At 41.6% G+C, this 72,089-nt stretch overlaps 3 protein-coding genes across 3 annotated transcripts in view; 2 read left to right on the top strand and 1 right to left on the bottom strand.

The window, feature by feature from the left end:
- The window catches only part of LOC102796427 (single-strand DNA endonuclease ASTE1-like), a 2,373-nt gene extending 1,062 nt beyond the window's left edge, over positions 1-1,311 (bottom strand). The window contains exon 1 of the mRNA XM_087837282.1: positions 49-1,311. Coding sequence (XP_087693408.1) covers positions 49-1,256 — 1,208 coding nt within the window. The 5' untranslated portion in view covers positions 1,257-1,311. The remainder of the gene's footprint in view (positions 1-48) is intronic.
- Positions 1,312-25,740: 24,429 nt separating this feature from the next.
- On the top strand, positions 25,741-51,955 carry mettl22 (methyltransferase 22, Kin17 lysine). The gene is made up of 12 exons (XM_087837341.1): positions 25,741-25,806; positions 27,467-27,614; positions 28,735-28,903; positions 37,458-37,582; positions 41,137-41,177; positions 41,435-41,579; positions 41,865-41,936; positions 44,192-44,245; positions 46,275-46,352; positions 46,718-46,820; positions 49,359-49,527; positions 51,682-51,955. The coding sequence occupies exons 2-12, from the start codon at positions 27,509-27,511 to the stop codon at positions 51,748-51,750; spliced, it is 1,131 nt and encodes a 376-aa protein (XP_087693467.1). The 5' UTR covers positions 25,741-25,806; positions 27,467-27,508; the 3' UTR covers positions 51,751-51,955.
- Positions 51,956-53,504: 1,549 nt separating this feature from the next.
- On the top strand, positions 53,505-70,926 carry gspt1l (G1 to S phase transition 1, like). Its single transcript, XM_087837239.1, has 14 exons — positions 53,505-53,973; positions 54,783-54,827; positions 62,160-62,402; positions 62,643-62,676; positions 62,761-62,838; positions 62,978-63,158; positions 64,261-64,415; positions 64,766-64,906; positions 64,999-65,092; positions 66,707-66,787; positions 67,024-67,197; positions 67,415-67,504; positions 68,850-69,018; positions 70,273-70,926. The coding sequence occupies exons 1-14, from the start codon at positions 53,781-53,783 to the stop codon at positions 70,323-70,325; spliced, it is 1,731 nt and encodes a 576-aa protein (XP_087693365.1). The 5' UTR covers positions 53,505-53,780; the 3' UTR covers positions 70,326-70,926.
- Positions 70,927-72,089: the final 1,163 nt, after the last annotated feature.

The following is a 72,089-nucleotide window of genomic DNA, read 5'->3' as shown; positions in this document are numbered from 1 at the left end:
AAACATGTCTACCTGTCAGAGTAATTAAACACATATTTAATGATTAACCTCAGTACCTTACGCAGATTCTGTTGTTTCAGTTGTATCTGTGGTATTGGTTGGACACGGTAGTATTTGATATTTTCTCCATCCCTGCCATATTCAGTAATCTTATCTCCCGTTAACAGTCCATAGAAGTACTGTCTGATGCGGTAAGCAGCTTGATAACTACTGTGCTGTGAAAAGTCCTCCACAAGTGGGGTCAGCATCACTATCTTCTGATCCAAAACACTTGTGGCGAAACTGGTGAGTTTTCCGTGCTTAACTTTTTCACACACCCATGCTGGTAACTTAGAACTTGGTTGTTTTTTGTTTTTTTCTGGTTCAACATATCTTTCAATGGCGAATTTGAATTTTTGCTTCTCTTTTTTACCAACATGATTTAAAGCTTCACTCAGAGCACGTTCTCTCTTCTGTGAATCATTCAAGCCATCCAGGTTCACGTCACTTAAAAAGCGGAGCATACCATCCAGTCTTTTAATGCTGGGCTCACCAGGTGAAGATGATCTATTTGCAAAAATGTCATTGTCTTCTAAGTTTGAATAATCATTTCCTGCTATTGAAGCAAAGACTGGCATGAGAGCAGGGTCCAATTTAAAATGCTCACAAAACTTTGAATGTGTGTAGAGCTTAGCAGGAATTTTTCCATCCTCTTCTTTTTTCCACTCAAAGTTGTGGAGATTAAGGAAACCTTTGCGCACATCAAAGATGTAAAAATCCTTGTCAATGGACAGCACAGCACATTTTTCCTGATTTGCCTTAGAAGCAACCTCAGGGTCTGCCTCTCCTAAACACACTTCAAACTCTATTTTTTCTTCCTTTAAGATTTCTATGAAGACATCTTTGACCAGAGGTGGTAACACATTATATCCTTCTGGTAAAGTGTCATAAGGCTCAGTTTCTGCTATTGTCTTTGCTTTTTTCAGTTTATCTTTTAGATGAGACACATTTCTTTTATGCTTCTCGGGCCCTGAGCCTCCATCCAGGATGACGTACGGATTGACTTTACAGTCCTGCAGAGTCTTAAAGAACTTACAGACCTCATGTTTGAATCCAGGATAATCCCCTCCACATCGCTGGTCCAGCTTTGGATCAGATGTATAATACAAAAAATAGTAAAGAGCATTACCATCAATGATGAGATCTGTGTTTTCTACCATAACGTCTTCACAGAGACTCAAATCATCTATCATTTTCTTTAACGCTGAAACCTTCATGATTCCTTAAAGTGTGGATGAAGATGAGCGGTGGTTATTGTGCTAATGCCTCTGTGTCTGCAGATATTTATACTACTAGAGTGCACACCCACACCGACAGAACCAGTCACACCTATCTAACATTCCTATCTTACTCTTTTGGTTTCATTTCTTTAATCTTCATGTTGTGGTTTCTGTTTCATTTCACCCTGTGGAGCAAAATCAAACGTGTTTCATTAACTTTCCAGTTGTTAATAAAGCAAAGGTACTTTGTGTCCATCACAAAGCTCAACCCTGCCATGAACTAAAAACTGCTGCAACACGAGCGTCACCGTCCACAGTGAAGCCAGTGTTATATGACCATGGACTGTGAGCATGCCAACTAAGAAAGAAGCAACGGCTCCAAAACATCTTGAAGCTCGACTGTCGCAGCTCCTCGTTATGGACGAGCGAAATGTCTTTTGGAGAAAGGTTAAATGGGCAGATGACACAGCTGGCTGTTTCAACAGGACAAAACAAACACACATTAAACTTTTTTTGGAGCAGCACAAAGAACAAACAAACAATTACACCAAAAAATAAATCTCATTAGATATTAACCCATAATGCAAATAAGCATACAGCCTGATGTAAATGCACTTGCTCTTCAGCTGGTAACAGCATTTATCAGTAATAGAGGAGAGTGTACAACTCTTACAGGAGCTGCTTTTACTTGTAACACTGTGCTATGGTTAGCTCGAAGCAAGAAACAAGGAAGTGATGTAAGCCAATGGTAAAGTAGAGATTCACCATATAAGAATCAGTCTATTTTCCATTTCACACAACACTACCCAGTAACCATCACAAGTTTTGTTTGTTTGTTTGTTTTTTTACTTTTTCTGAAGATTTAGATTTTTTTTCTGACTTGAGTTTTGCTCTGAATAAGTGTTGGAAACATTTTATATTCAGATATTACAACCAAAGTAAAAGCAATAAATGATAACAAATATTTTTTTTAAGAAGTTAATGCTCTCTGATATTTAAGTGTTAATTTGTGAATTACCCTTGCCCTAAACATTTTTTGTTTTAATCTCTTTTTTTCAAAACCCCAGTGATAACTATGAGAACAAAGAAGTATTTTAATCAGTGAGAGACCAGTGACCTGTCCCAACCTCACCTCTCACCCAGTGACAGCCCCCAGTGACTCTGAAATGCATAATAGAGAGCAAATGTGATAATGTGAAACAACTAAATATGTCCTTTGTCAGCTTGTATTTTAAAAAGAAAAAGTTATTTTCCTTCAATATTATTTTCAATAGTCACGAATAAACGAAGTATAATAGTCTTGTGTTTATTTCCTGTGTTTTTCTTCTGGTTTCTTTTACAGCACATCTCTGACAGAAATGAAAAAAACAATTTTCACAGCAGACACCTGCACAATCATCTGTCACATTGTGTTGTTCAGTTACTGATACATGCTGCACATTTCCTCACATAGCAAGAGCATCCAACATAAGATGTTTCTCTGTCTGATGAACAAACGCAAAACATTTTATTTAGAACAGGATGATTCATGATCCTAAAAGTCTGGAAACTTTGAGAATAATTAATTAATCGGCCACACCTTGGCACACCTTTGTACCTAGCTGTCCCACAGTATCTTACCACAAAAAAAAAAGGAAAATAATTTAAAAAAGAATCAAACCATTGTACTACTTAATTACCATCCTTACCACCTCCATCACAACTACATATGATAATATTAGGTTAGGCAGTGCTTCAGGCCAGCAGGGACAGATGCTGTTTTGGCTCCAGAACAACAAGAACAGCTGGTAATGTATAAATCTATACATGTGAAACTTGGTTCATTTTTGTATCTCTGAAGATGATCATGATTACTAAAATTCCTGCTTCATTGTTGCCATATTTTGCATTGGCGTGTCTGCTATCTGTGGTAATCTTTACACATACTGACACAATAACACAACCTGCCACACCTATATATCCTACCATACCTACATCTTTCTTTTGGTTTTGTTTTCTTGTTTTTTACTGGTATGTTGAGTTGGTTTGTGACTCAGCAGGGGCGATTCTAGGATCAGAGCTTTGGGGGTGCTGAGCACCCAGAGAGCTGCCCATCCAGGCAAGGTAAACTTTACTCATCACAATGAGACGTCTTCCCCGTCTCTGTCAGTCCCTGCATCCCTAAATGTCTCCAGTTGTCCCGAGTTCTCTCTGACTGCCTCCTTGGTGCATTTAAACCCCTGTTCCTCCCTGTCCTCATCGTCTGTTGTCTTCGTCTCCGTTATCAGTCATCATAATTTTACCATCTCTGTGCAAGTCTGCAAATTTCTTTATTAAATAATAAGTTTCTTAAATTCATCAAGTCTCTCTGTGCCTGGGTCCTCGTCACAGAACATGACATCACTGTTTTGTACATTTTAACACAATTTAATCCCACATTTTTCAAAGAATAGCAAAACACTTTTTTGAAAAGTCTGTAACAAAACCATCAAATCTGATCAAGGTTATTTAAATGCTGCCAAAGAAGAATGGATTGGAATTTAAAAAAAATACATATCCTAACCTTAATTACTGGGGAAAAATGATAAATGATGCTCATAGTGAGTAAAAAGTAAACTGTGTGCATTTTTTGGACAGAGATTCACTTCTAAAGTGTATGTATAATACAATACAGATACATAAAAATACACTCCAAAAATAGAAGAGTCCTTGAAATATACAAAATATTATTAGAAAATGGAGACACTTGGCCTTTGGTACAATGTATACAATGTATGAAAAGATCTTTACTGCAGATACTACTATGGCTCTGCAGATTTTTTCTTCTCTTTTAACCTATGTCGCCTCACCTTGAGGTTGGTAAATCTGTCTATCACATTTTGGTGGTCAAGTCTCTCACGCATCTCTTTCTCAACTGACATCACAGCCAGGTGCTGGAGTCTGCTTTGACCCATGGTCCTTCTCAGCCAGGTATGGAGCTGACTCAAGACACTAAAAGACCTCTCACAGCTACAGCTGCTAACTGGGTTTGTTAGGGCAACCTGAATAACAGTTTTCAGTTTGGGGACGATCTGATTATCCAGAAGATTGTACAATGTTAACATATCTGGGATGGCACCAGCCTCACTCTTGAGCTTTATAAAGTCTTTGGCAACCGTGACTTCCTCTGACTGAAGCTCAATATGGTAATGCAGTGCCAGGGCTGACAACCCAGTTTGTTTTGCAGATTCTGTATAGCAGCTTTAATATAGGGAGAACACAACTTCCAGATTGTATGAGTTGTTTGTCTTTCTTTTTCTTTGCCAGTTAAACAGTTACTGTTTTGCCTGTTAGTACTCCCTGTCTGTTTTCTTACCTGGTACTTCCTGATCTTGTACTTTGTCCTCATGTTCCCCTCTTTCCTCTCTCCCTCTTTGGACTGACAATCTGTACACACACACACACACACACACACACACACACACACACACACACACACACACACACACACAAGCAACAGGAGTTATAAGGTTAATGGGCATCCAGTCAGTTAGCTAGTTAGTACCTTGGGTTCAATATTGGCACATATGGCAAAATAACCAGTTTCTCTCATTACATTTCAAACAGGACAGTGGTAACAACAGCAGGCTACGGACAATGTTAAGTTTTAGATTTTAAATAGGCTGTATACATTTCAATGAGATCAACAGGGCAGTCAAATATCGCTAATTTTACTACAGAGCAAACATCGTCGGAAAACACGTTTTCAACTAGGGCTGCCACAAACAATTATTTTGATAGTCGACTAGTCACCGATTATTTTTGCAATTAGTCGACTAATCAGATCATGCATCCATTGGATGTACAGCGTACAGCTTATTGCACCAGCATGCATCTGCTCTTATATAACTATCATTAGCTTACAGCTTTAAGTGTTTAAGGTGCTAACTAAAAGTAAAGACAAGATGATAGTTTATTAAAGCTTAATGAAATTTGCAGATTGTTTTGGTGAAGTTTAATAAACTCCTTGCTATCTAAAATATAACAGGACACCGGAGTAAATTCTCGAGCATCTCACACTTCTGATAATCAGTTTGTCTGCTTGACGTTTATTCAGCTGTGTAAAAACTATAACTTTAATCTCAGCCAAACCGATTTACTCAGGAACAAATAAAATACTAAAAAAGCCAAACAATAACATTTTTAAGTTATCTAAGTGACTTATATATCATGTTTAACCTGAGTAGCGAAAGACCGCAGTGGGTTTGAAAGCGATTTGCCAGAGTCCGGTGTTCTCACGGCTCTAGTTAGCCTAGCCCCCGGCTAGCTATCGAGCTAGTGGGTAACAGACGTCTCCGAAAACGTCGGAGCGCTTTTGAAAATATGTGGTGTCTTGATAAACTGAGCAGATATTTGAGGTTTACACAGCTACATTTTCACCTGAAAACATGCTAAACGTTTATTTTGTGACCCAGAAAGAATAATAAGAGTAATATTAAAACTAACTAGCTGCCGCCATTGTTGGAAACTGAGCTGGGCTGCGCTATGAATTCTGGGACAGAGCTCCTTCTTCTTCTTCGGGGAGTGTTTCAGCACCCCCAAAATGAATCAAAGCACCCCCAAAGATGTCTTACTTTTTTTGAAAATATTTGCCGTTTGTGGGACACACTACTAAAAGTATAAAAAGCATACAGTACTTAATTGAGATGGAACATTTTAACAACAAAAGTATAGATAACCCCTCCCCCCTCCCAAAATGGTTTGTTCCAGCTCGGCTCTCTCCTACTTGCTTTAGCACCGTTGCTGCCAGAGCGATGGTGGCTGAGAGGCAGCGGAGCACAGGTGGAAGTGCCTGGCTTAAAACAGGACATATTAGCTGCATTTAACTTTCAGTTACTCTTTATATAGTTAGGTAGGAGTCAGACCATGTTTCTTTTTAACTGAAAAACATTACACCAGGTAACCTGCTGTGTTGAAAATAGGGCTGCCACGATTAGTCGACTAGTCACGATTACGTCATCGACGACTGATTTAATAGTCGACGTGTCGTTTGAAGCTTTGTAAGATCACAAAAGACGCAGGAATAAGTAGCAGGATTTAAGAGTGTAATAACGGACTGAAATAGAAGATGGCAGCACTGCATGTACAAGGATGCCAGCTGCCGTTAAACCCCGAAGTAGAAGAAGGAGCTCTGTCCCATTATTCATAGCGCAGCCCAGCTCAGTTTCCAACAATGGCAGTAGCTAGTTAGTTTTAATATTACTCTTATTATTCTTTCTGGGTCACAAAATAAACGTTTAACATATTTTCAGGCGAGAATGTAGCTGTGTAAACCTCAAATATCTGCTCAGTTTATCAAGACACCACATATTTTCAAAAGCGCTCCGACGTTTTCGGAGACGTCTGTTACCCACTAGCTCGATAGCTAGCCGGGGGCTAGGCTAACTAGAGCCGTGAGAACACCGGACTCTGGCAAATCGCTTTCAAACCCACTGCGGTCTTTCGCTACTCAGGTTAAACATGATATATAAGTCACTTAGATAACTTAAAAATGTTATTGTTTGGCTTTTTTAGTATTTTATTTGTTCCTGAGTAAATCGGTTTGGCTGAGATTAAAGTTATAGTTTTTACACAGCTGAATAAACGTCAAGCAGACAACTGATTAGCAGAAGTGTGAGATGCTCGAGAATTTACTCCGGTGTCCTGTTATATTTTAGATAGCAAGGAGTTTATTAAACTTCACCGAAAACAATCTGCAAATTTCATTAACATTTAATAAACTATCATCTTGTCTTTATTTTTAGTTAGCACATACCTTAAACACTTAAAGCTGTAAGCTAATGATAGTTATATAAGAGCAGATGCATGCTGGTGCAATAAGCTGTACGCTGTACATCCAATGGATGCATGATCTGATTAGTCGACTAATTGCAAAAATAATCGGTGACTAGTCGACTATCAAAATAATTGTTTGTGGCAGCCCTAGTTGAAAACATGTTTTCCGACGATGTTTGCTCTGTAGTAAAATTAGCGATATTTGACTGCCCTGTTGATCTCATTGAAATGTATACAGCCTATTTAAAATCTAAAACTTAACATTGTCCGTAGCCTGCTGTTGTTACCACTGTCCTGTTTGAAATGTAATGAGAGAAACTGGTTATTTTGCCATATGTGCCAATATTGAACCCAAGGTACTAACTAGCTAACTGACTGGATGCCCATTAACCTTATAACTCCTGTTGTGTGTGTGTGTGTGTGTGTGTGTGTGTGTGTGTGTGTGTACAGATTGTCAGTCCAAAGAGGGAGAGAGGAAAGAGGGGAACATGAGGACAAAGTACAAGATCAGGAAGTACCAGGTAAGAAAACAGACAGGGAGTACTAACAGGCAAAACAGTAACTGTTTAACTGGCAAAGAAAAAGAAAGACAAACAACTCATACAATCTGGAAGTTGTGTTCTCCCTATATTAAAGCTGCTATACAGAATCTGCAAAACAAACTGGGTTGTCAGCCCTGGCACTGCATTACCATATTGAGCTTCAGTCAGAGGAAGTCACGGTTGCCAAAGACTTTATAAAGCTCAAGAGTGAGGCTGGTGCCATTCCAGATATGTTAACATTGTACAATCTTCTGGATAATCAGATCTTCCCCAAACTGAAAACTGTTATTCAGGTTGCCCTAACAAACCCAGTTAGCAGCTGTAGCTGTGAGAGGTCTTTTAGTGTCTTGAGTCAGCTCCATACCTGGCTGAGAAGGACCATGGGTCAAAGCAGACTCCAGCACCTGGCTGTGATGTCAGTTGAGAAAGAGATGCGTGAGAGACTTGACCACCAAAATGTGATAGACGGATTTACCAACCTCAAGGTGAGGCGACATAGGTTAAAAGAGAAGAAAAAATCTGCAGAGCCATAGTAGTATCTGCAGTAAAGATCTTTTCATACATTGTATACATTGTACCAAAGGCCAAGTGTCTCCATTTTCTAATAATATTTTGTATATTTCAAGGACTCTTCTATTTTTGGAGTGTATTTTTTATGTATCTGTATTGTATTATACATACACTTTAGAAGTGAATCTCTGTCCAAAAAATGCACACAGTTTACTTTTTACTCACTATGAGCATCATTTATCATTTTCCCCAGTAATTAAGGTTAGGATATGTATTTTTTTTAAATTCCATTCTTCTTTGGCAGCATTTAAATAACCTTGATCAGATTTGATGGTTTTGTTACAGACTTTTCAAAAAAGTGTTTTGCTATTCTTTGAAAAATGTGGGATTAAATTGTGTTAAAATGTACAAAACAGTGATGTCATGTTCTGTGACGAGGACCCAGGCACAGAGAGACTTGATGAATTTAAGAAACTTATGATTTAATAAAGAAATCTGCAGACTTGCACAGAGAGGGTAAAATTATGATGACTGATAACGGAGACGAAGACAACAGACGATGAGGACAGGGAGGAATAGGGGTTTAAATGCACCAAGGAGGCAGTCAGACAGAACTCGGGACAACTGGAGACATTTAGGGATGCAGGGACTGACAGAGACGGGGAAGACGTCTCATCGTGACGAGTAAAGTTTACCTTGCCTGGATGGGCAGCTCTCTGGGTGCTCAGCACCCCCAAAGCTCTGATCCTAGAATCGCCCCTGACTACAGGCTTGGAGGTTCTAAAAGTCAGGTATAAAAGGAACGGTTTGGGGGTTTAGAACACATTTTGTGTAATTATAACAAGATGTGATTTATGACCCTGTTACATGAAGACACAGCAACACACTCAGACAAAAACTGGTTCACCCAAAAGACAAAACTCCAAAACAGAAACTTAACAATGTGGTGTATGTTGTAGCTTGCCATCACCAGTGTGTGAATGCATGTGTGAATGGGTGGATGACTGAATGTGTAAAGCACTTTGGGGTCCTTAGGGAGTATGTAAAGCCCATGCAAATACAGGCCATTTATCATTCAGCCCCACCCTGTCTCTATCTGTGACCTTTCACCCACTTTTGACTAAGGTGGAGGTTGTTTCAGTGACTTCATCACATTTTCGTTGAGGTTTGAAGTTTATTCAGCACGTTCATGTTACAATCAAATTGTGTCCATATACTAGTGATGGTAAATTCAATTCTTTTTACTGAATAGAGTTTGAATGAGTCACTCACCAAAATGAATCTGTCTTTTTTTTTTTTTGAGTCATTTGAGTCACTGAGTCAGTTGACCAGAGAGTGCAAAAAATGTACATTTTCACTCAAACTTTCACTCAAACTTGTTTCTCTTTTCATGTAAATTCTACTGCTAAGATGAGTAATTGAAAAAGAAAAACAACTATTTTTATAAAGAAAAAAAACAGCAAAAATAAGGGAACATGCATTTTATTTTATTTTATTCATATTTTTCTTAAATGTGTCACATATATATTTCCTCATCTAAATGTCCACTGAGCTGTGAGCCAGGGGGCGGTAATGCGCCTTAACATTGGTTGCCAACCAAGAAGAAGAAGTAGAAGAAGCTGTGAGCCAGGAGGGAGGGGGCCTTTCTCAATATGCGTACTTGCGTTCTCGTGTACTCGTGATACGTCATCAGTCGGAGACCAAGTACTGTTCCAATTCGAAGTACGCATCAAGCCGAGAACGCGAAAAAGTCCCGATGTGTTCTCGCTCCGCCCGTTTTATCGAGCATGCATCAGTGGTGACTTGTGTGGACTTGGTACAGCTAAATATCCCAGAATTTCGTCCAAAACTCAAACGCGGCAATGGCGGACGAGCGGGGCTAAAAACTTTTAAATATTACTCTTTCTGGGTCACAAAATAAACTTTTAAGTTCTTTTCAAGCGAGAATGTAGCTGTGTAAACTTCAAATATCTGCTCGATTTATCAAGATATAATATATTTCCAAATGAGCTCCGACGTTTTCGGAGACGTCTGTGACCCACCAGCTCCATAGCAGACAGCGAGGTCAAGGAGAGCCAGCAAGAACAGCGGACTCCCTGCACATCGTTTTCAACCCGAAACATACACAATTTTTCTTACATATTTACATTAAGGACAATGGTTACTATAAACAGAGAGTACTGTACAGTTATTAAATTAAATAAAAGTAACTACAGATAAGAGGCAAACCAGGTTGTAGTGCGAATCGGTTAATTAACTTATTGCAGTTACAGCGCAGATGTAAACATCTGTGTTTGTTGGGAGCAGTTCTGATTGTACAGTCTGACAGCTGCAGGGAGGAAGGAGCTGCAGAAACGCTCCTTCATGCATCGAGGATGCAGCAGTCTGTCACTGAAGCAGCTCTGCAGCAACATCTACATGCATGGGGTGGGAGACTCTGTCCATCAGAGATGTTATTTTGGCCGGAGTCCTTCTGTCTCCCACCACCTGCACTGGGTCCAGGGTGCATCCCAGAACAGAGCTGGCCTTCCTGATGAGTTTATCCAACCTCTTCCTCTCAGCTGCCGATAAACTGCTGCTCCAACATACCACACTGTAAAAAATGACAGACGCCACCACAGAGTCATAGAAGGTCTTTAAAAGCGCTCCCTGGACTCCAAATGACCTCAGCCGCCTCAGCAGAGCATCAGTGTTGTGGCTCCAGTTCAGTTTATTACTCAGGTGAACACCCAGGTACCTATAAGAGTCCACTATCTCAATGTCCACTCCCTGGATGTTCACCGGTGTCAGTGTGGTGGGTCTGACTCTCCGGAAGTCCACCACCGACTCCTTGGTTTTCCCGGCGTTGATCAGCAGGTGGTTCTGCTGACACCAGTCAACAAAGTCCAGAGTCCACTGTCTGTACTCTGAGTCGTCCTCACCTGTGATGAGGCCGACTATGGCAGAGTCGTCAGAGAACTGCTGTAGGTGGCAGCGTGGGGAGTTGATGGAGAAGTCTGCAGTGTAGAGGGTGAAGAGGAACGGTGCCAGCACAGTTCCCTGTGGGGCCCCGTACTGCAGACCAGCGTGTCAGAGACACAGCCCTGTGTCCTCACATACTGTGGACGTCCTGTGAGATAGTCCAGTATCCACTGGGACATGTGGTGGTCCACTCCTGATAGCTCCAGCTTGTCTCTCAGAAGTCGTGGCTGGATGGTGTTGAAAGCACTGAGAAATCAAAGAACATGATCCTCACAGTGCTTCCAGGCTTCTCCAGGTGAGTCAGAGCTCGGTGCAGGAGGTAGATGATGGCGTCCTCCACCCCAATGCCAGGCTGGTAAGCAAACTGCAGCGGATCCAATGAAGACCTCACCAGGGGGCGCAGATGGTTTAGAACCAACCTCTCGAGGGTCTTCATCAGATGCGATGTCAGGGTTACCGGCCTGTAGCTGCTGAGGTCCTTGGGATGGGAGGTCTTTGGTACCGGTACCACACAGGAGGTCTTCCACAGCTGTGGTACTTTCCCCAGTGACAGGCTCAGGTTGAACAGATAACCTAGGATGCCACACAGTTCATCTGCACAGCATCTCAGGAGCCTGGAGCTGACGCCATCTGGACCTGCAGCCTTCCGCACCTTGATCTTATAGGCCGAGGGAGGCCGTCAGTGATCACTGACTGTTTTTAGGGGCTTTCTGAGATTAAATAGAAGGAGATACAAAACATGTTAAACATGTTAAAAACACAAATGCCATATTCAACGCAGACTACTTTGGGCCCGGAAGCATGATTCGTCACGTCATCACTTAAAGACCAGATTGTTTTGATGTGAGCTTTCTACTCAGGGTTTTTTTTCCAGTTCAGAGCAGAATTGTTTTTGTTAAGACACTGACTGTGTTTTTTTCCCCCCACAATTTTAATTATAATACAGCTAATGAAATTAGTTTGCTAACAGTAACAGCGATGAGTCAGTGAATGAGTCAGTTGGGCTTGTGAATCATGATTCACGAGTTAGTAAAGTGATTCTCGAGTACTGAACGATTCGTTCATGATTCACACATCACTACCATTTACAAAATAATTTTCGCTTAATGCGATCATGTACTGTAAAAGTCACACATTCAACACACACACAGACACACACATATACTAAAGAAGCCTTAATTAAAACACTACTGTATTTTTCGGATTATAAGGCACACTGTCGACAAACGGGTCTGTTTTCATACATGGGCCCACCGGATTAAAAGGCGCATTAAACGAAACAAAACAGTCAGATAAGTCAAGCTTTACCCAACTCATTCCTCTTGCTTCCTCCACTTCCATACATTGATTCATTAATGCTGAATTCTCACTGTTTTTTTGTTTTTTTTTCCTGTCCGTTTGGATCTTTAGCCATAAAAAACTTACATTTTTTTAATCGTTGGAAAAAATCTCTAAAGACTATTCTTATTTAATTGTGTTTAATTTTTGGACACATTTCTAGTTAATTTTTGGAGTTCACTAGTTCCAGGAGGTCAGAGTTCAGACATGTGACGTCATCAGTAAGCGCAGAAAGAAAAGAAAGAAAAAAAATAGTGTCTGAGACGGGAGGGCGATGTTTTGCTGATGATATGCTATGCTGCCTGTAAACTACAAACCTGTACTGAGGAGAATAAAGTTGCCAAAAGGAGAATGGAGTCATGTCTCTCTGAGGGTGCAACATAATCTTGGTGTTGTGGAGATACAGAAATTATTTTACTGCTACAATATAACCTGCATGATTAACATTGCATTAATAATATATCCTACAGTATTGGATTAAAGATGTTTATTAAAGCTATTGCCACCATGTTAACCTTTTTTTTGCAGCTATAATTATTTTATACACATTGCATGTTTGTGCTCATTCAGAGTTGATGCTCAGTCTATTAAAGAAGGTTTTAAGCTTTGTGAAGCGCTATGTCTTCACAATCTATTGTGTAGGTGACTTGGATTGCGTACACGCTTACAACACACATATAATCCAGAAACCTGCCAGGCCAAAGGCCGGAAATTCATTTAGCTTCTAACTGCATTTCATTTTGCTTGGTAACAGATGACAGAAGACCAGCCAAGAAAGGACAAGCCCTCAGGGACCATCTAGGCTTGAAATTTATTGCCATGTATGGAAGGTGTTATAGAAAGAGGAACTTCTGTGTCTTTTTTTAGCCATCTAAGATGTACCATTTACTGTAATCGATGTATTTGATCTGTAATCGACGCAAGAAGGGGCGTAAACCCTGATGTTATAAAAGCATTTTCAAGTGTATTGTTAGCAGGAGACGTGTGCTGATGTGATGCTGCAGACTTCTTCTCCTGCGTGTGTTTTAATAAACTCATTGTTGATTGCACTCTTCTGGGCCTCAGTTGGTTTGTTTCATTGCTCAACATTTATTGAGTTCGGGACAGCGTTTCCACCCGGTTTGGAGTTTATACCGCAAAGAAGGACGAGCTACAGGTGACAAGCCTCGCTCACTTTCTCCCACCTGAACTCGTTCGGCAGTGCCATCCCTCCAAGAAAGGCAGTGAAGGTAAAAGTTTTTCACCATGTCTAAAGTACAGCAGATGTCTCCTGATTGGGAGCAACTTCTTGAGGAGATTTGTGCTGCCCTCAGTTTAGCCGTGGATGAAAGTGAAAAAGACTTACCTCGTAAACTGAGGCGGCGTTTTCTCCAGTACTTAGAGGGAGAGGATGTTACAGCACAAGAAGATGAAGGAATGTCTCTGTTGTTGGAGTTAGGTGACAAAATTAATGAAGTGAAGCAAAAGAGATGCGAAAGTAATGCCCCATTGTCTCAACGACAACCCTGTGGCTGACAAGGTGATAGCACCCAGTAATTCAGACGAGCAGAGAGAAAGTGTTTCTCATCTGAATGCTACGCGAGTCACCCCTGTTGCCACTCAAAGTGTCCCTTTTGTGGACCCACTGTACCGACGGGATCTGAAAATAATGGGACAAATTGGAGAAGCAAACCAAAAGGACAAATTAACATACACTAGCTTGGAGAGACAAATCCAGAGGGCATTGAAGAGGGGATATGATGAAGGAGACATTGTTGAAGCCATCATTCAAGCTATAACCCCAGGAACAAAACTGAAAAGCTATCTTGAGAGTAGAGTAGATTTGACTTTGCAAGCTCTCAGGCAAATATTACGGACTCATTATATTGAGAAAGATGCCACAGAGTTGTATCACTCGCTCACACGTGCTGTACAGGAGCCAAAAGAAACTCCAATCCAGTTTTTGGTGCGAGCCATGGATTTGAGACAGCAACTTGTTCTTGCTTCAGAGAGAGTTAAGTCTGGTTTAAAGTACAGTTCGGAGCTCATCCAAAATCAGTTTCTCCAGACAGTACTCACCGGCCTCCATGATGGCACCATCTGAGCTGATGTGAAGCTACACCTGCAAAACCCTAAGATCACAGATGAAGTTCTTCTGGAAAAAATGACTGCGGCGTACAGTCTGGAAATGGAAAGAAAGAATAAGCTGTCAGCTGCATCAAGAGCAAAGACGATCAGAGTTGTAGCAGTAAGTGGTGAAGATCAAGAGGTAGAGAAAGAAAGCAGTATGCACACATCAGACAGTAAGAACAAGCAAGGTGGAGCGGTCAAACGAGACACATTAATGGATAAAGTTGATCAAGGCAACAAGGCTATATGTGAGGCTCTGCAGAACCTCACCACTCACATTTCCAGGCTCCAGCAGACCGTCAAGCCTCAGCACATGAGAATGGCCGAACCACCTGACCGGAAATACCAACCACAGCTTAGGAGCACAAACGTTAGACAGTGCCAGCAGTATCAATCATCCAATACAGGAAGCAAATGTGACCACTGTTACAAATGTGGCAGTATGGAACACTGGGCAGCAGGTTGTCGTAGGAAAAAGTGCTCAGCTAATTCAAGTAAGATCGAAATCATACTTAACCCTGAAGAGGAGAAGCACCAAACCGACCCATTCAGCCTCAAAGCACCCCTCACTGGTAAACAACAACAAATGGCGAAGCTGGTAGGCAAAAGATGGCAGGTCCGTGGCTTCTTAGGAGGTGTGGATACTACAATACTGTGGGACACCGGCTCACAAGTATCGATAGTGGGGATGAACTGGAGAAAGAAACACCTGCCTGATGCTGAAGTGAGGTCCGTGGAAGAGCTGCTCGAAGAGGGAGCTTTAGAGCTCTCAGCTGCTAATGGGACCAGTATCCCATATGAAGGGTGGATAGAGACTGAGTTCAGCCTGTCCAAAAATGCTGTGGCTGGGATGACCAACAGGCCCGTCCAAGTCCCAATCCTAGTCGCCAGTGGTGACATTGAATGTCACATCTTCGGCTTTAATGTGATAGAAGAATTAGCTTTGAGAAATGATACCAGCGAAGACTGTATACCCCCAGGGCATATGCTGGACAGACTGTGCTCAGCACTCGAGGTGGAGCGCAAAACTGCAAGAGCTGTCCTATCTGTCCTGACAGCCATCCCCACATAGCCAGAGTAGGAAGGTGACCTGTGACCATCCCAAAGCATAACATGATGACAGTACAATGTGGTTGGTTAAATAAGAGTGTGTTGAGTGGGTCACATGCAGTGTTGGAGCCGAACTGTGAGACACCATGGCCAGCAGGCCTAGTTGTTAGAGAACAGTAGACTTGTAGTCAAGACCGCCTAATCCGAGACCAAGACCAGACCAAGACCAGAGGGTATCGAGACCAAGACAAGACCAAGACCAAGACCAAGTCGAGATGAGACCAAGACCAAGACCAAGTTGAGGCGAGACCAAGACCGAGACCGGGACAAAAAAGACTAACTTTTGTGTGCTTTTGAGGGCTGACATGATGGTACTGACTGGCCCCAAAGTCATCTGACAAAACAGCGATCACCTCCAGCAACTGTCTAAAGAATGGGAAATATGTAACTGGTTTCAGTTATACTTTATACATAGATAAAATTGTAACATCAAACTGAAGATTATAAACTTGAAATTGCATCATGTCCTATTGTAGTAGTACTAGCCAAATTACACTGTATGATATCAACTTCCCTAAAATGGATAAGGCTTGTCAACACAAAGTGATATGCAGATGTTATTTAAAAGTCAATGGTCACATTTATTTAGTCAAACAACACCATTTTAAGTAAAATTATGTAATCAAACAATATAAAGACATGTGCACGCCTCACATGAATCAGATGCAAACTACAAATATTACATACCAATACAAATTGTGCATTAATAAGAATAAGAACAAGTGCTTAAAAGATTCTGACATCTTGATGTCTTCAGTGGCATGAGATTACAACACACTGCCAATGAAATCAAGCCTGTTGTTCAGTAGGGCAGGAACAATAGAACACAGACATTATGAACAAATATATAATGAACAAACAGCATATTTTCAGAGAGGAGGGAGAGAAAACAGTTCACATTTTAAAACAGTGATTGATTGCACTTCAAGAAAACTAAAGATTGCAACATCTTATAGCCTAGCCGTGCGCGGTGGGGTCTCATTAGAATGCCTCCTCTACTAAAACCTCTCTCAACTGGGGCAGAAGAGGCAGGGACAGAGAGGACCTTCAAGGCAACACTGTGTAGACTGGGGAAGCCCACTCTTTGTTTTTTGGCCAAAAGGTGAGTGCATCACAGTCAGAGTCATTTATGCTGTCTAGGTACTTGCTTATTTGTGCATCAGTGCTCGAGTCCTGGCTTGTGCTGCGTTGCAACCTAAATGCCTTGTAGCGTGAAAGAAGACGTTGTTTTGGGGGTGGCGCTGAGTCACTATCTGATAATTCTGTGTCTTCTTCTGTTGGTGCTGCAGGTCCGTCTCTGTCTACATCTGTGATCAAAAGGTCTGGAAAAGGGTGCACACACACACACACACACACAAAGACAGGATTAGACAGGATGCTTCTAATGATGCTATAAAACCAAAGACAGTGATAAGAAGTGGAACAACAAAAACAACAATAACAATAAATTATTATTATTATACAGTCACCTATTAATGACTTTTTAAGGTCATCTCTGAACCTCTTCAGTGCTGGTCCGGTTTCACCATTTTGGACATCCAAATCTACCCAGGTCAGTCCAAACTGGGGGTCAAGCATGGTGGCAAGGAAGTAGATCCGATGGCTAAACGGCTCTTCTGGATCCTTTTCGTCCATGCAAATCTGCCTGAAAATTCCAGAGAACCGTTTCTCTAAGGATCTTTTCAGTGCCCTGACTATAGTTACGACCTGGGGCATTTGTACTTCCATCTTTATAAGATGATTCTTCAAGTCCAGAACAGTGGGGAGCCACCATGCTAATAGTCACCTGATGATCACCTTCTGTAAGGTCTGTTGCCTCAGAAAAAGGCTCAAGCAAAGCACAAAGGTCTTTCAGCTGAGCCCACTCTCGGGTTGAAAACACTAAATTCTCTGTATCGCTGCACATTTCAGTGATGGCCCCGTGGTCAAGTGTGATCAGAGCCTTTAACTGTCTGTAGGTGCTATTCCAGCGGGTGTTGTTTGCTGCTGGGATGGACTTATTGGAGCCAAAGTGTGCCTCAAACAAGTCTTTGTGGTTACTACTGCTGTGCAGCAGGTTTGTAAACTTGCTAGCTTTGGCAATGGCTCTAGCTATTGCCTTTACCTCTTTCATCCCATCACTGATTACAAGTTGCAGCGAGTGGGCGAAGCAAGAAAGACGTTCACCCGTTGACCATGGATCAGAACCTTCTGCATCCTCCCACATTGTTTCATCATCGAGGTCATCACTGCTGTCACCTTCAGGGTGCTCTACTTCTGGCATCCTGACTTTAAAGGCCTGCTTCATATTGGATGCATTATCCATCAGAATGTAGCTTATTTTATGGCCAATGCCATACTCCTCAACTATTCTGTCAAACGCTGAGGCGATTCGTTCGCCGCAGTGCTTCCCTGTGAAATGCCTACAGTCAAGCAAAAATGATTGTAAACTGTAAGAGTCCTTGTTCTTGCAGGCAACATGAGCAGTAACTCCCAGGAAAGTACGAAGCCTCCGGTCAGACCAGAGGTCTGTTGTTATTGCTACATTTGGCTGGACTTCCAGGGCTTTGATAATGTCACCCTTCACTTTAGTGACAAGGTGAGGTATCAGCTTCTCTGTCAAGGTGGTTCTAGACACAGGAGTGTATTTGCTATCCAAGACATTCAGGAAGTGTCTAAAATGTGGATTCTCAACGATAGACAGGGGCAGAGAGCATCCAACTATAAGGTCCTGGAGGATGGACTGGGTGATGGCCTGTTGCCTGGGTGAATTTGGGGGAAATAAGTGGATGCTTGGAGCAAACAATGATAATTGAGGCTGTGTGGGATTGACCGCTATCACTGATGTTGCAGATCCTGCTTTGTACTCGAAGTTCCTACAAAACAGGGAAATAGGAATCTGTAAAACATCTGTTTCTATTCAACCACAAAAACTACTGTATCTTACAAGCACAGTAGTTTTAAACCTATCAATGAGGGCAGACCTTTGCATACAAAATAACCTAATCCAATCCAATGTGACACATATAGATCATTAGGCACAACTAGTAATAATGAAAATACTGGAGTGTTCAGGGTTGCAAGACCTTAAATAACAAGAACAGAAAAACAGCTGAATGGAATCTACAAAAGACAAAATGTCTGTGCATTAACTTTGCATGTTTCATTAAGCCTCCTCCTGCCAGTCAGCTATCAGACACAGCTGTATTGACAAGAAATGAACTACTCAATAAAGTCTGAAGTTACACCAATACAAAATAACTGTGTCTAATATTGCTAAAATTGCCCCTACACACTGGACTGGTTTAGTAGGGCAACATAGTAGAAAACACCTAAGAAAGTCATAGTCAAAGGTCCTTAAGTTCGATTTAAGGAACTTTAGGACCCAGTTTTGCGATCCGTGCTATCTGGACCAGAGCCATAGACCGCTCTGATCTGGGCTTCACTGTCGAGAACGCCGCTGTTAGCCGAGCAATGTTATAGGGACACTCTTGAAACGCCCGTCCTTACTTACGAGTCAGCAACCACACAAATATGCCCATTAAAGTCGACAACAAACCACACCATACCAGCCCTTAAAGTGCTCATTGAAATGGTTTCGATATATTTCTGCTCAATGAATTCACCAAAATACCTAAAGTTAGTGAAAACTGTTTAAGTAGCTGATAGCCACTGCTAGCGCTAGCTACCTGTACATAGCATGTAACGTAACGTTAGTTACAATCTTCACAAGTTAAGTCTGCAGGGACGGTTGCAAAAAAACTGTCCCTACATAATTTATAACGTTTGAAGAACACATTATAAATAACAATCCAATTCAATTTTATTTATAAAGCACTTTAAAATACCCAGCACAGGAACAAAGTGCTGTACAGAAAATAAGTTGAAACAATAGAATAACAGAAAACAGCAAAATAAATAAATAAAACACATAAAACATAAAATTAAAACAGCCCTATATTAAAACAAAAACAAGATAAAACAGCATCGAATCACCTAAAAACAACTAAAATAAAAAATAAAAATAAAAATAAAAACCAACATCTCATGTGGTGTCAAAGGTCAGGGTAAAAAGGTGGGTTTTCAAGAGTGACTTAAAAACAGATAAAGAACTGGCCTGTCTGATCTCTAAAGGAAGCTCGTTCCACAGTTTTGGAGCTGCTACAGAAAAAGCACGATCTCCTCTAAGTTTATGCCCAGTCCATGCAGGAGCAGCTGATCAGCTGACCTGAGAGAGCGGGTGGGTGTATGAGGCTGTAGCAGCTCAGAGAGATACGATGGGGCGAGGCCATGGAGAGCTTTAAAAGTAAATAAAAGAATTTTAAAATGAATCCTAAAAGAAATGTGCAGCCAGTGAAGTGAAGCTAAAACAGGGGAAATGTGCTCAAACTTTCGAGTGCCAGTTAAAAGACGAGCTGCGGCATTTTGCACCCTCTGTAGATGACTAATATATGATGCGCTGACCCCAATATAAACTGCATTACAGTAATGCAGCCGAGTGCTAACAAAGGCGAGGATCACTGTCTCAAAGTGCTGCCGTGAAAGAATTAGCTTCATTTTTGCAGCTGCCTGAGGTGAAAGAAGCTAGATTTTACCACTGCCTTAATCTGATTATCAAGCTTCAGATCACACTTTGACCCCCAGGTTTGTGACAGTTGGCTTAACATACTGTGCCAGGGAATCTACATACACATTGGGGGTCTCAGTGGGGCTACCAAAAACCATCACCTCGGTCTTTTTATCATTGAATCTTAAAAAGTTAACAGACATCCAATATTACATAAACATGACCTGGTCATCTGAGGTTGGAAAGGTAGTTAGAAGAGTTTGAAGATGGATAGATGGCTACTGGCTAGCTTATCTTTGAGGGTGTTTGCGCTCCAGGTGTCTGGTGAAGGTTGAGGTAGTCCCGGCTGTCTCGGTCAAGGAGACTTTGCAAAACCTGCACTTTGCCGAATGCTTCTTTTTTTGCATTTACCGAAAACTCTTTGTGTTCTATGAACGCAAACTTTATGACAGACGAAGTCGCTGACATTTCTGTAACTTACTGACCGGGCATACTGCTCAACCTAAAGGTTTGCATTTAGTTGTGTTTGAAGGGCGCGAAAGGCGAAATAATAAAATGCCACAATGTGGAGGGATTTGAGCATGGCTGAGCCACTGTGTGTCGCTGTGTGACAGCTGAGCAGCAAAAGGAAATTAAGTGAGGAGCCGGCTCTCGCTCAATGGGAGTCGACTATTCTGATTCACTACAAAGCACTCTCTAAGCACGGCTCTTAGAGCTGATGGTTTTGCGCATGACACATTATCGAACGTTACGCTGTGTGTCATGGATACTGTTGACTCCAAATCTCCCGACCACTATGTTGATCTGAGACAGCAAGACCGAGACAGCGAGACCAAGACAAGACCGAGACAAAAGTCTGTCGAGACCAAGACCACGTAAAAGTGGTCTGGAGACATCCAACTCTAGTCCCAAAAGGGAGAAAGTACAAGGTCAGGGAGCAGGGCCGTGCAGAGAGGTTTAAAGGGGCGGGTGCTCAAAGTTAAAAAGGGGCACATTGAACCAGGCTGAATAACAACAACACATTCATCAAGAATCTAATATGGGCAACAAGGCAAAGCCAACGTAGCCGATGTTTTACCTGATGGGTACAATGTTGCTGTTGAGGGGTTGCTGCTGATAGTGCTGGAGGGCAGGGCTGTGTTGATCTGAGACTGTAGACAGTAAAAAGTCCATAGGAGAGATGGTAGCTGATTAAACAAGTGTCATGAGATAATAACAAAATGCAAAGATTGGTGACAGCGCTTGGAACCATAAGGCAACAAAAACTGTGAGAAATAATTTAAGCTCTGCCTGTGAATCACTCTTTGCTTCTCTTCTTCCTTCCATCCCATCATCTCATATATCACTCTCCACTTGCTGTCTATCTGAGAACAAGGCACAACTTGCTATTGCAATAAACTATAATTTAAAAATCCACACCTAACAACTCTTGCACTTAATGATGACAGAAATATGTTATAGCTGGTACAACTGGTACATGTGCTCTTTGTAATCCAGCTGCTGAGGGATCCACTGCCTTTAGTAGCCTCACACAGCTCCTACTGTTTCCTCCTCATGTCCTTACCAGACATGTCTGGACAATGTTATATCATGAGTAATATTTTTTTTAAAAATCCATCTAAATAAAACAAACACATGCACGCACACACAGGGACATTTTAGACCTTCTTCAGAATACTGTATATACTATGGTGCTGATCCAGAATCCTTACATTATTATTTATTACTAGAGCTACAATAATAAAGCAATGAGGAGGGGGAAGTAATAAATATGAAATAATGTATTTATGATGATTCCATTTGTTTCACTATCCACTCTGTGCAGGAGCAAAGCTTATTACATTTTTAAACTGTAGAGATACAATAATTTTACTGCTGTGAAATCCAAATTTTGTCTTATTTCAAATAGAAATCTAATATAATCTGCTTCTTAATGTATGTTCTTTAAAATACAGCGTGTGCTTTTTAATATATTATAATTATAATAATGCATAATTATGTGGACATGCATATTAGATCGTTTTTTAGTGAAATATAATCCCTCCAGAAAGGCAGGAAAAGCCCGGAAACTTACTTTAAAACTAAATATGTTCTAAATACTTTAAAACTAAATATGTTCCCTAAAACGGTGACAGAGCTACAGACCCATGACAGCCTTACACAGGTAGCCAGCAGCTATGACCAGCGCTACTTGTGCGGTTAATAAAAGGACAGGTAATGTTTGTCGCGCTGTTGCACACACAGCACACTCGTTTGTTTCAGTTCGTCAGTTGCAACAAGACAGCTTACCAACGTGTCCGTAATAAGCTAATACTCCTGTTTGCTATACACTACAGTGTACGCTGTACACCTACTTACTGGTTTTGTCGCATCAGTCTGTGTCTGTGAGTTAATTTGTGTTTCTCCTACAGCTCCGAACCGCAAAAAATGCGCGTGCTCTTTGTGAGCTCGTTCCCGGCTCGTAACCAGCACGTTCTGCCAGCAGTCAAGGGCGATCATTGGTTAAATGTGATCATGTGACTGATGCAAGCCAGATCCTTTTATTTAGCAAAACTGTGATTAATAGTTAAATATTATTGTTGAGGGGCACAGACAGGACTCCGCACGCACAAAAATAATTAATAATATTTTTTTTAAAAAGTTGCCTCAACAAAAGGGCACTTTGGGCACCCATCAGGAAAGGGGCGGGTGCTCAAGCCCCTCTAGCCCCCCCCCCCCCCCACCTCTAGCCCCCCCCCCCCTCTGCACGTGCCTGTCAGGGAGAACCAGATAAGAAAACAGACAGGGAACAGTGACAGGCGAAACAAACTGTTAAACTGCTTGAGAGAGTTGATCACCAAAAAGTGATAGACAGATTTGCGAAACTCAAGGTGAGGTGACATGGGTTAAAATAAAATAAAAAATCTGCAGAGCCATAGTAATTCAATTCAATTCAATTCAATTTTATTTATAAAGCGCCAAATCACAACAAATGTCGCCTCAAGGTGCTTCATAGATACAGAGAAAAGCCCAACAATCATATGACCCCCTATGAGCAGCACTTTGGCGACAGTGGGAAGGAAAAACTCCCTTTTAACAGGAAGAAACCTCCAGCAGAACCAGGCTCAGGGAGGGGCGGGGCCATCTGCTGTGATTGGTTGGGGTGAGAGAAGGAAGACAGGATAAAGACATGCTGTGGAAGAGAGACAGAGGTTAATAACAGATATGATTCAATGCAGAGAGGTCTGTTAATACATAGTGAGTGAGAAAGGTGACTGGAAAGGAAAAACTCAATGCATCATGGGAATCCCCCGGCAGCCTACATCTATTGCAGCATAACTAAGGGAGGATTCAGGGTCACCTGGTCCAGCCCTAACTATATGCTTTAGCAAAAAGGAAAGTTTTAAGCCTAATCTTAAAAGTAGAGATAGTGTCTGTCTCCCGAATCCAAACTGGAAGCTGGTTCCACAGAAGAGGGGCCTGAAAACTGAAGGCTCTGCCTCCCATTCTACTTTTAAATACTCTAGGAACAACAAGTAGGCCTGCAGAGCGAGAGCGAAGTGCTCTAATAGGGTGATATGGTACTACAAGGTCATTAAGATAAGATGGGGCCTGATTATTTAAGACCTTGTATGTGAGGAGCAGGATTTTGAATTCAATTCTGGATTTAACAGGAAGCCAAAACAGGAGAAATCTGCTCTCTCTTTCTAGTCCCTGTCAGGACTCTTGCTGCAGCATTTTGGATTAGCTGAAGGCTTTTCAGTGAGTTTTTTGGACTTCCTGATAATAATGAATTGCAGTAGTCCAGCCTGGAAGTAATAAATGCATGAACTAGTTTTTCAGCATCACTCTGAGACAGGATATTTCTAATTTTAGAGATGTTGCGCAAATGGAAGAACGCAGTCTTACATATTTGTTTAATAGTAGTATCTGCAGTAAAGATCTTTTCATACATTGTACCATAGGCAAAGTTGCCTCCAGTTTTTATAATTTTTCTATCAATATTTTGTACATTTGTACATGTCAAGGACTATTTTTGGAGTGTATTTTTATGTATCTGTATTGTATTACACATACACATTAAAAGTGAATCTCTGTCCAAAAAATGCACTCAGTTTACTTTTTACTCACTATGAGCATCATTCATTATTTTCTCCCAGTAAAGTAATTAAGGTTAGGATGTGTGTTTGTTTTTTTTTATTCCAATCCATTCTTCTTTTGCAGCATTTTAATAACCTTTATCAGATTTGAGGGTTTTGTTACAGACTTTAAAAAGTGTTTTGCTATTCTTTCACAAATGTGGGATTAAATTGTGTTAAAATGTGCAAAACAGTGATGTCATGTTTTGTGACGAGGACCCAGGCACAGAGAGACTTGATGGATTTAAGAATCTTATCATTTAATAAAGAAATTTGCAGACTTGCACAGAGATGGTAAAATTATGATGACTGATAACGGAGACGAGGACAACAGACGACGAGGACAGAGAGGAACAGGTTTAAATGCACCAAGGAGACAGTCAGAGGGAACTCGGGACAACTGGAGACATTTAAGGATGCAGGGACTGACAGAGACGGGGAAGACGTCTCATCGTGACGAGTAAAGTTGACCTTGCCTGGCTGAGCAGCTCTCTGGGTGCTCAGCACCCCAAAGCTCTGATCCTAGAATCGCCCCTGGCACTTGATGTAAAAACAAGAAGCTGTATTTGCTTTGGAGAACAAAAAGTTGCTCCTTTTAATGAAATGCTAAGAAAAACATTAGAAATATGCTGTCTTTGAATTATCTTTAAGCTACGACTGAATTCTTCTGAAGACAAGTTAGACACAACATATAAAATCCCTTAAACAGGAAAACTGCTGGAAGACAAAATACTTCATTCATGCAATCTAACAGTCGATCATTTGGTAGTTAGTGTGACCTCTATGTGTAACCTCCCCGTCCATGTGTAGGCTTCATTTTGTTTCCACTGGATTCCTGAACTTATTCCTCTGTGATGACATGATTTGAAACGTCTGCAGTAAAGAGTCCAACCTCACTGCAGCTATGAGTTTTTTGTACTTGTGCCAGATGTCATTATGGTGATATTTTCCTGAATAAATTAAAGCTTAATAAATAATTTGGTCACATAGACACGCTTGCTCTGTCTCTGACACACTCACACAAAAACACTTATAGCGACTGTGCCAGCTCTTCTACCGAGTAAAGAGTCGCATTGCCTTTTTTGTTTTGTATATGTCCCTGAGGTTGCTCCAGCAGTTGGTTGTAATAATTTAAAGCCAGCTTGTTATTATTGTGCCTGTGTTTAAAGAGAGGGAGCGACACACTGAGAGCTGCAGAGATCTGAGCAAGAACAACCGCCAACGACTGAGTGACGGGCTGTGTGTGTGTGTGTGTGTGTGTGTGTGTGTGTGTGTGTGTGTGTGTGTGTGTGTGTGTGTGTGTGTGTGTGTGTGTGTGTGAATCATAGCAAACACTGAAAGGCATTTCTTGGACGCAGTAATGAGTTTTGTTTGCTCAAAATAATGTTCCCCTCAAAATGCAACATTTGTACTTGCAACAATTATTTTACACGCACAAACAGCAGAGGGCGCTACAGGCGCGGGGGGAGGGTTTCCATCCGGGTCAACTGTCGTGGCCGTTTAGCACAGCGTCGCTGCTGGTGAGTTAACGCCCCCCCTCCCCATTTTTAAAAAAGAAATAAAGTAAATGTATTTTAGATGTGCCGTGTGCAGACAGCAGTGATCCAGTTCTCGGGCTGAGCTGCTGTACGTGACGTCCTAACGTTGTGCCCGTTTGTAGTCATCGGCAGGCCTCTTCATCACGTTTCTTTACGTGATCTCCATCTTTCCCAGTGTGACCGTTGGCAGCGTGGCCTGGTCCCCTCCACCTCAGCAGTCATGTGCCGCTGCTGGATGACGTATAAGCGTTAATACTGTCAATGCAAAGCATTAAGTTTGAACCTCAGTCTCTCCGGTTCTGTTCACTCTGTGAGAAACTGCCTGTCAGTACTGTCCACGCTCGGCTGCCGTGTAGTGATGGGATTTCCGGCTCTTTTTAGAGAGCCGGCTCTTTCGGCTCGACTCACTAAAAAGAGCCGGCTCTTTCGGCTCTGAACCGGCTCTTCAGGTTGTTTTGTTGCTTTAATTAATTTATCTTTAACAATAATATAAAATTATGCAGAAAAGGAATTACTAATGTAAAAAAAAGTGGTTTTATTCGTACAAACTCTAAAGCATATACAAACTCCAAAAAGCACGTACAAACTCCAAAACACATTTCTGGCATTAACTGAACTTCCAAAACAGAGCTACCCAGATCACTTAAATTACACAATTGAAAGCATGTGTTGTTTGTGTATTTATAGACAAGCACTCATATTTATTCAAATAATTTAAAAAAAAAAGTTCATTTACCTGTTACTACCACACACCAAATCCGGTTGTTGATACTTCCTGGCTTGTGTAGCCACTAGGTAACAAAAGCTCAACACGGTGCCCTAGCATCCTGGAGCACTTCTGTTGTCTTTTGTACGTGATTCTGAGTTTTTACGTGTTTTGGAGTTTTTACGTGTTTTGTAGTTTGTACATGCTTCGGGGTTTGTAAGTGCGTCTGAGTTTTTACGCGTTTTGGAGTTTTTACGTGTTTTGGAGTTTGTACGTGCTTTGTCTCTAAGGGTCACTATAAATATACTTTATTTATTCACTCCACATAAAATGTAATAAATAAATCATATAATACAAAAAACAACTATTTACATTTGAAACTTTTAACTATTTAAATTTTCAGCTTTTTCCTTTTAAACAAATTTAACGTGAAACAACACAAAACACTGCAAACCACAACACAATTAAATATAAATTAAAATATTAAAACAAAAAGAAGATGCACATTCTCTGTCATATGGGCCTGCATGATTTCTGAATCCTTTATCATCTGCAACTGAAAATAGTGGATGATTACTATGTGACGTCACTAATGTGACGTTGTCCCTCGCTCTCTTTCTCTCTGGCTCTGTTCCTGTGCTACTGCGAGTGTAACTAACGCCCCTCCCCCCTCTTCCGAGCGTAAAGTACAGGTCGCGCATGCGGAGTTTAGCGGAAAAAAGGGCGAGAGAGGGTGAGAGAAAAAAACCCCAAAACCTCACGGAGTCGGCTCTAAAAGCCGTTTCGTTCGCGAACGACACATCACTACTGCCGTGAGCATGCCAGCTACATTTGATTAGGTTTGAATGGCTGCTGTGGGGCTGAGCTCAGTTTCCCTGTCAGAGTTAACCAGAGCCCGTTGACCCTGCTTTGTCTCTAAACTCGCACTTCTTTCAGGTGAGCAGGTGACTGATCTTCAGTTCCAGCATTAGATCATCCATGGAGGAAATCCGTTTCCATCATGAGACTGTGCTGTCAGACGTTCACATGCTCCGCCCCGGTGGACGCCACCTTATGACACACCTCAACAACGTTGGTCAACCTGGTGTGTATAATGATGTCACTGCCACAGCGTCATAATACTGAAGCTGTAGGTTGTTGTGACTAAGAATACGTTTCCTCTTAAACTGTTTTTGTTCTCCCAGAAGTTTCAGCTCATTCAGATTTTTAGTAATTAGTAAAAAACAATCACAAAAAGAAAACATGACACTATTATGAAAGTGTTTGGAGTGATTTTAGTCAAACTGCCAGTCTTCAGTTCACTGTTCTTTATTTTTGCTGCTGTGTACAGAATCTGTTGTTCACAACATGACAATGACCAAATCAGTGTGTTTAATATAATTATAGTATGTACATGCATTACTCACTTGTTTGTGACACTTTTGTACTTGGTAATTGATCGAAGCTGCTAAGATGAAGAAGCGAAATAAAATGTCAAAATTGTCGTTTGAAAATTAAAATTCAAAACATGTCAAAATGCAAATCATCTGATTGTTAAACTTGTACTGAATATTAGAGGTGGGAATCACCATACATCCCACGATACGATATTATTGCAATTTTTAAAAATATTTTGCGATATTCAGATTCTGTACATAAAGGTAAACTTTATCAATATTCATTTTCTCTAATATCAAAGTCTCACACTCAGTCTTTCTCTCATTTCAGTTTGATTGTTGACAAACTGAACGGTTTGTATTACAGTCTAGTCCAACTTAACTGAATCAACCATCTGGTACAATTATAGCTATTCTGAACTATGCAGTTTATGAAAACTATGCAGCCCCTTCAGCAACTGAAGAATTTGAAAGTAAATTAAAACAAAATATAATTTTACATTAAATAAAAAAGTTTTAAACTTAATTCAAATAAAACATGTCTTAAATTAAAATAAGTAAACTGTCATGTTTATTGCTGCCAAAAACAAGTTAAACACATTTGGACAGTGAAGGAATGTCAGGATTCTTGCTCAGAAAAAGGATCAACATGCTCTGAAGTCAGAGCACAAAAACCTTTTTGTAACAAAGTATCGATTTCTGCTGTCCCTGTATCCATACATTATTAGCAAACAAAATATCACCATGCTACACAGTATCCATTTTTCCCCCACCTCTACTGAATATGTGTTTTTTCAGCATGTATACTTTGTCATGTGTACTTTTCAGTCTTCATGTCCAGGTTCGTGATCCTGGCAGAAAGATGTGACGAGCCGGGGAGTGACTTAAAACATGAAACCAGCCAAACAGTCAAACAAGCCCCTGAAGAAGCTGATGGAGAGGACAGAAAAGTAGAGTCGCTCTTGGACTTCGATGGAGATCTTGACATAATACATCGGTATGCAAAAACATTTCCTCAGTCAACTATTAAAAGCTGCTGGTTTGCTTGGGAAGGGTGTCATACAGGTTAAGACCATCCATATACTACTTCAACATCTTCAGATTGTTTTATTAATGTGTTCATTATCATTGTGTAGAGTGCAGAAAATGTTACAAAGGTAGTAGAGCTGCTTCATCTTTACCTTAGAAATCGGTGTGACAGATTCATAAGTTGTGTGGAAGAAGAACACAAAACATTAAATAATCAAACATTAAACTCAAACTCCGACCCATCTGCATATTACTGCTCAACTTGCATGAATGCTGCGTTGGACTCGGCGGTGCTCCGTGGCGTTGTCACTGTGGCGTTGTCACTGTGGGCCCTGAGTTCACTTCGTTGGGTTATGTGGAATGGGGGTGACTGCTGAGCCAGTTGTTTGCTTTCTCCTTCCAGGGATTGTCTTTGACCTCCCGGCCCCCCCTCTCCCCACTGTCTCATACAACACATCACTCAACATGTAAAGTGTGAGTGAGGGGGGGTTGTGGGTTGCGTAGGTTGTAGCGTGTAGGGCCAATCACGTGGCTTTGCTGGCTGCGCTCCCGCCCCTCCTTTTAATTGCTCTGTAGTCATTACATCATTCATTCAGCATACAGACTGAACAAGTCACCTGGATAAGTGATGAAACTTTTCTCCCAATGAAAAATTTGTCTTTTGTTTTAATCCATTCATCATCATCATCATCATCATCATCATCAAACCAGAATGTCTGTATTACATAACAAAGGGAGAGTATATGGTCTGCAGTTCCAGTTGAAATGCACAGAATGAGCTGTTTGTCTTTGTTTTTGCTTCAGAAGGACATTTCAGATATATTGTTCAAACCATGTCAGCTCAATTTTTATAAATTTGGTGTAAGATGATATTCCTGTTTTGCCTTTCAGGAAATAGTTTGTTGGTGAAACAGTTTCTTTAAAAAAAAATATTCTTAGATTTCTTGACATCCTTTGGATCGACACTGTAGGCCAAGATTAGGGCTGCTCGATTATGGCAAAAATGATAATCATGATTATTTTCACTGAGATCTCGATTATTTGACGATATTTAACAATAACAATGTTGAATAATGACTTTAAAGATTGTCAAAAATATATAAAATAGTGCAAATACTGATAACAGTGCAAATGTTTGCAATATAAGAAATAAATGAAAAATGTAAACATCTATGTTTAGTGAACTTTGCAGTGTTGCTCTGTGGTGCAGCTGCGACACTGTAGCAAAGTTTACACACTATGTCTACTTGATCCACGTCTGCCTCATGAACCCATAATGTTTCCACACCACTCAAGTTTTTTTACCTCTTTTCAACCAACAGCATCACTCTCCTCTCCAAATAACTTCTGCTGAGCTTTCCGAGCTTCCCTCGGGTCCTCTTAATCAGCGGTCCCCAACCCCCGGGCCTCGGACCGGTACCGGTCCGTGAGTCGTTTGGTACCGGGCCGCGAGAGTTGAGGCTCAGGTGTGAAATGTATAGTTTTCAGGTTTTTTATCGGTTTTCAGCGTTATTTTGTTATCGTTAACTCGGTTTTCCTGGGTCTTTTCACGTGTGTTATGAATAAATCTTCTTTTTTTCGGTACCGGTACTAGTTTTATTTTGTTGTATTTATCCGCGACACCTTAAAGGCCGGTCCGTGAAAATATTGTCGGGCATAAACCGGTCCGTGGCGCAAAAAAGGTTGGAGACCGCTGCTCATTGTTGTGACGCGTGTTCGAAATGCAGAGAGGTGCGCTCGATTCGCCACACGGAGCAGCACGAGAGTAAAGCACGAGGGAGGGGCTAATAATCGGCTCAGTCATTTTTAATGATCGTTGAAAGCCCAGATCGTAATCGAGGTTAAAATTCGATTAATTGAGCAGCCCTAGTCTAGATGTTGATTTGCCGTTATATTTTTGTTAGAAATGCAAATTATTTGTGTAGTGCGTCAGTGAAATATGATTTTGAAGGATTAAAAGTGTGTTTAGGAGAGTTGTTCATAATCTAATAATCACTAGCATCTATTAAACCATATATTCTCTCAAACCACACTTTGCAGGACAAGGACCGACTCTTGAACATGATGTCCTTATTATTCCATCATACCAGTGTTTGTTTGTGGAAGGCTGCTGTGTTTGGTAGAACTTGGTGTTTTTAATAAAGACATTTCTGGGATCTCATTTCCTCCCCAGTCTATCAAAGTAGTAGGATTTGTTAAGAAAGAAGGGTCCAATCACACCATGTACTTCTAATGGTGTAGATTTTTACATACAATACACAAAAGTACACACTGAGAGGTGTAGTGAATCCAGGTGTTTCAGTTGCTTCCATGGTGACAGGTGTATTAAATCAAGCGCCTGCTTCTACAAACATTCGTGAAAGAATAGATCACTCACACGAGCTCAGTGAATTCCAGTGTGCTACCATAATAGGACGCTACCTGTGCAACAAGTCCAGTCAGGACATTTTCTTGCTACTAAATGTTCTACAGTTAGCTGTTAGTGGTATTACAACAAAGTGGAAGCGATCCGGAACAACTCATCTCAACCACGAAGTGGTAGGCTTCGTAATCAGAGAGCAGGGCAGTGGGTGCTTGGCCATATTTTGCTCTTGGTTTGCCAACTTGCCAGAATTTATTGCTTCAGACATCCAAACTTCATGTGGCGTTTAGATTAGCTCAAGAAAGATGTGTGGAGTGGGTTTCCATGGCTGAGCAGCTGCATCTAAGCATTGATTCAATTCAATTCAATTCAATTTTATTTATATAGCGCCAAATCACAACAAAAGTCGCCTCAAGGCGCTTCATAGATACAGAGAAAAACCCAACAATCATATGACCCCCTATGAGCAGCACTTTGGCGACAGTGGGAAGGAAAAACTCCCTTTTAACAGGAAGAAACCTCCAGCAGAACCAGGCTCAGGGAGGGGCGGGGCCATCTGCTGTGATTGGTTGGTGTGAGGGAAGGAAGACAGGATAAAAGACATGCTGTGGAAGAGAGACAGAGGTTAATAACAGATATGATTCAATGCAGAGACGATGTTAACACATAGTGAGTGAGAAAGGTGACTGGAAAGGAAAAACTCAATGCATCATGGGAATCCCCCGGCAGCCTACATCTATTGCAGCATAACTAAGGGAGGATTCAGGGTCACCTGGTCCAGCCCTAACTATATGCTTTAGCAAAAAGGAAAGTTTGAAGCCTAATCTTGAAAGTAGAGATAGATTACATCATTACATTACATCATAAAGTCCATAAAGATATGGATGAGTGAGTTTGGTGTGGAAGAACTTGACTGGTCTGCGCTGACCTGAACCTGATGCAACACCTTTGGGATGAATTAGAGTGGAGACTGTGAGGCAGGCCTGCTTACCCAACATCAGTGCTTTGTAAGGAACCAGTCGAGGCTGTTAAAGCTGCAAAGGTTGGTTTGACAACATATTAAACCCTGTGGATTAAGGATGGGATTGGGTTGTTTGTGAAGGATCAGTGACACAGAATGTGGCAGCCACAAGGTTACGTCTGGATGGCCTACAAGCTCATGTTAAGTGAGAATTTCTTCCCAGCTGCTGCTACTGTTTGCAGGAAGGCCTGTTTTGTCCACTGTTGTCTGTCATGTTCAGTCGGTTCCCTCCCATGTGTCACCGCTGACACTGGAGCCTCTCCCAGCACACTTGGGTATCCACTGGCAGCAATATGACGTCATACGCAAAACATTTCTTTGTCACTTTGGAATGAATCGGATCAATGGCTTTCAGAGAGAAGGACTTACATCTGATGCGATCTTGGAAAAACAAAGCAAACCAAAACTAAATTCCACTTTATCCTGAAAAATAGGCCGATAAATAAAAAAATGTTGCTTTCTGGTGAAACTTGTGCCAATATGGTGTGGGGGCCACTTGGGAACTTCAGGAGGCATGCGTAGCTGCATTCACTGCTTCTTGCTTTAAAGGCTTACTGATGCTCACGTGGTCTGAAATCAGACGTAGGAGTCACCTCGACCTTTCATTTCCCCCACATCAGATTTACTGGTTGCCCACAATTACTCCAGGATATCCCAGTTCTGGAGAGTCTGGTGTCGACTGGCATGGAAGTGCTTTTTAGCAGCTGCACAGTTTTTACAACACTAATATTTGCTGTCAGATGGGTCCTAAACACCTCATTGCAATGTTTTACCCCTTTCAGTTTCTTCCCAGTGTTTGTATCGTTGCACTAATTTTCGCCATGGCCCCGATTGCTTTGTTCGGTTTTGGAAAGAGAAACATGTATTCTAGGAAAACAGTTTTGTCCAGTCAGAATTAGGACGGATGGAAACTTGAGGCGACTGTTGTTGTGATTTGGTGCTATATAAACACAATGAATTGAATAGAGTTACTCTGGCTGCACAGTTTCCTGCGTCTCTGTACCATTTTTATCAAACCCCACTCATCAGCTCCCTCGGACCCTTGTGCTGTAAGATGTAGTGAGTTTGTCTCTATGTGATCAGATGTGTCTGTGTGTCGCTGTGCAAGCTCCACCATCACAAACAGGAAACTCAGCAGTCTGTTGGAATCTCCACTCACACGCATACAGCACCGGATCCTGTTTAACCATCTGCAACATTTCAATCAAGCAATCTCTCCCTGACATGATGGCAGTCAACTAGGTTACATGTCTCATCTTAACCCAACAAGCTGAAAGGACAGACGACAACAGAATGTTTCAAAGATCCATATAAAGACCATTGCCTTCATGTAGTATAGGGATGCACCGATACTGGTATCTGGTATCGGCCTCGATACCACATTTTCTAAAGTACTCGTACTCGTTAAAAGTCCCGCGATACCGAGGACCGATACCACGGTCTGAGACCTGTCTATGTTTGAGCGGCATGTAAGGGGTTAATCACAGGCGCCGAGTGCCCGCCCCCAGGCCCCGAGTGCCCGCCCCCAGGCCCCGGCTGCATCTCAGGGCTGGGAGAAGGCGAGGCGAGACAAGTCAGCCGTGTGGAACTATTTCAAAGTGAACGAAGACGCGAAAACAAAGGCGGACTGCAAATTGTGCTCAGCGAAATTGTCCAGAGGCTCTAAAGGTAGCGCATTTAACACAAGCAATTTAATCAAGCACCAAAATCCCAACACAACAACGAGTACAAAGAGTTTACCCACGCTTATTTACCCACGCTTATTTACCCACGCTTATTTACCCACGCTTATTTACCCACGCTTATTAGCACAGAGGAGCATAGCTGATGCTATAGCAGTGGGACGGAAAATAGTTGGGCATTTTAAACACTCCGCCTTAGCCTACTCCCGCCTCGAGGACATTCAGGGACAGCTCAACCAGCCAATAAAGAGACTGCAGCAGGACGTACAGACGCGCTGGAACAGCACGTATTACATGCTCCAGTCCCTCATTGAGCAAAAGCGAGTGCTGGGCGTGTCCGAGCACGAACTCCCTGACTATCTCACCGCTCACCAATGGGCTCTCATGGAGACGACTGGTGCCACGCCCCCTTTGAGGAACTAACTAAAAAAGTGAGCAGCTACGTCGCACTAGCCTCTGATGTCATCCCAGCTGTGACTGTGCTAGTGAGACTTCTAAACAGAGAAACAGACGAACAAATTTAACATTAAATTTTGTTTTTTATAATTATTTATTCTGTAATATGTTGCATACAACATGCTTTTCATTTTAAATAAATGTTCTTAATTCCAAACTCCCTTGTTGTTGTTTTGTTTTTGTTAAATTATAGGACTAAAGCTGTTACCTGCAAATTTAAATCATGTTTTTATTAAGTACTCGGTATCAGCGAGTACTGAAATGCAAGTACTCGTACTCGTTTCCAAAAAAGTGGCATCGGTGCATCCCTAATGTAGTATTGTTCAATCATTAGAAAGCATCTTACAATTTTATGAACCACTAAGTGTACTGACGGGTAGCACCAGAGACTACTAAATAGTCAACCTATTGTCCTGCAACCTGGAGAGTTACCTCTCTGTCAGCAGTTGCTGAACTCAACAGTTAAGTTTTTCATTTTTAACAGTGATGAGAGACATGGCCATGTTCATGACCATCAGCTAGTCTTCACTGCATGTGTGTGTCTGTTAGTAGGCAGGTTAGTGCATTGTATGTGTGTGTGTGTCATCTTCTTTTTGTTGCTATGCCGAGGACCATTCTCTTTCTCAGCCTCCAAGTCAGTTGGCCTCAGTCTCCTGCTTTTCAGGACAGTCCTTAACCCAGTGTTCACTAAAAATAGCCTTCATTGGTCCTCCAGGTTCTCTTCTGCTGCTGTCGCCACTCCCACATCCTGCATCGGTTCATTTTAACTCCACGTGTTGCGCATCTCAAACTCAATCTTTTAAAGTCCATTCACACACAGTGATTTTGAAGCTTCTGATTTAGAGCACAGCTCTCTGTCCATAGTAGAGTTTGTATGTGCTGCTGCTCCTTTAAGGTCGAGGGCAATGCTGCTATCTGGCCACCTGCTGTTGACTCTTGATGTCAGTGAAGTTGCTCTAGAAGTGTATTATGGCGGCTGGGGGAGTTTGGTTGCCGCTGATTTCCTGGGTCATCTGGCATCGAAACCAAACCGACTGTCTGAGAAACATTGAAAGAAGGTTAAAACCTTTTCGATATCAAAGGTTTTAACCATTGTGTGAGTACAGTCGTGTCTATGGGAGTGAAATGTGGTTGGGAGTGAGATTCCCACCATCATGTAGGCACCAGCATGTTGTACCTTTGAGCAAAGCTTGCAGTCAGTTGTTTTCTCGTCTTCATACACTCTGTGTTTGTAGAAGAAAGTTACAAATATCAACACTACACAGGTTAGATGAGGTGAGAGACAAACGCCACACGTCTTCAGCTCTGTCTTGTGTCAGTGATGTGTCGTCATCTGGTTTGCTGTAGTCAGTAGACTTACATTAGTTTATATCAGCTCACTGGTAGAACCAATAACTCGGGAGCCTAAGGACACTAAAACGAATAATACGTTTAAAGTTTAATGAGTTTTATGTTAAGAAATCAAGGATATACTTTCACTGTTTGTGTCTTTAGTGGTCATTGGCTCAGTGTTTGGCTAGCTGCACCGAAACTGGAAACTCCAGCTGTTACCTGCGATGTTTGGGTTTGTACCTGATGTGGAGGAGAGCCCGTCTGTGTCACCAGACTCACAGGTTGGAGTCCAGCACTCTAATTTTAGTGTCCTTATTACCCCATGAGTTATTGGTGGGGGTGGGTTTTGATTATCGATTCATCAATTAAAATCGATTCTGGCTTGGATAACGTGATATCGATTCATTAAAATCCTGAATCGATTTTTTTATATAAATGTATTTTGCCCAAAATTCCAGAATCTCAGGTGAAACGTCACAAAATTTTGACAACCACCAAACATTTAAGACAGTAAATGAGAACAGCTTCTGCACAAAGACGTAAACACACAGCTCGCTGATTCTGATCTGTCGGCGGTCCGCGCTTTGTGTTTACGGCCTTTTTGCGCTGATTCTAAAGCTGTTAGTTTTATCTCTCTCTAAACAATATTGACTGAACCAGCTGCAAAAGAAGATCCAAACTACGCTTCACATAAACATCGTCATGAATTCACTCTGACTTTTGCTGTTTTGCTTCCACCAGGATAAAATCACACTTCATGCACAGCTCTCTCTCTCTCCCTCTCTGTACTTCAAGAACAGTTTCCTGTCTATCCCTGAAATCTGTTTTCTGCATTATTCACTTGCTTGTTACGCACCAGTCTACCGTTGTTTACAGGCTGTTGGCCGATGTTTTTTTTCCTTTTACTTACTTCCGAAAAGAAAACCTCATTTCTGCTGTTCAACAGGCTTCTGATCTAATTTAAACTTTTTAAAATTATACAAAATGCAAAATGCAAAACGCCATGTCTCTAATAAAACCTCTGTAACATCAGAGGTGATGTTCATATGTTGATTAATGGTTTTCTTTCGTTTTTGATGTACTGCAGAATATTTTTATAAAATCCAGAACAGGAAAATCTCCTTCATGTTTTTCTGTTTTATCTTCAGTTACTTTGACACAAAGGCCTCTGCTGTGATGCTCACACCTTTGATAAAGTCTGGAAAGTGTCAGCTTCCTTTTTATAGATACACAAATATGTAAATGTACTGATCTGAATTATAATATTTCTGACTGTCTGAGGCAAAATTTCCCAGATTCAAATCGAATTGAATCGATTCTAGAAATCAGTGACGATACGCAGCCCTAGTTATTGGTTCTGTTCTGTGAACTTAAACTAATTTATGTCAGTTTTTGAGAGCAGAGCTCCATGGTGTAAATTAGCCTTCATACATGTAATGTTTCTGTTCCACTTTAAGATGATTTAAGAATAAAGGGCTTTGATTAAAAAGTATTCCTTCAGTAATTGTTAAAATTCCAAAGATAGCAGACCTACACTAAGACAAAGGAAATGTGCAGCTGTTCACATATCTGTAAGTAAAACTTTTCTGGAGAATTAGCAACATAAAAATGAAAAATGCAGCTTAGTTATTGTTTTTTTCTGTTGATGTGATATTTTGTTATTTCTCAGACCTCGGCCAAACCTTACAGAGGGCAGCAGTCGGGACTGGACTCGCCCAGTCGTTCTCAAACAGTCTAATGACGCAATGGGACAAGAAGAAGAGGGTCACTGGTTAAAAGATGTTATAAGGATCGGTAAGAATCTTGATTTTATATTGTTTCTTTAAAAAAAACTCATAAATATTATTATTGTTATCACGAGTGCAGATAGTAGAAAATAATTTTGTCCAAAATTGTCTTTGTATGGTAATAGGATTAGTAATTTAAAGAAAAGAGCTGTCCACAAAAGAGCATGACATGTACCCAAAGCTGCAAAATGGAAGTTAAGGGACAGTGTTCAACCAGCAAATACTGCAAACAGAAAAAGTCTAAAGCTGGTTTAACAAAACTGGTTTGGTGCGTCACAGTGGGCTCGTCACAGCAACACAGGCAGAGTAGATGATAAATGCTCTGGGACAGTCTGGCAGAGCAGGTGTAAAGGTGACTCCAGGTGTGACTGGCCAGACACAGGACCAGAGAGGTGCAGCCTGCTGGAGGCAGTAACCAGCTGCACTGCTGCATCTCAGAGGATGCCACTGTGAGACCATCACTGCGTGTGTCGACGAGAAACCTGCGCTCACTGCTGACAGCCCCAGATGCAGCTTTAGGTGCAGACGATGAGACTGCGAAACACACCTCTGTGAGACAGGAAACATCAGCAGTGCTGTGAGCAAAGAAACCAGTTGTATCCTGTCTGAATGATAGCATCCCGTCGCATTGACAACAATGCTGATAAAGTTTTGAATGGCTCGTGGTCACCTCCAACCTGACGAGTACAGTGCTATGGATGACATCCTGTGCAAGAGTGTTATATGTGCAATAAGGTTTTATTTATTATACTGAGTGACTGTGATCTACCTTGTTGAGTCTGCGCTTCCACAGACCCAGAAGTTTAGAGACTTTTTCCTCATGAAGAACGAAAACCAGACAGAACATCTTCAACCGCTCTGTTACTCGCTAACGAGGGAGAGCTCGGTCAGGACCAGGCTGTGGAGCTTAATGCTCCTCACCTGTCTCCAGACCAAGTCCTTCAAAGAGCAGCTCACCTTGCAGCTATTTATTGACAAACTGTTACAATACAATAGACAAAGGAATGTCTTTGATCCTACAGTTTGAAACAATGTAGCGATGGTAAGCATAAAAATGACAACGTTTAACACTTTAACATACCTCCTTTTTTTATTTTATTCTTTTGTAATTTTATTTAAACTTCTCTTCGTGACCCTGCAGGGACTGCACTTTGTTGTACTTGTTACAAAGAAAATAAAGATATTCTGATTACTTTAAAGTTTTTACTTACTGATCAATCTCACACATTTATTTACTTATTTAACTGTAGTGTACAGTGCACACGTCTGCTGTTGCTCACAGTGGTCCAAGCTCAGGGAGTTTGTGTGTTCGCTCACACACATGAAACATTCGAGGGAACATTGCCCCTGAGATATTTGTACTCCACTTGGGCAGTAACTTGTTCCTCACCTGTTACAGCTGAGAAACTATGGACTTGGAGGTACTGATTCCCATTCCTGCTGCCTCACACTCAGCCGGACACTTCTCCAGTGCAGGGAGGAGGTCACCACCCGATGAAGCTAACACAACCATATCATCTGCAAAAAAATGAAAAAACCAAAATGAAATCCTGAGTGGAGACCCTCCACCACTCGGCTACACCCAGATATTCTATCCATAAAAACTATGAACAGAACTGGTGATGAAGGGCAAGCCTGGAGGAGCCCAACACGTACCAGTAATGAGTTTGACTTACTGCTGGGGACACAAACCAAGCCTCGCTACAGTTGTGCAGGGACTAAATGGCCTGTGTGTGGCCAGATACCCCATATACTGAAGCAACCCCCACAGTCCACAAAACACATGTAGACTGGTTGGACAAACTCCTCGCACCCTTCAGTACCCTGGGAAGGATAAAGAGCTGGTCCAGAGTTCCATGACCAGGACAAAAACTACGTCGTTCCTCCTGAATCTGAGACTCAGCTTTGAGCTCCCCTCTCCAAACTGAGATGTTTGATCCCTCTTTAGATAGAGCACACCCTCTGGTCCCCCCTGCACCACCCCAGACCTCCCCGCGACGTTGCACAGACATGTCAGCCAGGGCAGCCCTACAACCTCCAGAGCCTTCAGGAACTCAGGGCGAATCTCATCCACCGCACAGGCCCTGCTACTGTACAGATGTTTAACCACATCAGTGACTTTAAGTTGTCCCTCTTCCCCAGACTCCACTTCCCTGATAGAAGGTGTGACTGTGGTATTGAGGAGACCCTCAGGCTACGTCCACACGTACACGGGTATTTTTGAAAACGGAGATTTTCCGTTTCCGTTTTAAAAAATAATCCCGTCCACACGTAAAGGCAGAAATGAAGGAAAACGCTGCTAGGAACATGCCAAAGCAGCAGGTGGCGCTATATTCCTAACCGTGCAGAAATGTTGGCCAATCAGAAGTCTAGAAGCCTCGGTGGGAAAAAGTAAACAAAGCTGGAGCATAGAAGCAGAACCGAGTCGTATGTGTGGAGGGACAGTAACTGTGTGTGTATGTAAGCATTTAAACACTGCAGAGACAATTAACAGTAACAGTATTGTAGAAATTCATTTCACCGAAACAATAACGTGGCACACAGTGTGACGTCAAAAAAGGCGCACACCTTTGACGCTGCGTTTTCTGCGTTTTTCTCGTCCACACGTAAATGCAAAAACAGAGTTTTTAAAAATCTCCACCCTGGCCGGAGTTTTTAGAAATCTCTGTTTTCAGGGGCCGAAAACGCCGTTTACGTGTGGACGAAAGGTGCAAACGCATAGAAAAATCTGCGTTTTCAAAAATACCCGGGTACGTGTGGACGTAGCCTCAGTCTTCCTTCCACTGCCACTATATCCTCAGTCTAGGTCAGCAGCATCTCACCACCTCTGCCTCCTCCTGAGTCATCGGATAGTTGACTCAAGGCTTTTTTGATTACCCACCAAACCCCTTCCACTCCCGGGTTTTGTTTCCTCTGGACTCCCACAGGCTAAAACTAAACTACTTTTATTTCCAGTTTGGCATCAAACTTGTTCAATACTCATTGTACAAACTGGAACAGGCTCGTGCTCTGGGCCCCTCACGTGTAACGCACATCTTCATGTAAATGACAATAAAATGTCTCCACGTGGTTCAGACAGCATCAGCTGTTAGAGAGCACCTCACTCACACCTGTCCACACATTTGAATTCATTTAAGTAGGACAGTGAAAATCAGAAATACCATTAAAAGACATGTTTGTAACTCTAGAACTTCAGCAAATCGCAAATGAATTATACTTCATACACAGACCTGCACATTTTTTCTTTAATTTAAGATTAAATTAAATAAATGAATAGTCTGACATCCTGGGTGATAAATAGACTGGACAGGGCCTTATGTAGGACTTTCTACTACAAGCCTCTTTAAACTCACTGTTTGTTTTTCTGCTCTGTCTCCTGAGCCTATGCTGTTCACTCATTGACAGAGCTGGTTATTAAAACAGCTGCTGGATACAAACACACAAACTTTATCAGTCAGTGACAGAGGAAGATGACAGTAGTATCATAACAGGGTCCACCGACCTGGAGACACGAAGACAGTTTTTGGATGTGTTTAATAAATGTGTCCAATCTATTCACAGAGCACACGATGGCCACACCCATGCAGGATGTTGGCAAACAGGTGAGTTTATTCAACCCGGCCTGGGTTCGAGTCTGACCCGCAGTCTCCCCCTCTCTCTGTTTCCTGTCAGTCTCCACTGCATCTATCTGATGAAGCCAGAAAATAAATTGGATTAGATGGACTTTTTAAAAATTGTCTACATCCACTAGTATTTATCTTATAATGGAAGTGTATTCCTGAAGTATACCATGAAATTCTTTGCATAATCAGTTGGAATGAGATACAGCATCAGCTCATGTCTTCTTTGCTCACGTCAGGTGTGGCGTGGGGCATTATTCATGGTGGACTTCATCCTCTCAAACCCAGTCATGTTCAGAGGAGCTACAGTCCTAGAACTAGGAGCAGGGACAGGCTTAACCAGCATCATCACAGCAACCATAGCTAAAGCAGTCTACTGCACAGGTACGATTGAAGCACGTACTCTTCTGTTGTTAAACACTGCAAACAACATTTACAAAGTAACAGCAACATATCGGATGCTCGTACTGTGGGCTTTGTTTTTTTATCCAGTGAAAGGAAAATAAAGATTGCAAACAAGGAGATGGGGTTAGTGAAAACCACTGTTAGCTGCTGTGGGCAGTGCAAACTAACAGCTCGTTCTTATTTCACACTCTTTCCAGGACTTAGATTAAATAACAAATATTTGACTGTTTGTTTAGGGCTTTTTTTTTCATTTTTGTTTTACAGATGTGGGAGAAGACCTTCTACAGATGTGTAAGAGAAATGTAGCATTAAATAAACACATGCTGAAGTCTGCAGGTGAGAAAACTGTCAAATCAGCTACTCATGAGTTCCCTCAGTGTACAGACCACACACACAAACACAGACATACTGCTGGAGACCATGCAGCCAGTTTGGGCTCAGTATCTGTCCTAAGGACACTTTGCTGTAGCTCCTGAGCCACAGCCATGCCTTTTGGCTGTGGAATATATTTACGCACATATATATATATATATATATATATATATATGTATGTATATATATATGTATGTATATATATATTAGGGGTGCAACGATACTCGTATCGATATTGAACCGTTCGATACAGTGCTTTCGGTTCGGTACGCATATGTATCGAACAATATAAAATTTTTTATTTATTTTATCAACTTTCCTTCTGACGATGCTGTCTGTGTTGAGAGCTCAGTGGATCTGCGCTCGACAGTGCAGCCTAGGCGGAGTAGTCGAACACAGATTCACTGAGCGCAGGGCAAGCTAGCAAGACAGAAGCTAAGCTCGTTGCAACATGGCAAATTGAACCTCCCCCACCCTCATTCAGATCTGGTGTCTGGAACTATTTTGGTCTTCATGTGACGTATGACCCTGAAGGTAAGCGCGTCATGGACTAAAGTAAAACAGTATGTTGGATGTGCCACGCAATGCTCAATTACATGAGTGGGAACTAGTGTGTTAGCGCAGTTAGCTCGTTATTGTGTTGACGCTGTCCAGCCCCACACACGGGGCAATCCGCGGTAGCTCGTTAACCGAGATTTGCCGTGTTGTGGCGTTAACCTCATTTCAGATTAACGCTGACAGCACTAGTGGGAACACAACGAATATGACTGCACATTTACTCCGACATCATCCTCGTGCAAAGACAAGTGGAAGCAGACAAAAACAACAAGCACGCATACAAACGTTACCCGAGTCATTTAGACAGCCGTTAGCACATGATTCTCCTTATGGGGACCTGATATGTTTAATATGCTGCTGAGAATATAGCCCAGAAGAAGCGTATAGTAGAGCTTTTATTTTGGAAAGAGACATTTCTCTGTAATAAACTCTCTTTTCCAAAGATGAGTGATTCCTCAATCAGATACAGGGCTCACAAAATCGCTAGCCCGACGTCCTGGGGCTAGCGATTTTTCCAGTCGGGCTGCCCTGCTCTGCTCGTCGGCCTATCGTAGGAAGGAAAAATATATGTCAATGCTTTTGCATTCTTTCGGAAATGTAGCTGGGTAATTATGTCATTGGCATCGGTGAGCCACTGTCAATATGTGACATATTGAAATCGCGTTTGAATTTGCGCTTGTTTTTTGCTTTCACTTTGCAATCGCGCGAACTGTGTATAGAAAGCAACAGCACTGATTGGTGAGTGATGATAATTTGCGCACCAATTCCTCTGACATCATCTTATCAATCGTTAGCTTACTATGCAAACATGACAAGTGAAATCTCCCGCAGCTTAAACATGTGAGAGGTTGATCGCGCAGAGAATCGCTGAGCGTTATGTGAGTGCGTGTGTAAAAGCAGCAGGATATATATTTTAGTTCTGCTGAGCCAAATAAGACAGGTCAGGGTGAAGAAGTGACAGCCAAAGAAAAGCTTACCACAAAACGGAAAGGTTATGACAAATCAGACTATAAGGCAAAAAGAAAGTGCAGCTTTATGGTTTCATGGACAAAAGAATTTCTGTGGCTGCAATATGACGAGCTAAATAACCAGGGCTGCACATAAGTGGTCCGCAGGTGCGCATTCGCTGTCAAAATAAAAAACGCGCACAAGATAAGAAGTTGCAACGCGTGTTTGCATACATAAGATTTTCAGGAGGAGGACAGACATTTGTTTAGAACTCATAAAGATGTCGAAGAAGCTCCTTTAAACAATTACTTTAGTGTTCCTCCACCTCCAAAGAAATGTCAGGAGTCCGAACCACAAAAGAAGCGCGTATTCTCGGAAAAGTGGTTGCAGGAGGTGAGCTGGCTTCAAACAAATGATGAACGCACAGAGATGTGGTGCAGAATGTGCCGTGAAAATTTAATAAATGACAAATTAATAAAAAGGCATCAACATTTTTTTGTGTATCGAAAAAATATCGAACCGTGACACCAAAGTATCGAACCGAACCGAACCGTGAATTTTGTGTATCGTTGCACCCCTAATATATATATATATATGTATGTGTGTGTGTGTGTGTGTATATAGTTATTAAAATTTCCATCCTTTCACTCTCTAAATCACATGACAAACTGCAAAGATTCATCAAACTTAATGCAATCTTTTCTCTCCGTCAGATCACGAGGTGAAAATAAGACAGTTGGACTGGCTTCAGGATGACCTCTGCACAGGTAACACAGATATGTCATTTTATAAACCAACACGCTGTGCAAAGACAGGTCTGGACACATTTGGACAATAACAGCACTTTAGAAAATGTTGCTTGGATACGCAGAGATGGATTGAGGGGAAACGTGATTGTCTTTAGGGCTGTCTCCTCCCTTTATTCCATCCTCTAAAGCAGAGTTTCAGTAGAGACATTTATATTCAACGTTGTGTCACTGTTATTAAGACCTGCATCTGACCAACCAATGCCTGTGCAAGCTTACCTCAGGGCTTCTTTCTAAGAAATGTTCTTTATTCTTTATTACAAGTTTACTGTGACTGTTAGATTAGATAATGAAAAAAGACCAATCACAGTTATGTTTTATGCTTTTGGAGTCCTACTTGCATTATATAAAAAAGTAGCAAGCATTAAATTAGTATAGAATGAATGTTATTGTCAGAGTAAAAGTATTTATCTGAAGGTCTGTCTGAGTAAAGAAGGGAAATATCTCAGGTGTTGGAGGACTGGCTGTCTGTGTTTCGTTACACCAGAGGAAGCAGAGAGTCTGTGGCTTGACTCTGTGTTTGTAATGACAGTCACTAGGTCTGCTTGTGTTGCCTTGGGCTGGAACATGCCCAGCTTATACTCAAAGCCACCAACTTCTAGGATTTTGGCAGATTGCGGTGAGTTGTGGAAGCCGGATCACAAGCTGGCACCAGCTGGAACAGGCTGTAGAAGCTCCACTGCCCCGAGCAGGCGATGAAGGAAAAGAATTCAATTCAATTCAATTCAATTTTATTTATATAGCGCCAAATCACAACAAAAGTCGCGTCAAGGCGCTTCATAGATACAGAGAAAAGCCCAACAATCATATGACCCCCTATGAGCAGCACTTTGGCGACAGTGGGAAGAAAAAACTCCCTTTTAACAGGAAGAAACCTCCAGCAGAACCAGTGGAAGAGAGACAGAGATTAATAACAGATATGATTCAATGCAGAGAGGTCTGTTAATACATAGTGAGTGAGAAAGGTGACTGGAAAGGAAAAACTCAATGCATCATGGGAATCCCCGACAGCCTACGTCTATTGCAGCATAACTAAGGGAGGATTCAGGGTCACCTGGTCCAGCCCTAACTATATGCTTTAGCAAAAAGGAAAGTTTGAAGCCTAATCTTGAAAGTAGAGATAGTGTCTGTCTCCTGAATCCAAACTGGAAGCTGGTTCCACAGAAGAGGGGCCTGAAAACTGAAGGCTCTGCCTCCCATTCTACTTTTAAATACTCTAGGAACAACAAGTAGGCCTGCAGAGCGAGAGCGAAGTGCTCTAATAGGGTGATATGGATAAAAGAACAGCTGTGGCTTCACTGTGGTCAGGCTGCTGTGGATCAATTCGCTTCAAAAGAACATGTGCAGTGTCCACTTTCCTTCATGATCAAAGTGACATTCATGCACTTGGACGCACAGGTGTGAACGTCTCCTGCCCTGATAGCAGCTGGGGGAGGACTATCCTCCGCCTGTGAGCGCTTTAGCACGGGTGAGGTGCCCAAGGCAGCACCGCTGCTTGTTGAGAGTAAGAGCAACACGCTCTTTCACGTCAAAAAGTCGTCATAAATAAGTCTCCAATAACACCAGAAAAAGTCGCCAGATTTGTCGCTAGTCGCTTTTTAGAAAAAAAAGTCGCTAAGGGGGTCTGAAAACTCGCTAAATATAGCGACAAAGTCGCTAAGTTGGCAACACTGCTCCTTGGTGAGGTAATCTTGGCGTGTCCTACTGGGAAGAGGCCCGGGACTCAGGAGTCTGGACTCGCTGGAGAGATTCATCTCGTGGCTGGCTGGGAAAAATCTTGATTCCCACCTCAATGAGCTGGAGGTGGTGGATGGCGTGAGGGAACACTGGGCTTCTCTGCGCAGAATGCGGCCTGCTTGATCGCAAAATGGCTGGATGGATGTAACAGACCTCAGTCTCCAGTTTGGATGTATGAGTTGATTGGTTAACCACCAGTACCCCGAACTAGAAACCAGTACGATAATTACTTTCCTTTGTCTGATCTTTGCAGATGCTGCTGTGGAGTTTAGTTGGACAAAGGAGGAGGTAGCAGATCTGAATAACACTAGCATCATAATTGCTGCTGATGGTAAGTCTTGAGGATGACATCTCTAAAAGATCAGAGCTCTGAAAGAGTTATTGAAAAAGATGGGAAGGTTCTAGACAAGACACTGTGGGCAAACATTTAAAATTATGTGCCTCGCAGCAAGGTTTAAGCACCAGTTCGTTGTCAGAAACTCTACCATGCAAAGCCCAGAGTAGCACACAGTGTGAACTACTGAGATACTGTGTCTGGCAAAGGAGGCTCCAGACTGCTGAGCAACTGAAGCAACTCGTGAAGCGATTTGTAAAAAGCAGTTATTTACTGAGACAGTTTTAAGTTTAGACTTTAGAGTCATTTATGGAACAAATGCAGAAGCTCAGCAATAATTAGCTTTCTTAATGTGTCACCAGTTTGTTATGATGATGATCTGACGGATGGCCTATTCCGAACACTGCACCGACTCTGCAGCAACTTTCCACACACCTGCACTGTCTTCATCTCCATTGAGAAAAGGTATGGTGAAAACATATATATATATATATATATATATATATATATATATATATATATATAGTATATAGTATATATATATAGTATATATATAGTATATACTATATATACTATATATGCTATATATAGTATATATAGCATATATAGTATATATAGTATATACTATATATATACTATATATGCTATATATAGTATATATAGCATATATAGTATATATAGTATATACTATATATACTATATATACTATATATAGTATATATAGTATATATGCTATATATAGTATATATACTATATATAGCATATATAGTATATATACTATATATAGCATATATAGTATATACTATATATGCTATATATAGTATATATGCTATATATAGTATATATGCTATATATAGCATATATACTATATATACTATATATAGTATATATAGTATATATGCTATATATAGTATATATACTATATATAGCATATATACTATATATAGCATATATACTATATATAGCATATATAGTATATACTATATATGCTATATATAGTATATACTATATATGCTATATATAGTATATATACTATATATAGTATATATAGTATATATGCTATATATGCTATATATACTATATATAGCATATATACTATATATAGTATATATACTATATATAGCATATATACTATATATAGCATATATACTATATATAGCATATATAGCATATATAGTATATACTATATATGCTATATATAGTATATATGCTATATATAGTATATATACTATATATAGCATATATAGTATATACTATATATGCTATATATAGTATATATACTATATATAGCATATATAGTATATACTATATATGCTATATATAGTATATATACTATATATAGCATATATAGTATATATACTATATATGCTATATATAGTATATATGCTATATATAGTATATATACTATATATAGCATATATACTATATATAGCATATATAGTATATATAGTATATACTATATATAGCATATATAGTATATACTATATATACTATATATGCTATATATAGTATATATGCTATATATAGTATATATGCTATATATAGTATATATACTATATATACTATATATGCTATATATAGTATATATGCTATATATAGTATATATAGTATATATGCTATATATAGTATATATAGTATATATACTATATATGCTATATATAGTATATACTATATATACTATATATAGCATATATAGTATATATAGCATATATGCTATATATAGTATATACTATATAGTATATACTATATATAGCATATATGCTATATATACTATATATAGTATATATAGTATATATAGCTATAGTATATAGAGCTGTGTTGGATTTAGGTTTTAAAACTCTGCTTAAATTCATATATTATGTTCAAATAATCTCACTACTTCTGCCAAAAATGTTGTGTAATAAACTTGACAACTTATTTAGCCGCTTCATATCACATGATAGGACTCCACCTTTGGCTAGTACACTTGCATTACAAGAGAGGGAGGCCACAAGTTCTCAGCCTCAAAGGGTACTGTGTGGATCTGTCAGTGATCTACAATCATATCTGTAGTGTTCAGATGTTAACACTGAAGAAATATACAAGAATAATTTTCTTAGAATTTAAAACTGTCTGCGATAGTGAACAGTTTATACCAGGCAAAAAGGTCGAGAAGTTAAGCTGTGGGAAAACTGTGGGCTTTCAGGAGATCTAACTCTACTTCTAAGTGATTCAGAGAACGCTTGGGAGAAAGTGCTGCTGTCAGATGAGACCAAAATCGAGTTGTTTGGCAACAGCCTGACCTGCTGTGTTAGAGGAAGAGAAATGCTGAGCCAGAAAACACCAACCCCTCAGTCCAGCACAGAGGTGGAGACATTATGCTTTGAAGCTGGTTATCTGCTAGGTCAGGGGTGGGCAACTCCAGGCCTCGAGGGCCGGTGTCCCTGCAGGTTTTAGATGTGTCCTTGAGCTATCACAGCTGATTTAAATGGCTAAATGACCTCCTCAACATGTCCTGAAGTTCTCCAGAGGCCTGGTAACGAACTAATCATGTGATTCAGGTGTGTTGACCCAAGGTGAGATCTAAAACCTGCAGCACACCGGCCCTCGAGGCCTGGAATTGCCCACCCCTGTGCTAGGTACATTATTTTTGCAAAAACGCAATGTTTAGTCTGTATAGATGTTACGTGACAAGTCTGGATCTGGAAAAGTTGGGATTTTGTGTCGCTGGTTTTTGCCAAATGCTCAGTGTGTAATGGCTTTAAGGGTTAGCCTAACCCTAAGCTCTGCGTTTCAAGGTCCTTTTTACTGCAGGCCTCACTCCTCCATCCACACGAGTGCTTTTTTCTGTACCTAAGTTCTATACCTAAGCTAGCCTTCACAATCTCACACTATCTTGAATGTTGGCAAGGATGCTTTGACACCCAGGTTGGAGGAGCAAGGCCTCAAACCAGCCGCCCCTACTTCTACCTTTTGGCTCCATGTTCAGTAAGTGACTATGTTTCTATCTGGATATCCTTCAAGGATGAACTTCACCCTGCAGCACATGGATGTTTCCTGTGAAGCCTATGATCATTTCATCCACTGTATGAACCAACTTCAGGACCTGGAGAACGGACGGTGTCGTTTCAGAGTCGATCAGCTCCCTTCTAACTTTGATCAGTTTATTTTATATGAACGTGTAGAACAACTGGTGAGTAAAACATTAGCCAACATAATTTGACCATAACTACAGTTTTATACACTAGACTGCCAGAAGTATTCACTTACCCATCCAAGTCATTGAATCCAGGGGTTCCAATCACTTCCATGGCCACAGGTGTATTAAATCAAGCACCTAGACATGCCGACTGCTTCTACGAGCATTTATGAAAGAATAGATCACTCTCAGGAGCTCGGTGAACTCCAGTGTGGTAGGATGTGCAACAAGTCCAGCCAAGAAATTTCCGCACTAGAAACTATTAATCAGTCACCTGTTAATGGTGGCATGTTCTCTGAAAGGACAAATCATGCTTCTCCTTCAGTCTAGGTTTGATGGTTTCCAAGACAAGACATTTGGTGAAGGGGGATTTATGGTGTGGGGTTGTTTTTCAGGAGTTAGATGAACTCGTTTTGGACAATTTAATTCTCCCAGCAAGGTCCATAAAGACATTAATGAGTGAGTTTGGTGTGGAAGAACTGGGCTGGTCTGCACAGAGTCCTGACTAGGGATGGGTATCGTTTAGGTTTTATCCGATACCAGTACCAAACCGGTACTTTTGAAACGGTGCCGGTGCTTAAACGGTGCTCAAACCAGTGCTTAAAGAATGGAGAACACAAACTTTGTCCAAAAACCTCTCATGTTTAACTGTTTTCCACTTTTTCTTTGGTCATTTTAGCCTTTTTGTCCAGGGTGAAGGGAGTATCTGCCATCAAACAAGAAGACAGCCGCATGTAGCTATGATGATGTTTGCTAGTTCACCTTACATGCATTAATGTAATAACGTGGTTAGCCTACTCAACGTAAATTACACACGAACAACATGAAGCTACTCACTCAGAGAAGAACGGCTGCTGCTGCATCATCATCCTCATCATTTCTGCTACACTGGCAGGGCTAGGGGCCAGGACTCTCCTCTTTGGGTTTTTGGGGGATGTTGCTAACTCCGGGTCGATAACAGGCACCACACCCGCAGTAGATGTGCTCGGTGTGAGGTCTCGCAGCAAGCTATCAAATACGGCGCATTTCTCGGCTTTTAAAAAAACACTATGCGTCGCCAGGTGTTTCATCGGATTTGAGGTGTTACCTCCTTTGACAGTATCACAGTATCAGCTTAAAGCACTTGTTGCAGCTGCTGAGTTTGCATCTTTTGCTGTGAAGTACAGCCAGACGTTTGACGGCTTCGCCTTGAGCGTTTTTAATCTGTAGCTCTGCTCTAAAAGAACGTACGTACCTGGACCCGCCTACTATCCTCGGAAACATAAAATGATTGGCTAGAATCTCAAGTGTATGACATCTCAGGGGAAAAAAAGCACCAAAATAAAGCACCGAAATGTGCGCTGCTTTTCAGTCTGGTTACTACCGTTTATGTCAGAACCAGTGCCATCATGGCACCGGATCGGGTACCCATCCCTAGTCCTGACCTTAATCCAATAGATCACCTTTGCCGCGAATTAGAGCGGAGACTGCAAGCCAGGCCTCCTCAACCAAATTCAGTCTCTGACCTCAGAAATGTGGTTCTGGAAGGATTTAAACTAATTAGGAACTCAAGTTCATATGTGTGTGAATTCAGAGAAGCAAATACTTTTGGCAGTATAGTCTATATTGGCTATTTTTTAACCTTATTGAATGCTTATTTTTGATCATAAACCTCAAATGACACTGTTTGCAGTAACTTACTGTAAATGTATTTAAATGCACGTCAGAGTTGCTTTTGTTATTGTAGCACAAAGTGCTACTCCAGTGTTAATCTTTTGGAGACACTGTTGCGAGTGTCATATTGATTGATTGACACCACTGTTCGCAGTATGATATGCTAACATGCCGCTTACAGCAAGACAGTGTTTGTATTTAAACTGCTTGATTAAAGACAATTTTCCTGTTATGTTCGATTTACGGTACCCAAAGTATTTTTCACCATTTGGAATTCTCAAAAAGCATTTTTTTTAACCATTTAAAAATAAATATACAATAACTTTTTTTTTTTTTAATATAACATGCAAACAGTGAAAAGGTCTCATTTTTTTCTAAAATCACTTGAAGTTCTGTGGCGGCCGAATCCAATACGGTTAAGTGGGTTTGTGATAAAGGATGACTTTCATCAATTGCAATAAGTTGTTTATTTGTATGTTATATATATTTTTGCAGGAGCTGTGGAAGGTGACTGCGACTCCTCTTCCTTTGAAGCAAGCCAGATCTGATCCGGAAGCATTTTAATGTTGATCTTGTACCAGCACCAAACCAAAGTGAAGAGAAACTTTCACCCAAACTTTGACCTAAAATATGTTTCACGTTTACAGTTGATGTTTTAATTACATATATTTATAAAAAAATATATGTATAAAATAAAATGTAGTAATCAAGATAAATATTGAAAATAAAAAAAAAACCCAATAAAAGTAAAAATATTATTTTATTTAAATTTTGCATTCCCTTGTGTAACTTTTTATCCTTTTCATCCTCATGTCAGTGGTTGTCAGTGTCTGGTTGGTGGAGCTTGGGAAGTGGAAGGAAGTGCTAACTGGGAAGTGGTGGGTCAGTTTTAGAGCCGATTAGATAGTCTTTGACCAAGAGACCAAACAGCAACGTTCAGTCATAGATCTTTAAAAGTCACCTTTAAAATGCTGCTTTTGGTCTCTGGTTAGGGTTAGCTTATGGATATTGTAAAATTCAAATTCAAATTTTATTTGTCACATACACAGTACGATATGCAGTGAAATGCTTAGACAACTGCTCGTGACCTAAAGAAAAAAAGAAAAGGCTATGAATAAGATAGGAAATATATATGAAAATTAAAAAGGGTAAATTTAACTAGGAAGGAATAAAATAAAATATAAAAATTAAAGTTGAAAATAAAATAACTGTACAACAAAATACACAATACACAGTATAGAAATATATAAGAATGTATGAATAAATATATATATATATATATATATATATATATATATATATATACACACACACAAAATAACAGCAGCTGTACAAGTATTGACTGGAAATGAAGAATATAATGTCCAGTGTTGTGCAATCCACATTTGTAAGTGTCTTGTGTAGTGCAAATATGTTGGGGTTGTATATTGGGGGTTTTTGTGCTGATTAGCAAAAACTGGCAATCTTTTCTAGTAGGATTCATAAGCTTTACGGATGCAACAAACAGGCACACATAAGTGTTATTTAGTCGAAGGTGAAACTAGAATTTCGCTCACGAAAACTGAAGCACAAATGTCTTAAATGAGTCGTAACACTCTGCACGCATTGGTGTCTGTTTGAGAATGCCTTTAAAAATTCTCTAAGAAGCACCATCAGCACAAACATGGTGGAGTTCTCGAGATGACATTGTGGTTATTTTTGCACCAGACTGTAAACATACTTTCTAATTCTGTAAATATGGCAATTCAAATATGGGAATTTATAACTATGAATTATAATCGTTTTTTGTCAGTTTATTGGAGGTTTTTGTCTAACCTGCAGCTGTTTTTGTGAAATGTTTTGAAGCAGTTAATTGAAGCATACCAATTTTGTTTTAACTTACTTCTGTTGAGATTTAACAGGTAACCATGAATTTGGGACATGCATTAACATTTAATATGAATTTGGAAGGGTTAAAAAAATCAAGCAATGTTATACATTTCACTAGTGGCTAAGTTTTAGAATATAGCGGTGTGTGTGTGTGTGGGGGGGGGGGGGGGTGCATTGGCGTGTTTTTGTACTCGAGTATAATGTCTTCTTCAAGCAAACAAGAAATATAACTCATATTAAAGAGTTAATCAAGTTGAAAGAATAAGTCTTAGAAAGTCATACTCCAAGAAAACCAAACAAAATCTGACTCGAATCTGCGGTTTCTACGAAGCTGATAATTTTTTTTGACGTAAACCGTCTGTCCGTAGTCTTTCGGGGAATGTAGTTCTCTTAGTGTGAAAATTCTCTCGAAGCAGACGCGCTCTCGTTTTTTAATAAGACTTCATATCCCAGGGGTCACTGCGGGTAGCGGTCGGTTGTGGGGACGCATTAGCTCACGCGGACAGTCTCTGGGAGTGCTGAGTCGAACATCCTCTGTGGCGTCTGGTCAGACAGAAACCGGCTGCTGGGTTTTACTTGAGTCGGAGATTAAACGGCACACTTGGAGTTGGGACGCTCCCCAGCATTCCCAGGGCGGACGGCGTCGTCGGGTTTCGGGAGGACGCTCGTGTGGCTCAACAACTGCGCAGCTCAAATCTCACGGCGGTGAAAATCCAACAACCACGATGGACCCGAGAGACACTGCCCCTGATTCCTGGGAACAAGAAGACGATGTGGAGGCCACGATCGACGGACAACTTGAATCAGCATTCACAACGCTAAATGTGAACGCTAAGCCGTTTGTGCCCAATGTAAACGCCGCCGAGTTTGTTCCGGCTTTTGGCCTGAAAGCACACCCGGCAAACGTCGACTCTGCCGGTGAGTACAGGGGCACCACGGGGTTGCGTTAGCTAAGAGCTAGCAGTGGCTGGGCTGCTAGCTGCTAGCTCATTAGCCACTTTGCAGACACGCGTTCCGTGAAACGCGATAAACTAGCTGCTTTCCACGTTGTTCGGGTTATTAGTCCTTCTCGTGGTAAGCTTTGCGCTTTGTAAGTTTTACAACTTGTCACATCTAGCCGCCTCTTGTTCTGCAGCTTGTTAAATACTGTCATAACTGATTAAATAGTAACCACCCCAACCGGCGTTAGCTTGTTTTAGCCACCCGGCGGTAGCCAACTAGCATGGTCGTTAGCCGGCGTGCTTTCACGTTTGAGTTTTGGGAACCTCGGTGTTTAGCGTCAGCGACGCCGTACAACCAAGAGATCAGTCATTCTGAGCAGTAACTGGAGCCGTACTGGCACTTTTCCCGGGAGCGTTTGCGGAAAGCTTAAACTCGTCACTGCGAAAAAATTAGTAAGAGCGTGAGCATGAGTATGTGGCGTGACGTGGATGATCTGACGCACTCTGGAGACGATCACAGGAAAGCGTGCATACACCACCTGCATCCATCCGCGGTGTGCCGCCCATATTGAGCCCCACACATGCGAGCTACAACAGTAAAACTGTTACAGGTTCTGTCGTCAGATGGCCTCTGAAGATACAATGAGAGCTACTTGTGGGGCACAAAGACGGTTCTGTTTTCTATTTAAGCCCGTTGCAGCTTTAAAACTCACATGCTCTTCTTTTAAGATTGTGGAACAGGCTCCATTAAGATCACCTTAAACTTAACCATTGTTTCTCTTTCAGTTGCTGTTGAAAAGATGTCCACCATGGAGATGTCAGAAAATGCTGGTATGTATGAAGCCTGTTTGTGTGGGGAATCTGGCTTCCCACTGTGGCACACAAATTGCGCACACACTGCTACACAGTGTTACATACAAGCGCTTACTGCCCGTGTTATTGTCCTGATATGTGCAGACTCTGGGTATGAAACCTTTGAGGATGCGTCAGTAGTCTTGGGGATGACTGTCTGTAGGCTGATTGGTTGAAAAGTGGGCCTGAACAGGAAAGGAAGTGTCAGCAGACTCGACCACAAAGAGAATTGAAGAAAAAAATAAAAACCCTAAAAGATGAAAAATATAGTCAGTCGCCAGAGAGGAAACATGTGTTTTTGTTTTTTTACTCAGTGTCATTTCAACTCTTTGTATGTTGTAACTCTGCTGCTCTCCACTGATGGCAGAAGCAACAACAAGAGACTGCTTATGGCATGTGTTTCTGACACTGTCCCTGGTTCTTGTGCATATAAGAGTAGCCCTTGTTTTTCACAAAATTGTGTGGGTGTAGGTTTTTGTACATGGAGTAGGTGATGGATACGGTTATTTTGTTACCTTGCTCTGAACTGAAAAGTAGCTTTGTCAAGCGAAGTGTGCCCAGTTGTGGTTTTTCAGGTAAGTTAATTTAATGTTAGATTTGTTTGATTAATCTTCATGTTTGTAGTATTCCCAGGGAGCCTTACTTGCATATGAGACTTTTGTCACATTTACCTCCTTTGTCCCATTCTTGTTTAAAAAAAGTCCATACGTATCCATATTGACATATAGATTGTGCTCTACTGATTTTTTTTTCTTCTCCAGTGTCTCCATCTTTTTTTTTTTTTTTTTGTATTTACACACACATCTATATGTATATGTGTGTGTCAGGCCTTTTTAATTTGTCATTTATTAAAATTATAAATATATATTTTAACTCAAAAGTACAGTTTTTAAATTTAATGTTGCTGAAACAAATAATAAAAAAAAAATAAATCTATCTGATGGAGAAATCACTCATCTTTGGAAAAGAGAGTTTATTACAGAGAAATGTCTCTTTCCAAAATAAAAGCTCTACTATACGCTTCTTCTGGGCTATATTCTCAGCAGCATATTAAACATATCAGGTCCCCATAAGGAGAATCATGTGCTAACGGCTGTCTAAATGACTCGGGTAAAGTTTGTAGCATGCGTGCTTGTTGTTTTTGTCTGCTTCCACTTGTCTTTGCACGAGGATGATGTCGGAGTAAATGTGCAGTCATATTCGTTGTGTTCCCACTAGTGCTGTCAGCGTTAATCTGAAATGACGTTAACGCCACAACACGACAAATCTCCGTTAACGAGCTACCGCGGATCGCCCCGTGTGTGGGGCTGGGCGGCGTCAACACGTTAACGAGCTAACTGCGCTAACGCACTAGTTCCCACAAATGTAATTGAGCATTGCGTGGCACATCCAACATACTGTTTTACTTTAGTCCATGACGCACTTACCTTCAGGGTCATACTTCACACGAAGACCAAAATAGTTCCAAACGCCAGATCTGAATGAGGGTGGGGGAGGTTCAATTTGCCATGTTGCAAGGAGAGCTTAACTTCTGTCTCGCTAGCTTGCCCTGCGCTCAGTGGATCTGCGCTCGACAGTGCAGCCTAGGCGGAGTAGTCGAGCGCAGATCCACTGAGCGCTCAACACAGACAGCATCGTCAGAAGGAAAGTTGATAAAATAAATGTAAAATGTTGTATTGTTCGATACATATGTGTACCGAACCGAAAGCACTGTATCGAACAGTTCAATATCGATACATGTATTGTTACACCATACACACACACTTGTGTATCAGTACAATATTGACAGTGACATTGATGCTGAATCAATCTCACACAGAGATTGATTCACACAGTTAGAACAGTTGGTTTCCTCTCCTTCACCTCGCAGCAGTGTTTGCTTCATGCATCTGCTACAGTGTGTTTCGGCCCAATCCTCCAGTAACATCATTTGGCTTGTAGATTGACAAAGTATGTTTTTGATAAACCATATATAGATGAGGTGACCCTGAATGCTCCCTTAGTTGCGCTGCAACGGGATTAGGCTGCTGGGGTTTCCCATGATGCACTCAGTGTATCTTCTTCAATCACCTTTTTTGCTCACTGTGTTTATATACCTATGCATTTAATCATTAATTCAAATTAATCTCAGACTCTTCCAGTGTCTTTTATCCTGTCTTCCTTCTCTCAGCCCAACCGATTGCAGCAGATGGCCCCGCCCCTCCCTGAGCCTGGTTCTGCTGGAGGTTTCTTCCTGTTAAAAGGGAGTTTTTCCTTCCCACTGTCGCCAAAGTGCTTGCTGATAGGGGGTCACTGGAAATGATTTTTTATTTTTTTGGGGGGGGGTTGTATTTTATTTATTTTAATTAATTAATTTATTTATTTATATCTGTAAGGGAACATCATCCCATTCTGTGTGGTCTTGCATGTGAGCCTACACGTGGCTTTGCAGTCCATCTTTTATGTTGTAGGTGTTTTCTTCCACTCTGGAGCCCATTTAAGCGCTTATGGTGCAAGACACAGGTTCACCCTGAACAGGTCATTCATACTCACATTCAGACTTGGGGCCAATTTAGAATCACCAGTTAACTTAACCCCACTAACTGCATGTCTTTGGACTAGAACAGGACGATGTGGCCAAAAATATTTGTCACAATATATATTTCAAAATTTGCAGTAATGATATAACTGACGATATAATTGATGCAAGACAAAATACAACTCCACATCTTTACTAGCACAAAGAACCCGTCCATTTATTTTACTTAAACAAGCAGCTGTTTTTATGTGCATTAAAGCTATATAAACATTTAACAGTGCAAATGCAAATTCCTTGCTGAAAGTTTAACCAAAAGGCATTTCCAGCAGAAATGTGCTGACATATCCTGAGTATAACCATGTATAATATCCACTGAAGTTAAAAAGAGGAGCTTTGCTACATTAAACTGCAGTGTGCCAAATAAAAAAAGTCATATGTATTTTTCGGACCATAAGCTGCACGGGATTATAAGGAGCATTAAGCGAAACAAAGCAGTCAGATAAATCAAACTATTCAACTCATTCTTCTTGCTTCCTCCACTTCTGTACCATTGATTCATTAATGCTGTATTCTATCACAGCTGCTGTATTCCCATGTTGTTGCAGTATATTAATGACTAACCTCGTATTGTGGATGGATTATCTCAGTTGTTCTCCTGACTGAAGTTTGGTCCGTTTACAGCATCCTGCCATGCGACTGCATTTGTCTCTAACCATCAGGAACCTTCACGTTAACTTTTATCGGGGGGGAAAAGTGTTAGCGTTCATCCTCCAGCTTCACTGTTTATGCTAACATAGCTGTGTCGCTAGCGATCACGTAGCACATCATTATATAGCAGCTAGCCCAACTTCAGTAAACCTACAAACGTCACTGCTGTTTAGTTTCCTGTCTTCATTTATGTTGAAGTGATAGCAGAGCTGTACGTTTGAATGTTTCACAAATCTCTCAGTCAGAACACGCTATATCATGCTTAGGTGGAAGCTAGCGAGCTAACTTCCTGCTAACTTCTATCTCTGTTAAATGTAATAAATTCTGTTTTCATGGATGTCTGGATGTTAAACGTAATTGTTACACCTGGTAAAGCAGCAACGCTGATCGTTTTATTACAGCATTTTTACAAACGAATTCTGGTTCATCCGTTTCACTCAACGATCCGCTTTCCCCCTTCTTGTTCTCAGTCGCTGCCATGCTTTTTCGGCCATGTGCGTATGAAAACAGGCACTGCGCATGTGCGTTTTACCCATGTTCTATCGTGATATTTTATTTTCTTATCGTTGCCCAACATTGTACCGGTGTTACCGTGAACAGTATAATATGGCCCAGCCCTACTTTGGACTATGGGAAGCAGCCGGAGAGGACCCACATACACAGGGAGAACATCCACACAGAGTGGCCCTAACCAGGTGGTGGACTCAAACCCAGAACTTTCTTGCTGTGAGGCAGTGATGCAGACCACTGTTCCACCTTGATTGATTTTATTTTATTTCCCCGTCTTTGTTAATTATCTTTTTTATCGCTGCCTTGTTCGGGCCCACTTTCCAGCCTGTCGACAATTGACCTGCACATAAACATGGTGGTTAGGACTCGCCTACACCGTACTGTCCACACACAGTACAGTGAATCTTGAAGTCATGGTGCTTGTTGACTGTACACATGGGGCAGTGAGTGAGGGCACACAGAAATCTGCAGTGTTTGGTGCAAAGATTTTTCTGTTTATTTAGATCCATTGGTTGTACTCAGATGTTCTGGAGACGTGAACATCTCCCATTACACTGTATTTATTCAGAGTGCTGACACCTGTGCTAAATCTTGTAACTAGTCGTTTAAATGAGTTCAGAGATATAACAGGAATGAATACTTGCTGTTGGCTCACCTGGTGTCTGTAAAGGACTAAGTATTAGGCAGCCGTGCAGACACAGACCCTCACAGTTCTGAAATTTGCATCACAAGACGTGGAAATTGTAACCGAGGCTTGTGGCTCGCCTTCATCATGGTCAAACACAGCTCGTGTTTGTGTCTGCACACACCTGAAGGTCGCTGAGAATAAAGGAAGGACACATGGTAGGCATGCTGGTGTTGTAAACAAGGTTTCTACAACTTCAGTTCCAAAAATCTTGTGTGTGTGTGTGTGTGTGTGTGTGTGTGTGTGTGTGTGTGTGTTTTCAAGGAAAATAGTTGATCTGACAATCTCATATTCAAATATCATTCACAGTAAAACATAGAAAACATGAAATATCTAAACTGAGCTATTTTTGTTTCATGAAAAAACAAATAAGCTCATGTTGAATTTGATGGCAGCAGCACATTTCAAGAAGAAGGGTAAGGGCAACAAGAAGCTGGAAAAGTGTTACTCATAAGAAACACTCGGAGGAACAAACTGTGGAGCAATTTCACAATTTTCCTCAGCATAAAATGTGAAACTTGAATCGACATAGTTGATAAGATCATTAGAAGGTTCGATCTTTGTGTGCAGGGACGTAGCTTCGGGCAGCACTGCATTAAAAATGGGCACGTCTTCAGAAATCCCTGCCTGTGATCACGGCTCACCGTGCTGTCCACACACGTAGCTTAAAGCCAGACGTGAACATCTCCCACAGACACTGCTGTCTGCAGGACGTTAGTCTGTGAAGCCCTGCAGAGCCATCCTAGCTGCTTTATTGCAATAAAAAGAACTGGGTCAGCTCTTGTGAGTTGATTAAAGTCATTATTAAGATAGTGAGGTGACAGATGTAGTGAACTATGAACCAGTCCTAGAAATGGTGATTGGTATGTTTGACATGTTAATAGCAGGTTATGGGCTCAAAATGTGGTCATAAATATTTTGTACTTGTAAATCAGGATTTGTATGTGTGCGTAAAAAAGATTTGTGTGTGGACTTAGCCAAAAAAACCCTGCAAGTTACAAGTACGAATTTTGACCCTATTTTTCTTCCTTTCATCTGATTGGTCAATGTCATGTCAATCACAAATGTAACAATCCAACCAGAGAACAGATGGGTTTGGCTGTCGGAGGGGAGCTTTTTTGAACTGCAGGTCCTTGAAGGGTAATACAGGTTGGAGCTGGAGGATCTCTATATAAATATCCGATAGCAGCTAGGTCCCCTAACTTTCAGTTGCTGTTGAAAGGATAAAGTTGTGGTATATCAGTGGTTAGAAATACATTATTACTTTAGGATTAGTTTAACACAAAGTCAGGGCTGACCCGGGACCATTGCTGTGAGTCACAGTGCGCAGCATAAAGGTCCTTTCACATCAGACGCAGGATGTGCTGCTAATACTAACTGCTAACTAAAAGCAAAGGATCCAGAATTTGTTGCTGGCTGCTGAGCTCTGTGGGTTTTTGCAGCAGCTCTACCTGCACTAGATGCACCTGCTCCTTGTCTTTTCTATCTCTGACTTTATGTCCTCTACAAGAGTTTCTGGTTTTTTTGCTAGTTCTTCAAATGTTCAATAAAAACATCTATGCTAATTCATAACGAAGAAAGCTTTGTAATGAAGACTGTCATTTCCAAAACACTGCCTGCCCCCACCCCGCGGTCCGCAGCGCTGTTGAAAAGGCTGTGGAAGTCCCTGTATTAAACACGTAGACCTGTGACACAAAAATCACCAAACTCGGACGACCACAGACTGTTTTCCTTCGTGGTGATGAAGGAAAACGCTGGGTTGGCATGTAAAAGAGCATTTATTCCCTTCAAAGACTTGCAGTTCAAAAAAAGCTCCCCTCCGACAGCCAAACCCATCTGTTCTCTGATTGGATTGTTACATTTGTGATTGACATGACATTGACCAATCAGATGAAAGGAAGAAAAATAGGGTCAAATTTCTTACTTGTAACTTGCAGGGTTTTTTTGGCTGAGTCCACACACAAATCTTTTTTACGCACGCACAAATCTTTTTTACGCACACACAAATCTTTTTTACGCACGCACAAATCCTGATTTACAAGTACAAAACCGATTTACAAGTACAAAATATTTATGACCACATTTTGAGCCCATAGCAGGTCTGTATTTCTGTGAGGAACACAAATATGAACACAAACTCCATTTTTCAATTTTATTTTATTCTTAGCTTTAAGAAGAGTTTCCAGCTGAGGTCGGCCGGGCAGGTTATTCAGCGTATGAGTACAAACGATTGTACGTTGGACACCTTGTTAGCACTTCTCTGTCATACAGTACACGAGGAGATGAAACTTCTAGCTAACATCTCACAGTGTGGCTTCTTCTCTTTTACTTTGGCAACAACACAGTGATGACTGCAGCTTACAGTAAACATGCTCTTTAAGCCGCTGCACGGGTTAGCACCCTCACACCTTTCTGATCTTTTAAATTGATGCACTCCTGCAACATGACTGAGGTCTGCAGATGAAACGCTCCTGGCTGTCTGAGGTCCAGGTTAAAGCACAGAGATCAGGCCTTTGATTGTGGAACAAACTGCCCGTCACATCAGGTCCTCCCCAACATCAGACAACCTGTCTGAAAACCCTCTTTTATTCCTCGGCTGTTAAGTGAATGGATGAGTTTGTACTTCTGTCTGATTTCTTACTCAAACCTTCTCGTTTTATGCTTTTTGTTTTTATCTCTTTTGATTATCTTAAAAGGACAGCGTTGCTTTGGTCAACAGTTGCTGTTTAAATGTGCTACATAAACAACTTTGACTTCTTGTGCAAATGCATTCAGAGAGCCTTTGAGTGGCACAAGGCAGAGAAAGTAATGGTGGTGAAAGTGAGAAATGCTCTTTGTCATCATTTTTTTAAATGAGCATAAAAATGATGTGCTTTGTTTGTGCGTGCAGCGCCCGTGGAGAACGGTGATGCAGAAATGACCGCAGAGGAGCCATGGGACCAGAAAGACGTAGAACCCAGCGAGGAAGAGCCAGGAGGCGGCGTGTGCGTGGACCGGGGGCCAGAAGTGCCAGACGAGAGCGCTCCAGAGATGATGGAGGAGGAAGAGGAGGTGCTCGTGCCCAAGGCTCCACCCACACAGCCGGATGCCCCCAAAAAGGAGCACATCAATGTGGTGTTCATTGGACATGTAGGTTAGTGGAAAGTCTCGTTTGCTGTTTTGAGTTGAGTGTGACGGCACACACAACAACGACGGGTTTCAGATTTGTGTCCGAACATTTAGTTTGTCTGTTTTCACTGGTGTGTTAGGGCTCGAGCTCTGGTTGTTATTTACAAACTGAATCGCACACTTAGGTTCGTACGCACATCAGGTAAAAATGGGTTTATTACATGGAAGGTGCAGGTTAGCTGATTGATATGTGTTGCTTTTCCAGATGCTGGCAAGTCGACCATTGGAGGACAAATCATGTGAGTAGTAGTCTCTTTTTCTTTAGGTGAGTAAAGTTGCTTCATCACATCGGGCCTTTGACATGTTCCTCTCATGCACCACAGGTATCTGACTGGCATGGTAGACAAGAGGACCTTAGAGAAATATGAAAGAGAAGCCAAGGAAAAGAACCGGGAAACCTGGTGAGTGTCTGCTGAGTCTGCATCAACATGGTGGTGCTGTGTGTCGAGCACATCGTAGAAACTGACTTGCTGAGTGACCGCGAACACAGTAGCACTTTGTCTCAGGTTGTTTTTATTTATTTGTTGAAACTATCTTCAGGTACCTGTCTTGGGCTTTGGACACCAACCAGGAGGAGAGGGACAAAGGCAAGACGGTGGAGGTTGGCCGAGCATACTTTGAGACAGACAAGAAGCACTTTACCATCTTAGATGCTCCGGGTCACAAGAGCTTTGTGCCCAATATGATCGGAGGCGCATCACAAGCAGACCTGGCTGTGCTGGTGAGTCCAGGAAACGAGTCAAAATGTAACTTACCCCGAGAAACACACCAGAAAGTACAATTGTAATGAACTCCCTGTAGTTTACCTTTGAAATCAAGTGCAGACGCTTGAGTGTGTGTCAGTGCAGCTTAACACTAAACTGGAAGTCAGCGTGTAAGTCTGCTGCAGAGCTGTTGGTTTAGAGTGTGTGTGTGGCAAGGTGTTTCTGCGCAGTGTACCAGGGGCACGGAGAAAAGTTGTCGTACCATAGGCACAAGGAGTGTGTGTGTGTGTGTGTAACAAGGGTTAATAGAATAGCTGAGATACAAATGATACCACAGTGATGACGACGTCAGTTTTATAAATGCTGCTGTTTGCAGGCAGTATATATTAGTAAGTGAAGTGTCATCAGCCACCCTGCTGATACTACATTCAAAGTGTGAGTCGACTAAAACACAACATAGTTCAGATGTTTTCTGAGAATTTGGAGTAAAAGTGTAACACAACTGCGTAACATGTCAGTTTAACAATAACTAAAGGAAGTCACATTGTAACTCATTAGAAGTCGAGGTGTTATCACGTAATGAAGCTGGAAACTTTTCTGCCTGAGATTTTTAGCCAGCTGTCCTGTTTTCATGGTGGGCTCTTCCTGTCAGGCAGCAGCTGGCGATGCTTGCTTGAGTTGTTTGTTTGCTCCTGGTTGCACATCATCAGCTAACTCTAACTGCAACGCCTTCACACCCTGCCTGTGTTTTTGCCTCAGGTGAAGAGTTTGGTTCCATCTTTATTCAGTATAACCAACCTCTCAAAAACATTTGTGACCATAGTTGTTCGTACACACTCGAGTATCTGTGCTTAACATACTTTCCCTCCCAGTGCTCCAAAGTATGACAGGATTGAAAAACTACACTAGTTACTGAATCCTTTTAAACTTTGACAAAGTTAAAAGTATAAAAATGTCAGTGCTCAGAATTATTCATGTTCATAACCCTGCTCAGTGTGTACCGTCCTTACCATGTGACAGCTGGGATAGCTCTGACGTCTTTATTGTTGTTAATGTATTTGTGTTTAATGACGTTACACCAGGCTGTGGCACAAAGTGAGTGAGTGTTTTGTCCCACAGGTGATCTCTGCCAGGAAAGGTGAATTTGAAACCGGCTTTGAGAAAGGTGGACAGACACGGGAGCACGCCATGTTGGCCAAAACAGCCGGAGTCAAGCACCTGATAGTTCTGGTGAATAAAATGGATGATCCTACCGTCAACTGGAGCCTGGACAGGTCTGGACAGCAGCTAAAGTCTGCATGTATACATACACATGTCTTTAATCTGTAATGAGATCATTAGTGGGTTTACTTTTATTAATAACAATAGTAATGTAGTGTTTAACTCTGTCCTGAGTCGTCCCAGCGATTACTGGGAATTCTCTGTTCTGCTGGCCTCTACGTGCTGTTTCACTTTTACTTCAACAGGACTTTGAAATAAAACTTGTTTATTGTGGAGACTGAGTCATCCTGTCAGCGTTTGACCTCACTGGTGCTGCACATGCCACATTGTGCTCCACCCACTGCTGATGCATGTGGTGGTCACTTTGTTGAAGAGGTTGACACCCCCCTGTCTGAACCCGCAGGTACGAAGAGTGTAAGGAGAAACTGGTGCCATTTTTGAAGAAAGTGGGCTTCAATCCAAAGAAAGACGTCCACTTCATGCCGTGCTCCGGGCTGACGGGAGCCAACCTGAAGGAGCCCGCCAACATGTGCTCGTGGTACACGTAAGTATCGCTTTGTTCCTCTGCAGCTGTGGCGACTGCAGCGATCAGGCAAACACGTTAAACACGAGCAATCGTTTTTGTTTTTATTGCAGAGGTCTACCTTTTATTCCACACTTGGACAGTTTGCCAAATTTTAACAGATCAAGTGATGGTCCTGTAAGATTGCCGATCGTAGACAAGTACAAGGTAAGGGTCTTTCTCATTTGCACATCTAAAAGCTGCATTACAGTTTAGCGTGATTCGATTTAACCAAGAAAACTGGTTAATTCTACGAAAGGGCGGAGCTTTTGACAAAGGTTAACAAAGCAAACGGGGAACGTTTTTACGTTTGTGCGTTGATGCAAACTACATGTTCTACGTGACACAGACGGGGCTATGAGACGGTGCGTTGTGAGCCCCTGCAGCACGATGTCATGCAGTGTATCCAAACCAGAAACCTAAAATCAGAACAGTTACTGATTAGCTGGTTAAAGATTGACTCTGAATCGGAGCACTTCCTCTTAGCCGTCTCTGCTCTGTACAGAGTTGAAGGAGCGTGCTTCTTCCAAGTCTCTGTGCATGAAGTCTGACAGGCACATATGCGCTGCACCCCTGAGCTTTCCTGGACATTTGCTGACAGACACATTAAAACATGAATGTCTGATGGAGTCCACACTGAGATTAACCCTTTAAGACCTACCATAGAACCAAGTTCGCCAGAGCTTATATTATATGTTTACATGCTGTGGAGCCATTTTTGGGAGCATTTCAAGTTGCTATACATCAATACAACCATTACAGCCTAAATTTTAATAATATGTCTGCATTAAGTGCATAGTAATTACATAAATTGCAAAAAAGTGCAATAAACTACAAAACATTGAAAATCGTTTTTGTTTTTTTAACATATATTTCTAGTTAGAGAAATTTAAGAGGCTTATCCCTCAAAACTGTAAATACAAAAAAGTTGCACAAAATAGTTTCCCACCACAGGAAATTTATTTTGAGTGTCTTCATAGTTTTATTTTTGAAATACACCAATTTTTATAAACTGCAGGAAAAACGAAAATAAATATTATAATGCAAATTTGCAAAAAAGCAGCATATGCATCAAAATAAACTATTTCCAGCAGTGCAATATGAGTCCTAAGCATCCCAGAAACCACACAGAAAGTCATAAAGTCAAAGATAACTTTTAAAAACACCAGTATAGGCTCATGAGGCCCTGATGGTAAAAAAAACTACATTTCCGCGAAAATGACGTCCATTCCGGTTTCGGGCAGGTCATGGCGGACATGCGATAGATCGCGCTGACGTCTAATCCAACGTAGGAAGTGTTATGAACAGCTGATCGGATCAGCAAAGCGTGTTTCTGGAATATTATGTTTTTGTTGCTGCAAGTGCTTTTTATGCAGTTTTTGCAAAGTTATATGTGGAAGGAAACTGTGACCGAGGACAAGCTGATGGCATAAGATGTAAGTACAACTCCTCCGGTTTCATATGCAAAAACAATTATTGCGCTAGCTCACGTGGTTGCAGAGCTACAAGGATTTAAAAATAGTTACACAAAACAGAGCGTGCTGCTCTGACCGGTTTTAAAGGGTTAACCAGCCTCCAGATCGTCCCAGTGGGTGTGGCATATGATAGTCTGATGCTCTCACGGCGAGTGAGTGTCCGCCTCTCGTCACAGCCGCTCTTTCTAATCGTTTGCTGCCACATTGAACTTGGACATGATGTCCTGCAGTGGAAGTGGAGACTTGGTCAGACTGATAGATGCAGATTCTCTCTCAGCTGCTCTGTAACACTCTCTGTCTCCATCAGGACATGGGCACTGTGATCCTGGGCAAACTGGAGTCTGGCTCCATCAGTAAAGCACAGCAGCTGGTCATGATGCCAAACAGGGTAAGAGCTCTTCTTCCATACGCCGGAGCCAGGTGAGCTTATTGCTGCTGCTCACTGGCTGTTTGCCTGTAGTTGAAATGATAATCAGAAGCATGTATTCAGATGCAGATGAAACTAACTGGTATAGAGTTCTTAAGGAAAACAAACTAGTGATGGCCCACGTAGGTCCTTGCCAGTGTTGCCTGTTTCGGTGTGGGGACTGTGGATACACGTCTCTGTTCTCTCTATATGTGCAGCATGTGGTGGAGGTGTTGAGTCTGCTCTCTGACGACGTGGAGACGGACGACGCAGGGCCAGGTGAAAATCTCAAGCTGCGACTGAAAGGCATAGAAGAGGAGGAGATCCTACCGGGCTTCATTCTGTGCAATGCCGAGAACCTGTGCCACTCGGGGCGCACGTTCGACGCGCAGGTTAGTGCACGTGGACGCTCTGCTGGTATTACAGCGCCCATCGACACATTCACAGCAAAACGCTGCGTCCACGATGATTGAGCATGCATCGACATGCACAGCAGCTGTTCACGTGGTCCGCTGTGAATCTCAGGCTTGATGCCACAAGACAGTTGTTGATGTTAACAGAAAGTGTTGCATGTGCAGCCTCATCCTGATCAAACTCTCTCCTCTGCAGATTGTCATCATTGAACACAAATCCATCATCTGTCCAGGTTACAATGCAGTGCTTCACATTCACACCTGCATTGAAGAAGTGCAAATTACGGTAAAACCTGACGCCACATTAACTTTCTCGATGGTCTTGAGCCCCGACTCGTTTCTTTATATTTAAAATATGGTTGGATCAGCAGCTCTGCAGGCTGACGGAGCGTCTTTCAAAGTTTTGGACATTGGCTGCTTTTTCACTCCGTGTAAAGACCTGACTGTTTTCACAGGATCTGTTTTTCTGACTGAATCATTCGAGCATAACAAAGATTCTGGATCAACACAAACACCAGTGTTGTCCTCACAAAACAGGCAACAAGGAACCAATTTGGGCCTTTTTCATTAGCACCTGCTCGGATCGATTTCAGGATTTTTCCAGTTGTACCTGTTTGAGTTCCAGTTGATCCAAACAGGTACTAACATGCGATGTTGTCAGACTGCACGCCACCAATTGGCTGGTCGGTGGCGTCACTGACCGCTCACAAGCCATGAAAGCATCTCGTTCACGAAAATCCAAACCGCCATTTTTTTATTCTTTAAACCAGGCAGCAAGAGAACTGGCTACAAACAATAACACCGTCGTCCTCAAGTGTGACAAAGGCCACAGACCGCCGTGTTGCTATAACGACAACACATTAGGTGGTACTCGATTGTAACAGGAAAAGCTGTCAGTCTGAGTCAGGTAAAGGCGAGTGATCTGAGCAGGTACTCATGGAAAAGGGGCTTTTCTTACTAGCTTCTTTAAAAAAGCCAACATAATCTGTTTGATTATGAAGAAGGCCAAAGACAGCACGGTTAGGCTAACAAGGTGATCCCCAAACAGCTGTTAGCTGAGAACTTGTTGTAAAAACAAAAAAACTGCCAATGATGAAATGCTGAACCCAAACTGTTGTCAGTTCAGGAGAGAGGTACAGCAGTGATGTTGGTTTGAGCTGCTCTGGAGATCTGATCAAAGTTATTGGAATTGAAAAAAGTACCTTCAGATTGGCAGCAGCTTCTCCAGTGATCCCAGACACACTGCCAGTGCAGCAAAAGCATAATTAAGCCAAAACACACAGTGGAAAACCATCGGTTATGGACTGGCCTTCCCAGAGGAAGTGTGGGATCATCTTGACAGAGGACAGGGAAAAAGGCAGAAACGTCCAAAGAAGAGCTTTGAATGTCCTTCAAAAAGTCTGGGAAACTATTCTTGAAGATAAGAAATGACAGAGCTGCCTCAGAGTGCTGAAGAATAAACGTGCTCACACCAAATATTCACTGAAATTCTGCAGTGTTTGCAACCGTTTCTCTTTATCCCAGCAAAATCCAAATGAGTGGTGGCTCAAGACCTTTGGACTTATCTTAATCTGTCGAGATGTTATACATTTGGTTTAAGTGCTAAAAATCCATTTGCTGCTTGGGTGCAGGCCTTAATCTGTCTGGTAGACAAGAAGACAGGAGAGAAGAGCAAGACACGACCACGGTTTGTGAAACAGGACCAAGTGTGCATCGCCCGTCTGCGCACAGCAGGGACCATCTGCCTCGAGACGTTTAAAGACTTCCCTCAGATGGGACGGTTCACCTTACGGGACGAAGGTGTGTGTGCATATATATCTGTCTGATAATGTAGTTTGTGACCAGATCAAAGTTTAATGATTGAATGGTCTACAGTTGTAACTGAACAATGTCCCAGTAGATGCAGTTCAACAGTGTTTTAAGAAGCTAACAGCAGATCAGATTCCAGCTGATACAAACACAACACAAACTGTGCTGCTGTTACTGCACGGCTGGCCTTCAGATACAACTCAGTATATGATCTCAGTAGAACCATACAGCAGAACACTGTCGTTTAAAACATTAAAGAAAGGAATCTGTTAGTCTGTTTTTAAGTCAAACTTTGAACACAGGTGATCTGTGTAGGCAGAGAGAGCTTTGTTTGTTAATCGAAACCTTTGACTTTAGTCTCAGCTCGCTCTCTGGGCTGTAGAGTCTGTGCGATTAAGACAAAGAACGTTTAAACTAGGCCTTAAGCAGCTCTTCAGTTCAACCACTGTCTGAAAGACCTTTTATGGCGACGTCATCACCAAACAGATGAGCTGGAGTCGGGCACGCTGGTTTGTCCTCATTGGGTTGGGTACACTGGCACAATCGGTTCATGTCTGCAACATGTAATCGGCACTCTGTTATGCAATAAAACACTTTCCAACATAACAGCTGCATCACAAACATAAGTGATTGGGAGTCCTGGCATTCCCTGATACGTCTGCAGGAAAACTAAATTGATATGTGCAAAATACGTTTCAGAGACTTTTTTTCCCCCTCACATCTGCAGACAGGCTGGTGGATGTTCCTGCTCATGCTTCAGAGAGAAACTGGTGTGATGTGCAAGTGACAAGCAGCTATGTGGTAAACTGGTTGGATGTGCACAGAAAACCACTATTTTATTGCTGATTGCATCGTGCAGACATCAGCTGTGCCATCGGATTCACTGCTCGGTCCAGCGAGGAGAAATCGGTGTCCCACTTCAGGGTGCGGGTTCGGTGATGCAGCTCATTCATAAAAGGCTCTGTTGTAAGCAGCTGGTTTAAAGACTCATCAACAGTCATGCTCGTTTTTACTCTTCGACTTGCAGCGCAGTACACAGGTGTACAGATGTGCAGAGCATCTGTCCTCGCAGTCACACCTGTGCATGAGGCAGCCACGTTAGATTTCTGCTTGCCTCAATGTCACTCACAGCAGGACTTGCATGTATATGGAACTCATATCCTACATTAATGAGGCAGAACTGCAATAGCAGAGCCGTGTTAGGACTCAGATTGGTTCAGAGTGTCTTCTTTGTTGGTGTTCCAGGGAAGACCATCGCGATCGGGAAAGTGCTGAAGCTGGTGGCTGAGCGGGACTGAAGATTGACGGCGAGTCTAAGAGTCTGAGTGAGGAGGAGCAGGCGGAGCTTGGTCTTAACCCGCCCACACTGTTATCAGTGGTGACAGCGCCTCCCTGCACGCCCCCTCTCTGCGTGCTGAAGATCAGCTTCAGAAAAATAAACTCATGTGAAAAAGAAACATGTTTTTAAGCAAATGACAAACCAAGATGATGTCCACACGAGTCGGCTTTCTCATATTGAGAGCTCAGCTATGCCATTCTGGGTTAGCCCTCCCTCCACCTCCCCCACCTCCTTACTCTGGTCTGCTTATCATACATGATTTTTTTTTCCCCTCCACTTTTTCTTGTTTGCATAAATGACAAATGGCAGAATTGATATCTGAGAACAGATGTGGACCAGGATTCTGCTCGGAGTGTAAAATGATTCCACAGTAACTTGCAAAGGAAATTGAAAGAACTAAACAGTTGAGACCAAATGTTGATCTTGGGTGTACATGTTTCCCTCTGCTCTTACCCAGTTTTTGGTTTCTCATGTGGCGTTCTGGCAGTGTGCTTGAGCGTGTTCAAATGTTATCAACGCAAACAAGTATGACAATAAAACCATAAATTGGGGAAAACTAAGCTTGTTTGTCAGGTGTTCAGTTCATGCCACAGTGGATTGTGTGTTCAGCATCTTTGCTATTGCTTGACTGAAACTGTATATAGAAAGATTTTATTTTATTAATTACTGCAACGTGCAACACAAATCGACTCCTGTGGACCAAACTAAGGCTACGTTCACTCTGCAGGTCTTGATGCTCAATTCAGATTTTTTGATCAAATGCGATTTTTTTGTCTGCTCGTTCACACTACAAATAAAATGTGACAGCAAACGCGCTCTAGTGTGAACGCTCAAAGCGCCCGCATGCGCAAAAGAAGACGTCACACACAAAGCGCTCTGTTTTGACCCAGAGCAACAGTATGTTTGACTGATGGACCTTAATATAAAGACTTCGGATTTTACGTTTCCCAATTTTTGCTTTAAGTTATTTTGTTATTTACATAATAATGTAGATAACCTAATAATGATCCTTATTGCTGTTTTAGAGGAGCGCTGCTTCAAAGGATAGCTGCAGATTTCTGTCAGAATCTGCAGATTATACAGAACAAATAAAATGTTCACGTTTCTCCAACGTTGTCTTCCCAACAGTTTCACTGGATGGTCAGGAAGCGTTCACGATGTCTTCTCCGGCGCTGATAATTGGCGTCTGTCTTGTGTCAGTGACGTAAAAGACGGATTTAATGCAACATGACCATCAAACAGCAGCTTTCTGAAACATCAGATATGTATCGGATTCAGCACCACATACGAAAGTGACCCAGATCGGATTTGTGCCGTTCACACTGTCACACCATGATCGGATAGATGGTCGCAGACGGTCAAAAAAGTCGGATTTGATGCGCTTTCGCCTGCAGTGTGAACGTAGCCATAGTCAGTGCTTCCAGTATGTACACAATGTGAACACGAAGCTTTGGGAATGTCGATGTGAAGGCTTGTCTGTTAAATCTGAGTTGGTATCATGGGTAACGGACGGATTTAAAAGCTGAACTCTGCTGTTTTGCCTGTCATGAAGTCTTCTGGCTGAAGTAAGTTTGTGTAGACGAGTGAAATAACCTCCTTGTGTGAGTGCTGGGTTAATATAGGAGCTTGTGATAGAACCGAGTAGAATATGCCTTTACTGTCATTGTATGTGTACAGCCAGATTGTCTGTGCTCCAACTGTGCAGGTATGAAATATAAAAAGT

Source organism: Neolamprologus brichardi, unplaced genomic scaffold (assembly GCF_056152115.1).
Source record: "Neolamprologus brichardi isolate AB-2024 unplaced genomic scaffold, ASM5615211v1 NODE_ptg000031l+_length_7269946_cov_1, whole genome shotgun sequence".
NCBI classification, from domain to species: domain Eukaryota; kingdom Metazoa; phylum Chordata; class Actinopteri; order Cichliformes; family Cichlidae; genus Neolamprologus; species Neolamprologus brichardi.
The sequence above is the reverse complement of the archived record's forward strand: the minus strand, read 5'-3'. Positions and strand labels throughout refer to the sequence as shown.

What these genes read in the sequence shown, in the direction of transcription:
- mettl22 (XM_087837341.1), top strand. Translation starts at nt 27,509, where the DNA reads ATGGAGGAAATCCGTTTCCATCATGAGACTGTGCTGTCAGACGTTCAC. An exon ending in GATCTTGACATAATACATCG is followed by an intron (nt 28,904 to 37,457) that starts GTATGCAAAAAC and finishes GTTATTTCTCAG; the next exon opens with ACCTCGGCCAAACCTTACAG. An exon ending in TGCAGGATGTTGGCAAACAG is followed by an intron (nt 41,178 to 41,434) that starts GTGAGTTTATTC and finishes TGCTCACGTCAG; the next exon opens with GTGTGGCGTGGGGCATTATT.
- gspt1l (XM_087837239.1), top strand. Translation starts at nt 53,781, where the DNA reads ATGGACCCGAGAGACACTGCCCCTGATTCCTGGGAACAAGAAGACGAT. An exon ending in GAAAAGAACCGGGAAACCTG is followed by an intron (nt 62,839 to 62,977) that starts GTGAGTGTCTGC and finishes AACTATCTTCAG; the next exon opens with GTACCTGTCTTGGGCTTTGG. An exon ending in GTCAACTGGAGCCTGGACAG is followed by an intron (nt 64,416 to 64,765) that starts GTCTGGACAGCA and finishes CTGAACCCGCAG; the next exon opens with GTACGAAGAGTGTAAGGAGA.